General features: G+C 37.5%; 4 protein-coding genes and 1 non-coding gene across 6 annotated transcripts; 2 read left to right on the forward strand and 3 right to left on the reverse strand.

The window, feature by feature from the left end:
- Positions 1-22,877: 22,877 nt before the first annotated feature.
- Positions 22,878-23,468, reverse strand: LOC148578530 (uncharacterized). Its single transcript, XM_088503080.1, has 2 exons — positions 23,200-23,468; positions 22,878-23,130 (listed from the first exon to the last, which is right to left on the reverse strand). The coding sequence occupies exons 1-2, from the start codon at positions 23,466-23,468 to the stop codon at positions 22,878-22,880; spliced, it is 522 nt and encodes a 173-aa protein (XP_088359206.1).
- A 7,320-nt stretch (positions 23,469-30,788) lies between these two features.
- On the forward strand, positions 30,789-42,842 carry LOC148578531 (uncharacterized). The gene is made up of 10 exons (XM_088503081.1): positions 30,789-31,080; positions 31,162-31,194; positions 33,257-33,304; positions 33,509-33,610; positions 35,021-35,892; positions 36,007-36,190; positions 36,287-39,345; positions 40,054-40,128; positions 42,305-42,401; positions 42,520-42,842. Exons 1-10 carry the CDS (start codon positions 30,789-30,791, stop codon positions 42,840-42,842), a joined length of 5,085 nt encoding a protein of 1,694 aa, XP_088359207.1.
- On the reverse strand, positions 41,561-41,756 carry LOC148578532 (U2 spliceosomal RNA). Its single transcript, XR_015904170.1, has one exon. It is a non-coding gene; the product is annotated as a U2 spliceosomal RNA (small nuclear RNA).
- Positions 42,843-43,007: 165 nt separating the features above from the next.
- Positions 43,008-48,075, reverse strand: LOC107635485 (putative plant SNARE 13). 2 transcript variants are annotated; one of them, XM_088501825.1, is made up of 10 exons: positions 47,618-48,075; positions 45,638-45,730; positions 45,151-45,244; positions 44,853-44,890; positions 44,468-44,565; positions 44,110-44,189; positions 43,986-44,042; positions 43,809-43,901; positions 43,648-43,722; positions 43,008-43,538 (listed from the first exon to the last, which is right to left on the reverse strand). In XM_088501825.1, exons 2-10 carry the CDS (start codon positions 45,652-45,654, stop codon positions 43,434-43,436), a joined length of 657 nt encoding a protein of 218 aa, XP_088357951.1. In that variant the 5' UTR covers positions 45,655-45,730; positions 47,618-48,075; the 3' UTR covers positions 43,008-43,433. The 2 variants fall into 2 exon arrangements, with proteins under 2 accessions (XP_088357951.1, XP_088357950.1); XM_088501824.1 differs by having other exon boundaries at positions 47,587-48,072.
- Positions 48,076-54,488: 6,413 nt separating this feature from the next.
- Positions 54,489-55,211, forward strand: LOC107612484 (uncharacterized). The gene is made up of 2 exons (XM_016314178.1): positions 54,489-54,934; positions 54,995-55,211. Exons 1-2 carry the CDS (start codon positions 54,489-54,491, stop codon positions 55,209-55,211), a joined length of 663 nt encoding a protein of 220 aa, XP_016169664.1.
- Positions 55,212-72,089: the final 16,878 nt, after the last annotated feature.

Below are 72,089 nucleotides of genomic sequence, written 5' to 3' on the forward strand. Positions count from 1 at the left end.
TATGAACTCTTCATGTTAGATTTAAATTTATGTTTAAATGCAATTTGAGGTATTTCAGATTAATGATTATTTTATTCTATTTATGATGCTTTCAAATTAATTTAGATTTATTTTCTCCTTTTGGTTTTGGTAAAGTAATTGGTGACACTTGAGTTATCAGACTCAGCAGTTGATTAAAAATTGGAATTCTCGCTGATTGATTTGGATCGCTCTAAAGCTAGTCTTTCCACAGGAGTTGACTAGGACTTGAGGATCAAATTGATTGGTCCACTTGACTTTCCTTTATTTAGTAAGGGTTAACTAAGTGGGAGCGATAAGCAATTCTCATCACACTTGATAAGGATAACTGGGATAGAATATCCAATTCTCATACCTTGCCAAGAGTTTTTATAATTAGTTTGTTTCCATTGCCATTTATTATTGTTGCTTTTTATCTTATACATTAAAAAACCCAAAAATATACATTTTCCACAACCAATAATAAATCATACCTCCCTACAATTCCTTGAGAAGACGACCCGAAATTTAAATACTTCGGTTATAAATTTTATTGGGTTTTGTTACTTGTGACAACCAAACTTTTGCACGAAAGGATTCTCTGTTGGTTTAGAAACTATACTTACAACGCGATTAATTTTGTGAATTTCTCTACTAGCATGAATCCGATCGTCACATACCACCTGGGCCTACATGCACACGGTAACCCCATCGGGGGGTGTCTCCGTGACTTTGCTGGGTGGTACCATACGGTAATGCCAGGTGTTATATCATGTTACTGATCGGAGGGTATCTGATGACCGACAAGTCCAACACTCTGGTGCAACTTCGTTGGCTACCGCTGCTCCGGGACTTTGCGAAGTGTAGGACGTTTTCGTGGGGCTCGGCTATGCTGGCCTGGACGTATCAGTCCCTATCTTTGGCAGCTCAGCGGGGCATCACAGATATTACTGGCTGCACTCCGTTGTTGATGTCCTGGATCTATTAAAGATTCCCCCAGTGGTGTCCACCAGATAGAGGCGTCTACCAGTATCCACTGGCTGTGAGGTGAGAAATGTCTTTTTACATATTTGAGTTAAATTATTTTGTCAAATAATTTGGTATGTTACTTAACAAACCGTATATACTCTCCTTTGATGTGTTAGGTTGGTTGGATTGCCGTAGCAGAGCAGGGATCAGCATGAGGCCAGAGTCCTGCGTTGGAGGGTTTCCCTTGACCGGCTACGGTTCGACGAGGTTAGTTGTAATATACGCACGTTTTTTATTTTGGATAACTAGATAGATATCGTATTAGTATGCTTGTTATATGGATAATTCGAGAGATTTCGTCTAATAATTGTGTTTGTATTATACTCAAAACTTTCTATCTTCAGTTTGCATGGAGAGTCTACGATGAGACTGAATCAAGGACAATATGACTCTGCAGATGAGACTGCTATCTAACTGACGATGGTCTTGAGAGATGGTGGGTCCCAGACAACTGTGTGGTCCACCAAATCTCCGAACATCCCTAATCATCACAGAAAAAAATTTATTCTTATACGACATCTCTACCCGAAATAACATATAAGACAAAACTACTCAAACTCATAACTAAACTTTATCTTACCAGTATCCGAGATTCTGACGAAAGGTGACACAGAGGCTCCATTGACACCCATTGTCGGCTTGACGGCACTGCGCATGGTAATTTAAGCGATCGGACTCGATCACCCGGTACTCAGCACTCTTATGAATACTGTAGTTCTTCACACCTTGAAGCACCGCCTCTCAGCTTCTGAACCCGTGTCCGATCCGAAACTCCACACCGCCGTCCAGGTTATAATCCACTCTACAGCTGTCAAAGACCGGGTTCCTCTCATGCATGGCGTCCAGATGTAGACTGTGATAGTGACTTGGCACAGCCGATAGCGCCGGAATTGGATGAGGTGGAGGTAGCACATGGCGCGGCACAGCCCCCGCAGGTGTCTACGGCACAAACTCATCCTCATCACCACCAACGGAAGACTCACTGTCCGCACTGTCCGCCACATAATCCTCGTCCGACTCCTCCTCACCCTCCTCTGCCTCGTGCTCCGGAATCGCAAGATGAATGGGAGGTGGTGCAAGAGGTCGGTAGTCCTGCACGTAGGTTTCATGTACGGACGACCCACTGCCACCATGACCCACCTCAGTGGATAGCTCCATTACCTATTCACACATGATCCTCCCATGAATGTCGAACATCAGTCGCACATGCTCGTCTCCGTGAAGTCGGAATAGTCGAAACCGAAAAACTCCATTTTCCGTGGATGCCAGCAACCTATACGCCACCTTCCGATTTCCCTCCCTTGTTTCCCACTAAGCTTGCTCAATATCAAACTCTTCAAATCCAACAACGTCTCCACACGCTGAGTGCGAAACAATATCGGATCTTGACACTCAATAAATGTCACCCCGTTGTCACCATTTCTCGTGCGACAATTGGGATAAAGAAGCACAACTATGAATGGATTGTTACTGGCCATTCAACTATAGTTTTTAGAGAAATAAGAGACAGAAGAAGGACATGAAATGTGTGTGAACAATACCAAGGATTACACATCCTTTTATAGAACCTGAACATTTGTTTTATATATATCTTGATTACAGTGTAAACGAGATATAGTAAGGGAATTTAATTCGGTAAATATTCATAAAAATATTTATTTTGGTAAATATTACATTTATTTTATTTAATGAAATAAAAAATCCTGAAATCAAATGACTTTGTTTCTAAAATAAAATAAAAATTTTTTTACAGAAATTGATTAAAATTTAAAGAATATTATTTTTTATTTATATTTTTTTTTAATTAGTTTTAGGTTTGCCAATAATAATATTAGTTAAAAAAACTTTTTTCAACTATAAATATTATAAAGAATCGATTTCATAATCATATGAGAGATGAATTTTTAAATGATTATTTAATAACATATATAAAAAGAAAAATATTTGATTGTATTGACAATGGAAAGAAAATATAAAACCTATTTAACTTACTATTTTAGTGTTTAAATTTATTTGTTAAATAATTTGAAATGAATTATATTTTACAATAATAAAATATAACTATAAAAATTATTGTCATATATGCATTACCCCCACTGACAAAATTTTTTGGATTCGTCATTAGATGGGGAGGAGTTTCCACCTCTATGGAGTCTCATTGCTAATTTGCCATCCCTAATCTCACCTGAGTTGGCATGTAAATAAATATCGGTTGAGCAAAATTAAATACAATAAATCTGTTATGATCTAACACTATTTCTCCATCATAATGAATTGAAAACAACAACGTTCGAGACTTGTAAATAGGTAGATCATCAAGTATGCGTCTAGCAATGTGATCCTGGTGGTGACCTAAGCCAACCAATACTAAATGCACCCACTGGAAGTACCACCGTCAATACTGTTGCGACAGGCACATATCAAAGCTATGATATAATCGTAATCAATAGTTACCCCGAACATGTCACATATCATACCAACCCTTCAAAAAGTCCGATTACCAATCTCCTCTGCCAAATCGATCATCGTGAACGTGCATTTCATTTACGTTCATTAATATAGTAAGATGTGTTATAAACCATTAAACTTTTTAGAAACACGATCCACTTGATATCAGGCACGAACCTAAGAAGAAAATAGAGGGGGAATTTGCCCCCATAAATTTTCTTGAAAAAAAAATTAAAATTATAGATAGATGATACGTTTTATGGTAAAAAATTATAATTATCTTGTTAAATTTAATTTTTGATATAGAAACTAAAAATAATAAATAAATTAACTCAATAAAAAAATAATTATAATTATCTTTTAACACCGTTAACAATCAAATTGGAACTTAATTTTTTAAATATAACAAAAGTATTAGTGTTTTTTTTAAGGTTAGTTAAGATAAAAATACATATTATCTATATATTAATATATTAATATTCTTTATTAAAATAATCTTGTCTAGCCTGGTAATGTTTTGGTTAAAAAAAACTTATACCAAAAATATTATAATAAATAAAATTTTGTAGATGAATAAAAAATAATAAATAGTTAAATAATTATTTAAAAACATGTAGAAAACAAAAATATGTAATTATGTTAAAAATAAAAAAATAATTTTTAATTATTTTTTATTATTCTAGATTAATATATTTTTTATCAGATAATTAGTTTGTTAAAAATTTAAATTTAATTTATATATGTATGCTTTTGTATATAATTTTAGTTTATTGTTGATTAATATAAATAGTCTTAATTTTAAATAATAAATAATTATACTAAAATTTTATTTTTATATACTTTTTTTCTATTATTAAACTTTTCTAGGTTCGTCACTGCCTGATGCCACTCCACGATCCGAAAGCACATAAGTGGACACATGAATACATGCACTTCATAAACTTTCACCCTCAGATAGCTCTGTGGAATAATATATTGGATAAGCGGGTCAATATTTGGAGTCCATTTTACTTGCACAAAATCCACACATCATAAAATCAATAACAAGACAATTGTTCAAACCAAAAAATAACAACATAAATATATTTAAATACAAATGTAATTTTTACGTACGTCATGAATTTTAATGTTGTTGAGAACCCGTCTCCAACTCCAAATTCTGGTCTCCTCAGTGTCTCTGCTCAGCTTGTATCCCACCCACCTGCAATGCCATGAGTAGTAAAAAATCACACATCCTTACACGACAACTTATAGAAGAAACAAGTATAAAAGATACATAAATACCTCTCGACCAAAGGAAACTTCCCCTAATCAAATGTGTGGGGTCGACACGCAGTGATGTGATGATATGCCTAAGAAGAAGCAAACTCCTGCATCCATTCAAGTTTCGTTGTTTGTAATTTGTGGACCGACACATCTGCTTGTACAAAAAGGCCAGTACAGCTGAACCCCAAGACAAACGACTGCATCGATCTAGATCCTTCAAAAGTGGTATCCACCTCATGTGAATTTGGCAGTCAGATGCATCAAAAAATAGAATACCCCTATAATTTATATGATATACCATCAGGTGTACTGCATAAGTCGCTTATCCGTCGGATTTTCTTCTCAATCCCAGCATACTAAATCCTTGAACCATAATAAATGATGCACCACTTGTTCTGTCTCTGTCTGTCAATAGATCCTAGTACGGCTCCAAGTCATTATTAACATTTGTCCTCTATGGTTCATCTTTGATAGAAAATCTCCCAACTGTTCATCCAACTTGTAACACTCTACCATACAGAGTCTTATGCTTAAGTCATAATTCAGAGATGGCAAGGTATTACGACCTCTAAAACAAAAATTTAGTACGTATAGTAGTATGAATAATTGATTATAACTAGGAGCCTTTGTAGAAAAAGGGGTAAACAAAAACCGTAACTCGAAAGCGCAACACTCCGATCGATAACGTAACGAGTAAAGGATAAGCGAACGCGAGATCATATATATAAAGGAGTGTCAAAAACAGGAATATCAAGACTCAAAATCCAGCTGCGAAGATAACCGATCCGAGCATAGCAATATATACATATGATAGAATAAGGAAAACCCCAAAGGAAACCCAAAGGGACACAAATACAGAAATCTAATCTCCAAAAATCCCCTCTAGAAGGAGTCATCACCGTTTGTATTATTTAATGGAGATAAAAGTATCTAAACAAGATATATAACCCAAAACAGAGTCCCGAGAACAAAGGATCTTCGCTAAATCCAGAAGTCTCCAGCATGCCTCAGCGAGAAACCTCATGCCCTGCATCTGAAAACCACAAAATCCGCATGGGTGAGAACCAGAGGTCCCCAGCACGGTAACAGCTTCCACATATATAATACATAATAGTAGAGGAAAGCCGAAGGCAATCCTAGAACTTCTTCCAGATAATATCAAAGCTTATAAACAAGCTAAACCGTAAGTGGCAACTGACTAAAGATTCTTCAGTCTAACTAATACTTCCCTTTCCAATTCCTTTAGACCTCCCAACCACCAGCAGGAGTATAATATAGCAAACACAGTTATATCAGACAAGAGATTTACAAATAGGAACAGATAAGGCATTTAGGTAATTAGCAAGTAATATGCAGTCAAATAGGCAATCTCAAACAATTCATGTAGTATGCTTATGATGCATGCCTGTCCCTAGTGGCTGATGATATCATCTGTCGGTTATAGAGCCAACCCGACAAGTCCTGGTAGCTAACCATTGGACTGTCCCTCTGTCGTGCATCCCCAACTCGAGTTATACTCATCATAAACTTGATCATAATCATGATCCATATCCATCACCCTCACTGGTGAATATTTATGGGGGCGAGCTCATCCGGGCCTTTCACAGTGCCCGGCCACACTTACGACATAGGGTCAAAAGAGCTTCGAGTCTCAACCTGGAGCACGTGGTGGCTAGCCACTGCTACTACCCAGGGAAACCCTCATCTCCGATGGTGGAAGTGCAAATATTCACAATTCATTCAACAGCATATATGCATTTATACTTAGCCATAATCATGGCTCCGCCGTAACACGGCAATAATCTAGCCATCCGGCTCACAGTTAAATCCATAACCAGCCAATTCATTAACAATTACGGCCCTTCGGCCCATGGCACAACAAGCACTTCCACCGCCATTCTCCGCATCTCACATAATCATCTTTGATCCTCATTGATCATTCATTTTTCCCTTGCTTCACTCGCAAGTTACCACATTCACTAGCCCTTTTCCTCATGCTAGGCATATCATAATGATTTAAGATATAAGTGGTGAGATCGGAGGCTTAGAAGTATAAAATTTGGCTTTTAAAACTAAAAAATCAACTTTGGGATGAACACAGGGCCACGCGTACGCGCACTCCACGCGCACGCGCGGATGGCCAAAAACTCATCGACGCGCAAGCATCATACGCGCGAATGCGCGGGTTGAAAAATATCCAAACGGCGCGCAAGCGTCAGCCACGCGTACGCGTGGGTGCTCTTGCGCCCAGGCACAAAACTGGCACAACTCTGGCACAACTCTCTGGAAAATGACTGGGCATTTGGTGCAGCGCATCGACGCACCCGTGCGCACCACGCGCACGCGTGGATGATGCTTTCTCGAAGAACGGCACGTACGCGCCAAGTGAGCCTACGCGCGAGGGGTCATTCTGCTAAAAATTTTCTAAGTTAAAAGCTGCAGAATTCACAGATTCAATCCCCAATCTTCCGACGGACATAAATTCCTCATTTTAAATCATTTTTCACCCGTTCTTCGAACGGCATGGACATCCCGGATCCAATTTCATTTCTAAATAGATTTGGCACAAATCAGAGATCCGTAGTCCAAGTTATGTCTCGTCAAAGTAAGCCCAAAAAACCATGTTTTCATACAAAACCACAAAGTGCCATTTTCAAAACAAGCCACTTTCAACTCTTTTCAAAATCAATCAAAACATGCCAATTTCATCCCTTTTCTTTGAAATCAATCAAAATGTACCAAAATCCATACCAAGCCATCCTCAACTCACACATTGACATTTTACCAAAATTCCCAAAACTACCTCCAACCATTTTAACACTTCTCAATTAATGGCTAAAGGACAAACACAATCTCATGTCATACATCCTTCTCATCCCAATTTCCAATAATATCAATTTCCAAATCAACCATCATTATACATGATCAACATCATACTCACCATCAACATGGTACCACCCATCAATTCTACCTCAATCATCCATCAAGCATATATCACAACATGCATTTCTCATATATCACACAATCAAGGCATCAATATTCATAATCACATATATGAACACATCATATATCTCAACCATTCAACAACACCAACAATTCAATGCCTATCTTAGGGCCTCTAGCCTAAGTATTTCCTACTACATTACATATTAGATACGGGAAACCGAAACCATACCTTAGCCGATTTCCCAAGCTCAACCGGAGCACTTCCAAACCACTTGTCCACAAGCTCTCAAGGTCTCAACACCTCCAAGAACAGATTTTGTCACACAAAACCCTCTCCCAAGCTTTCCAAAATCATCAATCAAGCTCCAATATTCACATATACACAACCTAAGCCACAATTATCATACCCATACACAACATCTCAATACCCAAACCTCGTAGAACAATAAATTACACTAGGGTTGAGAATATTACCACACCCAAGGTCCAAGGAGACAAGATTAACCTTCTCCTTCAAGAGAGTTGGGTCCTATAACATCAAAGAACCCAAAATCTCAACATTTTTCGAACAAGGGCTAGAATTTCGAACAGTAAAACGTGGCTTACCTCAAGATTGATTGTATGAGTTTTGTAGAGCTCTCCGCAGTGAACGCGTGGCCGTAAACGGAGCGGCAATCGGAGCTCTAGATCAAAAGTTATGGTGGTTTGAAGATCAAGTGAGAGATAGAACTTGAGAGAGTGTTCTTCCCTTCCTCTCCACCATTTCAGCGTGTTTGAGTGTATTGTGAGGAGAGAGAGTGCTGAAAACTAGGGTTTTGGTTTAGTTTAGTTGGGCCAAGGGCCCACTTTGGGTCCGGTTGGTCCGGTTTGGCCCGTTCGGTCCAATCTTGGTCCGATTTCTATAAAATTGGTACCAAAATTCTCGTCTCAATCTCCTCTATCACATTTAGCCATAAAAATAACATTTATGGCTTTCTAGAATAAATTCTCATTTTATGGGTTAATTAGCCGTTAATTGACCGGGTCTTACATTCTACCCACCTAATTGGGAATTTTGCCCACTAAATTCAAATGCAATTACCTGAGAATAAGTGCGGATAATCCGTTCGCATCTCCGACTCAAGTTCCCAAGTGTGTTCCTCAACACCGCCTCGACTCCATGCCACTTTGACTAATGAAACCTCTTTTCCACGCAACCGTTTGATACTAGTATCATCAATTCTGACTGGAGCCACTGGAAGCGTCAAATCTTCCCTTAACTGAACCGATTCGGGTTCTAACACATGGCTAGCATCAGGGGTGTACTTCCGAAGCTGCGACACGTGAAACACGTCGTGCAGGTTCGAAAGATGAGGTGATAGAGCCATTCGATACGCCACCGGTCCAATCCTCTCCAGGATCTGAAATGGACCAATGTATCGAAGATTCAACTTCTTTGCTTTAATCGCCCTACCTACTCCTGTGGTGGGAGTAACCTTAAGGAAAATATGATCTCCTTCCTCAAATTCCAAAGGCTTCCGCCTCTGATCGACGTAACTCTTCTGGCGACTCTGTGCCGTAAGCATCCTATCTCGGACTTTCTTAACTTGTTCAGTGGTCTCAGCTATCATTTCCGGCCCCAACAAGCCTTTCTCTCTAGCTTCATACCAACATAGCGGAGATTGACATTTCCTCCCATACAATGCCTCATACGGAGCCATTCCGATGCTCGCATGGTAACTATTATTGTATGCAAACTCCACTAACGGCATATACCGATCCCAACTCGCCGGTTGGTCCAAAACACAAGCTCTCAACATATCCTCTAGTGTTTGGATCGTCCTCTCAGATTGACCATCTGTTTGAGGATGGTAAGCTGTACTCAAGCTTAATCGGGTTCCAAAAGCTTTCTGAAATGCACCCCAGAACCTCGAAGTGAAACGAGGATCTCTATCAGAGATTATAGTAGCAGGTACACCATGGAGTCTTACAATATCCTTTATGTATAACCGAGCTAGATCCTCAAGGGTGTAAGTCATTCGAATGGGCAAAAAGTGAGATGACTTCGTCAGTCGGTCCACAATCACCCAGATAGCATCAAAACCAGTCCTAGTCCTTGGCAATCCCGACACAAAGTCCATTGCAATACTTTCCCACTTCCATTGCGGAACCTCTAAAGGTTGCAACATCCCAGAAGGTCTTTGATGTTCAATCTTTACCTTTTGACAAGTTAAGCACTTTGAAACATATTCTGCCACATCATTCTTCATACCCGGCCACCAAAACATCGCCTTCAAATCATGGTACATCTTAGTACTTCCCAGGTGAATGGAGAATCCGCTTTTGTGTGCCTCCTTTAAGATATCTTGCCTCAAAGTACCAACATCCGGCACAATGATCCTACCCTTGAATCTCCATAACCCATCTTTTTCTTCCGACAATCTCCACTGTTTTCCTTGCTCGATAGCCGGTAAAACCTTCCATAACGCCTCATCATTTTCCTGAGCCTTTAGGAGTTCGGACTTAAAGTCACTCGAGATTTCTAATCGGCTCAAACACAAGGTTTCAGATACTTCTCGAACACCAATTTTCAGACTCTCGAATCCCTTGAGCAACTTCTCCTCTTGAAGCATCATCCAAGCCGCATATAACGACTTCCGACTTAACGCATCCGCCACTACATTTGCCTTTTCCGGATGGTAATTCAACTCAAAGTCGTAGTCCTTCAATAATTCCATCCACCTCCTTTGCCTCATATTAAGCTCTTTCTGATCAAAGAGATATTTCAAGCTCTTGTGATCGGAGAAGACGTGGAACTTAACCCGATAGAGATAATGCCTCCACACTTTCAAGGCAAACACAACCGCAACGAGTTCCAAATCGTGCGTAGGGTAACTAACTTCGTGAGGTCTCAACTGTCGTGAGGCATACGCCACCACATTATGATGCTGCATCAGCACGCATCCTAGACCCTTTAGTGAGGCATCACAGTACACCTCAAATGGTTCGTTCGGCTCAGGTAACACCAACACAGGTGCAGTGGTCAAATTTTTCTTCAATGCCTGAAAGCTCTCCTCGCACTCAGAAGTCCAAACAAACGGAGTGTCTTTGCGAGTTAACTTTGTCAACGACAAGGCTAATTGCGAAAAGCCCTTGATGAACCTTCGGTAATAGCCAGCTAGACCCAGAAAACTCCTTATCTCAGTTACTATGGTTGGTTGCCTCCAATCCATCACAGCTTCTACCTTGGTTGGATCTACGGCTATTCCCTTCTTACTCACCACGTGACCCAAAAACTTCACCTCATCCTTCCAAAACTCACACTTAGACAGTTTTGCATAGAGTTTCTTCTCCTTTAGAATTTGCAACACGGTCCTCAAGTGTTCCGCATGCTCTTCTTCAGTCTTGGAGTAAATTAGTATGTCGTCAATGAAGACAACAACAAATTTATCCAGAAACGGACGGAACACTCTATTCATGTAATTCATAAACACTGCAGGAGCGTTCGTCAACCCAAAAGACATTACAGTATACTCGTAATGACCATAACGAGTCCTGAAAGCAGTCTTAGGGATATCCTCACCCCTCACCCTTATCTGGTGATAACCGGATCGCAAATCGATCTTAGAGAAAACCCCAGCTCCTTGTAACTGATCCATGAGATCATCAATCCTCGACAATGGGTACTTATTCTTTATGGTGACCTTGTTCAGCTGCCTGTAATCCACACAGAGTCGCATACTTCCATCTTTCTTCTTTACCAGTAACACTGGAGCACCCCACGGGGAAACACTTGGTCGGATAAAGTTCTTACCCAACAATTCCTCTAACTGAGACTTTAGCTCGGCCATCTCTAATGGTGACATCCTATAAGGAGCACTTGAGATTGGTCCCGCCCCAGGCACCAACTCAATAGCAAACTCGACCTCTCGGTTAGGTGGAAATTCCTCAATATCATCAGGAAACACTTCCGGAAACTCACACACTACCGGAATCTGATCCAACCTTTGATCATCACCCGAAACACCAGCGGTTAACAACAGGATACCCTGACATTCGATTCCAGAACAGTTCACCATCATCGAATTCAAGTAATAATTATTCACCACGACCGGCCCTTCTGTATCTTCCGGCATAAAGTACACCGACTTTGTAGAGCAATCAAGCAGGACATGGTTCTCAGATAACCAGTCCAATCCCAAGATAAGATCAAGACCGATCATCGGTAAGCAGATTAAATTATGGACAAAATCATGCTGCTTGAACCTAAATGAAACTTTCGGGCATCCTAGCCTAGTTACCATGGCTTCATGGGTAGCATTATACACTTTTAGGTCATAACCTAAGGTTACGATCTTCAATCCTAACTCATGGGCTTTCTCAAATGCAATGAATGAATGCGATGCTCCCGAATCAAATAAAGCATTTAAAGTTTGACCAGCCATTTCACAGTTACCTCGAATGAGTGTCTCGGATCCCTCTGCACCCACAGCTGAGGTGGTGAACACCCGACCAGTCTGTTGTGCTTTCCCAGCACCTTGCTTTTGCTTCTTTGGACAACTTGCGGCTTTATGCCCCGCCTTTCCACAATTGTAGCACAAACCCCATCCGGCCTTGCATGGTACTCCCGGATGGTGACTCCCACACCTAGTACAAGCTTGATCATTTTGAGGCTGCTTCCCAAATCTTTTCCCTTGGGAGTAGTTGCTGTTGGGCCTCCTAAAAGAACCTCCCCTCTTGAAGGGCGGACCTCTAGGTGCAAAGCTCTTCCCTCGGTTTTATGGAAATGATCCTTTGTGATTTCCTTTCTCAGTGGCTGCCCTCTTCACACACTCTTCAGCAACCCTACACTTGTTCACCAATTCGGAGAAAGTCCTAATCTCTATTGGTCCCACTGAACTGAAAATATCGCTCCGGAGTCCTCCTTCGTACTTAACACACTTCCATTCCTCATATTCCACCGGAGTCCCTTGACACATACGAGAGAATCTGAACAGCTCCTCAAACTTGTCAGTATACTCAGATACGGACATAGCACCCTGCTTCAGCTGCAACAATTCAAGCTCCTTGGCCGTCCTAGCAGAAGTCGGAAAGTACTTCTTATAGAACTCCTCTTGGAAGACATCCCAGGTGATATAATCATCACCCTGCTGCAGAAGGCGTCGGATACCCTGCCACCAATGCGACGCTTCACCAGTGAGCAAATAGGTAGCGAACTCCACACGCTGCCCTTCAGGTACCACCTGCGCTTGCAGTGCTCGTTCCATAGCCTGAAACCATGTATCGGCTTCAGTCGGACTAGTAGTTCCCTTGAACTTCGGTGGATTAACCTTCAAAAAGTTTGCCAGTGTCATCGGTCCCTGAACTCCACCTCCATCATTACCATGGTTGTTCATCTGTTGACCAAGAGCCTCAGCAGTGGCTTGCATAGCAGCAGCCATGTTCTCCAATGCAGTCATAAAGTTCACCGGATCATTAGGGTTAGTCTCCGGCGCACGAGCATTCGTATGTCCTCTCCCACGACCTCTACCGCATCCACGAGGAGCCATCTGGTTCCTATACACACCAAACAATCGATATTAAGTTGATCAGTCTCAATATCGGAAGTTTAGTGCTTCAAAGTCCCAAATGCATGCTCATGAACGTTTATACCAATTATATCATATATACTAACAGCACATAACACACATACAGAGAATGCACAGAAGCATAGTCAGCCCATTCCTCAGGCTCTACAGGAACGAACTGCTCTGATACCATAATGTAACACCCTACCATACAGAGTCTTATGCTTAAGTCATAATTCAGAGATGGCAAGGTATTACGACCTCTAAAACAAAAATTTAGTACGTATAGTAGTATGAATAATTGATTATAACTAGGAGCCTTTGTAGAAAAAGGGGTAAACAAAAACCGTAACTCGAAAGCGCAACACTCCGATCGATAACGTAACGAGTAAAGGATAAGCGAACGCGAGATCATATTATAAAGGAGTGTCAAAAACAGGAATATCAAGACTCAAAATCCGGCTGCGAAGATAACCGGTCCGAGCATAGCAATATATACATATGATAGAATAAGGAAAACCCCAAAGGAAACCCAAAAGGACACAAATACAGAAATCTAATCTCCAAAAATCCCCTCTAGAAGGAGTCATCACAGTTTGTATTATTTAATGGAGATAAAAGTATCTAAACAAGATATATAACCCAAAACAGAGTCCCGAGAACAAAGGATCTTCGCTAAATCCAGAAGTCTCCAGCATGCCTCAGCGAGAAACCTCACGCCCTGCATCTGAAAACCACAAAATCCGCATGGGTGAGAACCAGAGGTCCCCAGCACGGTAACAGCTTCCACATATATAATACATAATAGTAGAGGAAAGCCGAAGGCAATCCTAGAACTTCCTCCAGATAATATCAAAGCTTATAAACAAGCTAAACCGTAAGTGGCAACTGACTAAAGATTCTTCAGTCTAACTAATACTTCCCTTTCCAATTCCTTCAGACCTCCCAACCACCAGCAGGAGTATAATATAGCAAACACAGTTATATCAGACAAGAGATTTACAAATAGGAACAGATAAGGCATTTAGGTAATTAGCAAGTAATATGCAGTCAAATAGGCAATCTCAAACAATTCATGTAGTATGCTTATGATGCATGCCTGTCCCTAGTGGCTGATGATATCATCTGTCGGTTATAGAGCCAACCCGACAAGTCCTGGTAGCTAACCATTGGACTGTCCCTCTGTCGCGCATCCCCAACTCGAGTTATACTCATCATAAACTTGATCATAATCATGATCCATATCCATCACCCTCACTGGTGAATATTTATGGGGGCGAGCTCATCCAGACCTTTCACAGTGTCCGGCCACACTTAAGACATAGGGTCAAAAGAGCTTCGAGTCTCAACCTGGAGCACGTGGTGGCTAGCCACTGCTACTACCCAGGGAAACCCTCATCTCCGATGGTGGAAGTGCAAATATTCACAATTCATTCAACAGCATATATGCATTTATACTTAGCCATAATCATGGCTCCGCCGTAACACGGCAATAATCTAGCCATCCGGCTCACGGTTAAATCCATAACCAGCCAATTCATTAACAATTACGGCCCTTCGGCCCATGGCACAACAAGCACTTCCACCGCCATTCTCCGCATCTCACATAATCATCTTTGATCCTCATTGATCATTCATTTTTCCCTTGCTTCACTCGCAAGTTACCACATTCACTAGCCCTTTTCCTCATGCTAGGCATATCATAATGATTTAAGATATAAGTGGTGAGATCGGAGGCTTAGAAGTATGAAATTTGGCTTTTAAAACTAAAAAATCAACTTTGGGATGAACACAGGGCCACGCCTACGCGCACTCCACGCGCACGCGCGTATGGCCAAAAACTCATCGACGCGCAAGCGTCATACGCACGAACGCGCGGGTTGAAAAATATCCAAACGGCGCGCAAGCGTCAGCCACGCGTACGCGTGGGTGCTCTTGCGCCCAGGCACAAAACTGGCACAACTCTGGCACAACTCTCTGGAAAATGACTGGGCATTTGGTGCAGCGCATCGACGCACCCGCGCGTACCACACGCACGCGTGGATGATGCTTTCTCGAAGAACGGCGCGTACGCGCCAAGTGCGCCTACGCGCGAGGGGTCATTCTGCTAAAAATTTTCTAAGTTAAAAGCTGCAGAATTCACAGATTCAACCCCCAATCTTCCGACGGACATAAATTCCTCATTTTAAATCATTTTTCACCCGTTCTTCGAACGGCATGGACATCCCGGATCCAAATTCATTTCTAAATAGATTTGGCACAAATCAGAGATCCGTAGTCCAAGTTATGTCTCGTCAAAGTAAGCCCAAAAAACCATGTTTTCATACAAAACCACAAAGTGCCATTTTCAAAACAAGCCACTTTCAACTCTTTTCAAAATCAATCAAAACATGCCAATTTCATCCATTTTCTTTGAAATCAATCAAAATGTACCAAAATCCATACCAAGCCATCCTCAACTCACACATTGACATTTTACCAAAATTCCCAAAACTACCTCCAACCATTTTAACACTTCTCAATTAATGGCTAAAGGACAAACACAATCTCATGTCATACATCCTTCTCATCCCAATTTCCAATAATATCAATTTCCAAATCAACCATCATTATACATGATCAACATCATACTCACCATCAACATGGTACCACCCATCAATTCAACCTCAATCATCCATCAAGCATATATCACAACATGCATTTCTCATATATCACACAATCAAGGCATCAATATTCATAATCACATATATGAACACATCATATATCTCAACCATTCAACAACACCAACAATTCAATGCCTATCTTAGGGCCTCTAGCCTAAGTATTTTCTACCACATTACATATTAGATACGGGAAACCGAAACCATACCTTAGCCGATTTCCCAAGCTCAACCGGAGCACTTCCAAACCACTTGTCCACAAGCTCTCAAGGTCTCAACACCTCCAAGAACAGATTTTGTCACACAAAACCCTCTCCCAAGCTTTCCAAAATCACCAATCAAGCTCCAATATTCATATATACACAACCTAAGCCACAATCATCATACCCATACACAACATCTCAATACCCAAACCTCATAGAACAACAAATTACACTAGGGTTGAGAATCTTACCACACCCAAGGTCCAAGAAGACAAGATTAACCTTCTCCTTCAAGAGAGTTGGGTCCTATAACATCAAAGAACCCAAAATCTCAACATTTTTGCTCATGAAACTCGAAATCAATGGCTGGAATTTCGAACAGTAAAACATAGCTTACCTCAAGATTGATTGTATGGGTTTTGTAGAGCTCTCCGCGGTGAACGCGTGGCCGCAAACGAAGCGGCAATCGGAGCTCTAGATCAAAAGTTATGGTGGTTTGAAGATCAAGTGAGAGATAGAACTTGAGAGAGTGTTCTTCCCTTCCTCTCCACCATTTCAGCGTGTTTGAGTGTATTGTGAGGAGAGAGAGTGCTGAAAACTAGGGTTTTGGTTTAGTTTAGTTGGGCCAAGGGCCCACTTTGGGTCCGGTTGGTCCGGTTTGGCCCGTTCGGTCCAATCTTGGTCCGATTTCTATAAAATTGGTACCGAAATTCTCGTCTCAATCTCCTCTATCACATTTAGCCATAAAAATAACATTTTTGGCTTTCTAGAATAAATTCTTATTTTATGGGTTAATTTACACAACTACTAACAGGTTCCCCATTAGTCAGAAGTCCTAGTTGATAAGCTACATCCTGTAGCAAAATAGTCATCTCCCCACAAGCCATGTGAAACGCATGTGACTCCAACCGCCACCTATTGACCAAAGCAAACACCAGCTCGCAATCATATCCCATTCAAGCATATTGACAATGACCAAAAGCATGGGTTTAGATTTTCGTACTAAAAATAGGATTGATGTTGCAAGTATAGTCCAAATCTAACCATTGATCATCAATCAAGTTATAATCCTAAAGATGTCGCAATCAACACAAAATAATCGGGAGTTTTAAATCCCGGGTCGTCTTCCCTAGGAACTAATGCCAATAAGTGCACAATTTTGGTTGTGGGAAACAAGGGGTGTTTTCAATAATAAGGAAGCAAACAAATAAAGAGATGAAAGAACTAGACAAAATTGCAATTAATAAACTAATAAAGGAATAAAAGAACTACGTATGTAATATAAACAAGTAAGGCTAAAAAGTAATGGAAAAGTGGTTCAAAACATAAATGAAACCTTGACTTGGGATGAGTTATGGAATCTCTTCCTTGCCATAACCACAACTATGATAATTATGATGGATTAATCTCACTAAGTCAACTCTCACATCGGAGAGTAAGTTAAATGAGCATAAGTGTTCTTAACCCACAAATCCTAGCTTGCTTGTTAATTACCTTAGCAACAAATTAGCATTAGTAGGAACAAGAATAATTAACAACCCAATAATTATCACTAAATGTTAGACATTATGGCTCTAGTAATTCATACACTCATTTTCCCAAGCCAAGGGGTGGAAATTACCCCATAATCAAAATTGGCATTTTATCGAACACATAGAGGGCATAAGCATAAAACATGGCAAACTTTGGAAAATGATAAAAGCTATGAACCATAAATGATAACCAGCAAGCAAGGTAACTCAACAAACATAAAATAAGCATCAAACATCAAATTCAACAATGGGAAATCCAAAATTGTAAACTATGCATATATTGACAAGAGAAATAAAAATAGATGAAAGTGTAGAACAAGTAATGTAATTAAAAGAGAAATTAAAGAGATACTTACAATGCAATTGCTATAATCCAAAATCAAACTTGAAGTATAAAATGCTACAAACCCTAATTAAACCTAAGAGAGAATTTCCTAATCTACACTACTCCTACTCCTACTATGTAAAACTATGGAAAATAAAATCTAAGTCCTAATGCCTTCATATGGCTTCATTTCCCCTTCATATAGCCTTTGATTTCAGCCTCAAGCCTTCAGAAATGGGCCAAAAAGAGCCCAAAACGCGAGTGCACGTGCATTTTTAATAAAGGCACGCACTGGTACCTGTGCGTACGCACAAATGTGTGCGTGCGCAAACTTCACTAAATTTCCACTTGTGCGTACGCACAGAGGGTTGTGTGTACGCACACTTTGCTATGCTCTGGATTCACTCTGCTTGGGTTCCTGTGCATACGCACAGGTGGTTGTGCGCACACACGCATGCTGATTTCCTTTTTGTGCGTACGCACACATGGTTGTGTGCTTCTCCTTTGTTTTCTTCATGCTTTCTCCCTTTGTACATGCTTTCTTCCATTTTTGCCTTGCCAAACTTGCTTCTAGAACCTAAAATCACTCAACAAACATGTCATGGTATCGAATGGCATAAAAGTGGGATTAAAATCACTAATTTAAGCTCAAAATTGCATGTTTTCACATTCAGGCACAATCTAGAGAGAAAACACAAAAGCATGCTATTTTAGTGAATAAGTGTGAGTTTATGTGATGAAATCCATTCAAATCAAACTAAAATATATCGTCAAATATGGATTCATCACATATATGCCAAATATTCGAAGCTTGCATGTATAAAATATGGTTTGGCAAGCTCACTAAGTCACACCAGTATATTCTGTTAAGTTCGCAAGACCCTGGCAGGCAAAAAAAAAACCTTACATAAAATTGAGACTCCAAGAAACATAGATTTTATACTTATGAAATGCATTATTTAAATTTTATACTAGCTATCTAGCCTGACCAACCTTGGCTAGAATCTTCTCGTACCCTTTTAGTAAGTGTTGGTCCATTTCTCCCTTTGCAAAATTTCAAAAGTAAAACATAAAATTAAAAGCAAGTTACATAAATAAATTATTTGGAGTTTAAATTTATGCAAATACAATTTTTGAAAACAGGTTACATTCGTGTCCTAAACATATTCTATGTAATCCGCTACACTCTACCACGGTTTACAAATTACATGTAATCCGCTACATGGTCTCACGGATTATAGTCAAAACACACTAAGTCATAATTCGCTACACCCTGTCGCAGATTATGAATGAAAATAACAATGCATAAACCGCTACACTCAGTCGCGATTTATGAGAAAATAGTGGTGAAGCATAATCCGCTAGAGGCTATCGCAGATTACGTGATGTATTGTTATAAAACTGCGATAGCCAGCAATGAATTCTTCATTCACTAGTTTCAGTAGGTTTTGGATTGAGAGAGGAGGCTTAGAGAGAATTTCGGGAGACCTTAATTGGGACCATGGCGGAAGAAAATCGCTTGTACTAGCTAAACGGCGTTGCTCACGTCGTCAGAAGCATCAATGAAGAGGTTAGTTTCTTTTTTTTATAAATAAATAATTTACAAATAATTTATGGTTTAGGCTTTTATGTAATAGAATTTTTATATTTTTTATTCTCATGTAACATGTATATAGTTTTCGTATATTTACAAGAGTAGATAGATAATACGCATTTGTGTATTTAAAATTTGATTAGGATATATTTATAAATAAATAATTTATAAATAATTTATGGGTAAGGCTTTTATGTTTCAGATTTTTTATAGTTTTTATTGTCATGTAACATCAGTGTAGTTTTTGTATATGTACAAGAGTAGATAGATAATACGCATTGGTCCATTTGAAATCTGAATAGGATATTTTTTTAAAGAAATCATTTTTGGTTTAGGGTTGAATGTTTTAGAACTTAATTAGAATTTATAAATAAATAATTTATACTTTAGGCTTTTATGTTTTAGAATCATTTTTATAAATAAATAATTTATAGTTTAGGATTGTATGTTTTAGAATTTAATTAGCACATCATTCTTTTTCCATATGATGTAGCCAATTAGGTGTATTTACAACATTAGGAGGCAACAAAATATGCATATGCATGAACAGATCATACCTTATTTAAAAAGGGCTGGATTATATGACTTAGCTAGGCTGAACACTCATTGGTTCTGGTTGGATGAGTCTATGGTGAGCGCATTCATTGAGAAGTGGTGTCCTGAGGCGCACACCATCACATTGCAGAACGTGGCGCATCAGGTTGCCCTTTAATAGGGAGGCCGTTAGTGGGTGCCTCACTGACTTTGAACAGTTTATTGAGGATGACAGACCAGCGTGGGAGTGGTTTCAGGAGTTATTCGGTAAGATGCCGCCGCCGATGAAAGTCAAGCAAATGACAATCCACTTCACATGGTTCCAGGAGAGGTTCAGGGTAATACCAGCCTATGCGAGTGATGAAACGGTTCGCATATACGCTCGTGCGTACATCATGATGCCACTATCCACTCAGCTTTTTGGTGACAAGAGTGGGAATCGGGTTCACCTTTGATGATTGCCGTATATGGTGAAACTTGACTAGATGGACAATTATAGCTGGGGTTCAACTGCATTTGCATGGTTGTATAGCTCCATGTGTCGGGGACCAATAAAAATGTCACGAACTTGGCTGGTCCGCTTCAGCTTCTACAATCTTGGATATTCTAGAGGTTCCCCACGTTGACACCGCACGGTTTTGACATATTTGCATTTTCATTGGCATCCAGATATCCTTTCTTCGCCTTGAGCATATTATTTATCTGTTTGAAGTTATTATCCTTTATTGTCTTATTTTAAATATTTATTTTACGTTGTGATCCTTTAGGTGGGCGAGTTATTTACCGACCTTTGATGCGAAGGAGCAAAGACTTATTTAGATTCGTCTTGCGTTGGACAGATTAGGTAGTTGAGATGTAAGTTGTTTAGGGTTGGTTAATTGTATCATAAGCAATTCACCAACGTCTTTATATATCGTGTTCTAACGTTAGATTCTCCTCTCCTTTGCAGTTTGTGTGGGAGCCTTATTCTGCTCTTGAGGTGGTTGCTGTGGTTCATCCAGAGATACTTACTAAGGAGCACTCTAGGTTATGGTGGATGCTCACGAGCTTGATATATTTTTCTATGATTGAATGGAACCAAGTTGATAACATAGTACCAGAGCTCAAAGGCATATAGCATCTACCTGACCCAGCTCTGAGCGTAGACTGGCTCCTTGCAAAGGACAGTAGGGGAGGAGATCGGTGGCTCCCCACTTATTATTAGACATGGCATCTATATTGGAATAACAGAGTTAATTCTGTCCTGATGATACAAAGAATGGCTAATCCAGGTCCATCCGTAGAGTACTTAGACTGGTAATTCCAGGTGGAGCATAGAGTTCTAGCTCCGGATGTAGCATTTTCTGATCCTAAGCCGGTTGAAATTTCTGTGGCTGCTCGTCACAGAGGGTCATCACATGTGCCTGCTAGGGTGCAAGTGACAGATGTGCCTAATAACAGAAGTGTGGAGCGGAAACAACCTGTTGCTACACGGCCTACTGATCGGGAGTGGCGATGGCTAGATGAGAGGAGGAAGCTGGTGATGAAGCGGAGGGGCCTAGCGATCATTGTGTTCGTCGATCTAGAGCTAGGCGTCGAGGTGGCAGTGGATCGGTTGGACTCGATGGGAGCTCCGTTAGTGCAGGTGATGGAGTACAGGCTAATCATGGGGGGTTGGAGACATGGAGACTAGGTTCGACAGAGGCACGTTTACTATTGGGTCGAGCTCTCAGGTATTTCAAGATGTCAGCACTCAGATGTTCATTGATATTGCTACTACTACAATGACCATGGTCATTCACGATCAGATGGGTGGTTCACAGTTTTATGCAGATGTGAGGGTCAAGAATGATAGTGGGACCATCATATAGCGACCAAAGGCCTTTTGGAATAGGTGGTGCGAACCTCATCCTGTATACGCTAAACACCTCAGTCATGTTGTAGACATGATGAACATATGTAGCCCAGTCCAAGAGGGAGTGTGCACAGCATGCGATAGCATGGCAACATGGTTGATGGAGAGCCTGAAAATAGCCACAGTCGCATGTATGATCCCCAAGAGAAACTCGATACGTGCCGAGTGAAAAGTTACCCGTCGGAGTTGTTTCTGCCATAGTAAACTCCGACTGATGCCTGTCAAACAAAGTGGCAGTGAAACATCTCGAATCTCTCATTTTGCACTCTATTGCTTTCACCAGGGCCTGGAAGAATTGATGCTCAGTTCCCGATTTCACCTCTACTGTTTGTCCTTAAATAACAAAGGTTGCGTTTGTTTACAGAGACAGGACACTGAGACAGGGACACTGAGACACAAAATCATGTTTGCCAGAGGAGACATAGACAGAGACAATGTGTCCAGAGACACTGAATTAGTGTATTTTGGGTCCATCCTGATAGGAAGGACACAGAGACACTAACAAGGGACATAACTTATTTTTTATTTTTTCTTTCTTTATTCTTGTTAATTTTTCATAATTATTTTTTTGTTGTTATATTTTTCATCTCAAAATTTTTGAATGAAAAAATTGAGAATAGATTGAATTTTCATAATTTGTTCTAGTTTTTCACCAAACAGAATACAAGAACACAAAATTTTGTGTCTCTGTCCATCAGTGTCTTGTCCTGTCCTGTTCTCAGTGTCTTGTCCTGTCCTGTTCTTAGAAACAAACGCAGCCAAACAGCAATGCAAACCTTTCTTATGTGGATTTGACCAACAAAGTGACTGGAAGATTTCTTGTGTCCTTCAGAACAGAACTAATACACTCAGATATGTTGGTGGTCATGTGGTCAAAACGTCTGCTGCTATCCTGATGCTGAGTCAACCTATTGTATTCCATTCTGTTTGCCCAATCACACAATGCCAATTTTTGGTCCTCATAATATCAAACAAATAGTCATACTCTGCCTCGGTCTTCCCATAAGCATAATTCACAAGAAGCCTTTTTGCGTCCTGACCCTTGAAACTCAGCTGAAAATTAGCGGCAACATGACGAATACAGAATGCTCGATAAGCACGAGGAGGTAGCCAACCACTATTAGGGGCCTCCAGAGCAGCCTTCATGCCATTGTGCCTATCAAAGATCATAAGAATACCCTCTTGCAGAGTCACATGTTGTCATAGGTTGGTCAAGAAAAAAGACCATGACTCCACATTTTCACCTTCCACAAGAACAAATGCAATGGGCAAGATATTCAAGTTTCCATCCTGCGCAATAGCTAGAAGCAAAGTATCGCCATATTTTTCATACAAGTGAGTATCATCGATGCTCACCAATGGCTTACAATGTCGAAATTTCTCAATACAAGGAGGAAATGTCCAAAAAAGACAATGAAAGTACGCTGTAGATTCATCAACCTGATCACCAACTCTAACAGGAGAAGTCTTCAACAATGTAATGGTTCCGACCATGGTGGACTGCACACCAAGAATCCAACGTGGCGGACTCTATCCAATCTCCATAGATCTATGCTATTGCCTTCTCATTTCCAACCAAACTTTTCTGTAAGTAGGTTTGAAACCATAAGTTGTTTCTGTAGCTTGCTACAACACCTTTATCACAACCGCAGCATCAGCTCTAATCAACGAAAAGATCCTAGCACAAATGACGTGATAATCAAGCTACTGGTGATCGCTTGAAATCGATGTAGCCATGCAAGTGTGAGGTCTATTGTACCTTCATACCTTCCAGGTACCCTTTCGTTGCCGAAGTGTGATGCGAATCAACCAAGTGCAACCTTTACCAAACTCCTTGCATTTCCCATGGTACTTAAGATGATCTGACTCTAATACCCTATACTGAACTCCATGGCAGATGCTGTAATTCTTTACACTCAACATAGCTTCCTACTTATTCTGGAAAGATTATCCGATCTAAAATTCTGTAGGAACGATTCTATCATGCAAGCCCTAACCTCCAAAGGTAGCATCTACGTCTGACTGTTTCCCCATAGCATCCAAGTTCAAGGTTGAGAAATATGGAGGATGTTGCTGTGTACCGAAACTTGATAGGCCATGCTGTGTAGGTAGATTGCTCCTATTATCCTTATCGCTCTCCCCAAGTATGTCAACAAGCTCTTCGTCTGAATCATCCTCTCACATTGCATTTTCAACTCGATCCAATTCACCCTCTCGCATTACATTTTTAACAGAATCAGGAATCATGCGATAAGAACTAACCATTCCAACTGGAACAGATGGAGATGCAACCAACGGACAAATCTATGCAACCATAAGCATCGAACTAAAAGCATCCCCAACGCAGTGGATTGAGGATTTGGAGCTGATGCCCCAGAACTGTCAACACCATCCTCTAACTTCACATACAACTCGTGTATTTTCACTTCCGAAAAACTTCTCTGACAATGAAACAAAGCCTGCAGATCTTCGTCGGACCCTATCACAAATATATCATACTTCACACCAGAGAATACAACTGCAATAAGTATTTTGTAAAATAATTTTTCACCCACTTGCTCTCACACACACCAAACTTTTGCAATATACTAATTTTTAAATCTGATGTATTCGATGACCGAATAAAAGTACTCAAATTTTCTATCAGTAAATTTCACACTTTTTCTTTTATTTTTTTAATTTTGTGTAACAAATTACATGTAATTTGTAAATCGTGCATTTGCATAAATTTAATAAATTTAATTTCTATATGATTTATCTACGTCAATTATCCTAAAATTTTCATACCATGTAACTTAAATCACGCTAAACTAACATATTCATATATTGCAACTTAAAATATAATTTGAAAATATTTATCCTATCATCTAGACATTAGTCACATAATCTTAAAATAAATAAGTGACTATTTAAGATAAAAACATAAATAATTTTGTACTAAATTGAAAACTTAGATTTTTTGAATTTTAAATTTTACTTTAAAAAATAAAATTTAATTTTTTACCAATTATTTCATAAATAAAACAAAAAAATATTTAAAAATAAAAAATCACATTTTATTTTTTGAAATTAAAATTTAAAAATTTAAATTCTTAAATTGGTGAGGCGCACCAGGCTCCGGCAACCGTGTAAGGCCTAAGTAGTGGTCGTCCCCCTCAAAAAATAAATTTAATATTGCGTAGGCCAATGACCCACATATTAGACATTAAATTGATAAGAACTAGAGGTGTCCAAGACTCGATTCGGCCCGAAATCGGTCCGGACTCAAGACATATTTTGTCGGGTTTAGATTTCTATTTTTTGTCCGGTTCTATTTTCGGGTTAGGTTTGAGTTTTGTTTCGGGTCACCCGGACCGGACTCAAAGTTACTTTTTACAATAAAAATATATATTTGAGTTAATTAGTAATGTTATGTTATATTTTTATAATTCAATTAATATTTTTTATATTATATGATATTATTTTTGTTTTAAAATTATTTATTTTGATATAAATATGATCTAACATTTGTTGAATTTATTTTTTAAAAATAAAACTTTATTATTTTAATATATAAATTTACAAATTTGTATATACTAATATTTCATCGAATTGACCTGGTTTAATCCAATTTCTTTTCGGATCACTTTGGGTCGGGACAAAATAAACCTAGTGTTCTTTTAGGACCGGGTCTGGGTCTTTCGGCTCGGCCCATGAACACTCCTAATAAGAATCAGATACTACACTTGATCTTAGCCAACTTTACTGAATGCGTGTTGAATAAAAATGACAGCGTTAAGGCTTTCTCCAAATATTTGAAGCACTTCAACATTAAACATAAACAGAAAACATCATTGTTAAATGTTAATTACTGTTTTGAGTTAGGTAATCAAAAATATAAAAATACCAATAACATTTAATAGCGGGCAATGTACCATAATAAATAAAGTGGCTTCCAATATTACCAATATACACAATTTGCAAAACGGATACCAAAATGCATTTTTCTCATAAACTATGTAAACCGCGACAGGAGACCCGCGATTTACAAATACATGTAAACCGCTACAGAGGTGTCGCGAATTACGTTCTAGGCCAAAATTAACATAATTCGCGATAAGGGTGCCGTGGTTTATGTGTGAATGAGTAGTGTGCCTAAACCACAACTTTATGCGTGAATGAGCAGTGTGCCTAAACCGCGACAGGGATCCAGTGGTTTATGCGTGAATGAGAAGTGTGCAGAAACATAAAATAAACTAAGTCCATGATATATAAAAACATACGTAAAACATACATAAGTCCATGGAAATAAACTAAGTACCATCACATAATACAAAAGTACACGACAAATCAGACATACATACGTATCATCAATGAAAACATAAAATAAACAGCTACGGCTCCTGCCTGTCCTCATCCTCCTCGTGAGAGTCATCCTCGAATGCACCTAGGAGATGCGACCATGTATCACATCGAGCGGCCCGTCTCACTCTAGCTGGCCTCTGGCGCTGCTGTGCTGGAGGATCGACAGGCATGCCCACACCATATATGCAGATAGAGGCGTCCTTCCCATGCTGAACCAATTGTCATACGCGCTACTAGCAGGCTCATTCAGGTCTACATAAAACTGTGGCTGGGGCTGGTACCCCTGAGGGTCAAACATCTGCGGCTGGTACCGCTGAATCTCCTCCACATCTAGGCGGTACCCCTGCACAACGTCCATTTGGGGCTAGGACTCCAGCACCTGATCCTGTGGGGTCTGGTGCTGAAAATGCGGAGGGTCGTCATCCCGGATGAGATCTGCAAAGTCGGTATAGAACTGTGAATTGCCGACCTGATCGTCCATATCCATCGTGAAAGTCGGGCTTGCCAGGTCATCATACATCTGTCCATAGATCTCATGGTATATCTAGGAGCTCAAAACATGTGTAAAAGGAACCTCCTGGGACCCTGTCCCTGCCTGCTCGGTGGGTCTATCACCAGGACCACCAGATGCAACCCCTGATGCACCACCCCGACGCTGAGGACGGCCACGCCGGACACGGTGATCGACATGTCCTACTCCGTCACCACTAGCTATGTCATCCTGAATCATCTCATCCAGCCATCGCCATTTCCAGTCTATAGCCCGGGTACCAAGGCGTCGTCGCCTCTCCACGCGCCTGTTATCAGGCACATCCGGCATCAGAAACCTAGAAGGCGCCTGTGACGAACCTCTCTGAACAACATCCTGACTGATCTTCTCCGGCCTAGGATAGGCAATTAAGGAATCCGGCGACAGAAACCTATGGGCCACTCTGTACCACCATCTCAGAAACTCTGCCGACGGCCTGGGATCAGGCACCCGGGGGATACTCAGAACAGAATCAACCCTGTTCTACTAACTAAGGTGCCATATCTGATAGTAGTTCGGGAACCATCTGTCTCCATCCCTCCCATCCTTGGCATGGAGCCAATCTATATTCGAGGCCGGATCAGACTCGTGCTGAACGCCACCCAGCTGTGGCAGCACCCTATCCACCTGGTGCCACTCAATGACGGCGAAGTATATCAAGCAAGTACATGCGCGCCATAACCGACTGTGCTCCTCTATGGGAATCTCTGGATGAACAACGGCCATCACGTCGAGCGAAGCATAAGGCTCCCAAACAAACTACAAACGTTGACAGAACACTCCGTTAGTCCATTAACTAATAAATATATAGTTAATTACTAGATAAAAATGGAAACAAAATGAATAAACTTACATCTCGATCACCTAAGCGGTCCAACAAAAGGCGACACTGGATAACTCTCTCCTTGCGGTCGGATGTCGGTAAGTAGGTGGCCCACCTGAACGAATACAATGTTATACACATGTATAAATTGCTAATGACCTAGTTAATAGGTAGAACCATAATAAAAAAAAATTACAGTTTAAGTCTAACTGTGCAGATATGTATACCTAGAAAGCAGCATCATAATATAAGCTCGTGCATATTTGCATACGGTGTCTTCTGTAGCATCATTCGACAGCACCCTGAACCTCTCATGAAACCAGGTGAAGTGGACTGTATACTGCTTTACCTTATTCTATGATGGAAGCTCGCCAAACAGTTCTTGAAACCACTCCCACGCCGGTTTGCCTTCTTCCATAAGCTTCTCAAAATCTGTAAGGCACCCGGATACAAGTAAACCATCCACGGGCAGCCCCAGCTGGTATGCTACATCCTGCAGCGTGATAGTGCACTCTCCAAAAGGCATATGAAAGGTATGCGTCTCAGGACGCCACCTCTCAATGAAAGCGCTGACTAAGGACTCGTCCAACCAGAACCACCTCGCGTTGAGCCTCACCAGGTGGTACAAGCCAGCCCTCTCCAGATAGGGTATGATCCTGTCATGCAGAGGCATGTTCTGCTACCTTCGGACATTATAAATACACCTAGTCGGCTGGAGCATGTGACAGAAGAAACCAAACAAATAAAAAATTCAACACTAATTTAAAGTAATCTAACACAAAAAATATAATATTAAAGTTTAAACAGGTAACATACAGTTCCTATTTTCTAATCCCAAAATTCAATAAAACCTGCATAAATGATTCAAGATTTTAATTTAAATTAATTATATACTAAATTTTATAATTTTAAAATAATAATTTAAATCTAAATTTAAATACCTAAATCACAAGCCTTGGAAAAATATTATATGAAATACATTAACTAAAAATAACCAAACTAACATCTTCGTTTATGCTGTCAGCAACGTGCGCAACGCTATTGAGCCTGTAAAGACTGCGTTCTTCCGTCATAATCCCGACCTGAACAAGCTCAACCACCCACACTTTTCTCTCTCTCTCTCTAAAAATAAACCGCAACACTCCTATCGCTGATTATGTTAATTTTGGCCTAGAACATAAACTGCGATACTGTGACAATTTATGTATATTTGTAAGATTTACGTGTATTTATAAACTGCGGATTCCCTTTTACATAGTTTATGCAAATATCCGTTTTACAAATTGTGTATTATTAGTTTATGCAAATATCTGTTACTGCGGATTCCCTTTTACATAGTTTATGCAAATATCCGTTTTACAAATTGTATATTATTAGTTTATGCAAATATCTGTTTTACAAATTGTGTATACAAATTGTGTATATTAGTAATGCCTTTTACATAGTTTATGCAAATATCCGTTTTACAAATTGTGTATCTATACCAATATATAATGGGGATATGGAGGTTTGGTATCCAAATCTTTCTTCCTGTTTTGCCCCTGTTCCTTTTTTTAAACCAAAATGAGTTGTCTTAAAAACTGAACTATTTCTAATAGATGAAACTGACACCACGTACTCAAAAGACATAATATTTTGGAATTAAATTTATTAAATGTATTTTTATCTATAATAATTATTCATGAATATTATTAAAAATTATTAAAAAATAAATAATTAATATAAATAACATTATACTACAATCATAATAATAATATAAATAAATAAATTACGTCAACAAAAAATTAATTATTTGTGATTTTTTATTTATAATTTTTTAATAAGTACTTTTTATACATAATAATCCATAATACAATAGTATATAAGTGATCAATATATATCATTATAGTTCAATAACTGATAATTAATAAAATATATTTATTTTATTAATAGTTATTTCAATGGGACAACAGTATTTAAAGTATCGAAATAATTAAATCTACAACACATGGTTTACATATTTTCTATGTCCAACATTTATTTTTTAAACAAAATTTACAGATAAAAGTGTACTCATTAATTAAATTTATACCAATATATATATACAATATACAATATATAATGGACTATACCAACGTATAATACCAACGTATAATTCTCTACCAATATATAATGGGGATATGGATGTTTGGTATCCAAATCTTTCTTCCTGTTTTGCCCCTGTTCCTTTTTTTAAACCAAAATGAGTTGTCTTAAAAACTGAACTATTTCTAATAGATGAAACTGACACCACGTACTCAAAAGACATAATATTTTGGAATTAAATTTATTAAATGTATTTTTATCTATAATAATTATTCATGAATATTATTAAAAATTATTAAAAAATAAATAATTAATATAAATAACATTATACTACAATCATAATAATAATATAAATAAATAAATTACGTCAACAAAAAATTAATTATTTATGATTTTTTATTTATAATTTTTTAATAAGTACTTTTTATACATAATAATCCATAATACAATAGTATATAAGTGATCAATATATATCATTATAGTTCAATAACTGATAATTAATAAAATATATTTATTTTATTAATAGTTATTTCAATGGGACAACAGTATTTAAAGTATCCAAATAATTAAATCTACAACACATGGTTTACATATTTTCTATGTCCAACATTTATTTTTTAAACAAAATTTACAGATAAAAGTGTACTCATTAATTAAATTTATACCAATATATATATATACAATATACAATATATAATGGACTATACCAACGTATAATACCAACGTATATAATACCAACGTATATAATACCAACGTATAATGAGAATAAAAAAATTTGGTACACAATTTTTTCTTACTATTTTATCCCTGCTTATTTTTTTATTTAGACACTGGATTCAATATATTAAAAAACTCTTATTTACTCCACGATAGAATGTCAAACTGATTCCCATCAACCCACGATATATTTTAAAACTGTAAAAAACTGCTACTACTACGTACTCGCTTTAAAAACTAACTCACTTTCAACTCTTAAAAGACTCTTTCCCTTTCAATCGTGCTCTCACAAACGTTTTACCTCTGCATATTATTCCTATCTTTCTGACAAATAAAAATGGAAACTTCACGAAATCCACAGCCACGTCAACGTCGACCCAGTTGGACAGATTATGCTAGGCGAAGAAGACAGAACATGACCGAGGAACAGAGACAACAATACCTGGCTAGAAGACGTGCAAGTTATCGGGAGATGATTCGACAAGGAAAACAAGTTGCCATATCAACTGATACAACTTCAATGCCCAACACTGGTGGAGGTGCCCGATTAACTACAAATATAGGGGTAGCCAGATTGACTACAATTAGACAAATGGCCAGAGCTACCACTTATCATCAATCTGTTACGGGTAACACGATAACATCATATAAATTTTTTTGTTAAATTGAATTCTTTCTTAATAATTATATTTTACTTTTTAAAAATGCAGGAATGGAAGCGCATGGCAATAGAACTGCCACAGGTACAGAAATAAAAATAACATAATTGGTTGCTATTTTATCATTAATATTTTGTAAAAAAATTAATTAAATTAATATTACTATACATAGTTTACCATCCAAGCAGTATCTTTCTTAATCAAACAATATATTAATGGTATATGAAGTTAAAAGTTAACATTCTAAATTTTTTAGACATCATTCATCTATAAAATTTTTTTTTCAGAAATTAATGGTCAGTAACTAATAATAATATTTCTTTAATATATTTCATTCCCATCGTCCAATATATAATATATAACGTAATATATAATTTTTATATATTTGTATTAAAAAAATAAAAAAAATAATGTCACGTAAGATTAACGACAAAAAGTACTTTTATATTAAAGTTTTTGATAATAATTTTATAATAAAAAATAAAATTTATATATTAAATTAATAAATCAATGCAACATTAAAATTCTTAACAATACTTTAATTTAATTTTTTTTAACTTTTTGTATTCTCAATTGGTAATGATATATAATTCTAAGAAATCAAAAATAAAATTAGGATATATCTCACCTACGTACAAATATAACAGCTATTTAAAATAATAAAAGCTATCTATCTATACCAATATATAATAGGAAAACACATGTTCTCATTTATTTTTTTTATCCTTTTTTTTATTAAAAAATGAACTTACCTACGAACAAAATTTAAAAATTGAACCACTTCTAATAAAGAAAACACATACTACGTACTTAGGATTAATGACATTCTGAAATTAAGTTTATAAATTATATTTTTATCTTTAACTTTTCATGATATTTTTTTAAAATTTATTAAAATTTCAATAATTAATATAGATAACGTTATACTATAATAATAATAATAATAATAATAATAATAATAATAATAATAATAATAATAATAATAATAAAATTATGTCATCAATAAATACCAACATATAATCGAGATACACAGGTTTAGTATCCAATTCTTTTTTTAGTATCCAATTCCTTTGACTATGTTTCTTTTTTATTAAAAAATGGGTTTAACAGAATTTAAAAATTAAATCACTTATAATAAAGAAAACTGACACTACGTACTCCAGATACATAATATTTTAAAATTAAATTTATTAATTATATTTTTATCCGTAATTTTTCATGATATTTTTTAAAAATTATTAAATATAAATAATTAATATAAATAACGCTATACTATAATCATAATAATGATATATAAATAAAATTACGTGAACAAAATATTAATAATTTATTATTTTTTATTAGTATGTTTCATACATAATAGCCTATAATACAATAGTATATAAGTGATCAATATATTATTAAAGGACAATGACTGATAGTATATAAAATATAATTGTTTTATTAATAGTTATTCCAATGGACAATAGTATTTAAACTATAAAGAAACATAAATCATTATTAACTAAAGTTATTGAAATAATTAAATCTACAACACATGATTTACATATTTTTTAAGTCCAATATTTATTTTTTTTTAAAAATTACATATAAACGTGTACTCATTAATCAAATGTATACCGATATATAATAAACTATACATAATGGTTAAAAAATTACAAGAGTTATTATTTTTTATTTTCTGTGATAAAAATAGCCCTACATAAATAAAGATTAGTTCCTTTTATTTTATAAAGATTAATTCCTTTTATTATCAACATAAACACAAAAAAACAAGAATACATTACAGTATAACAAATAAAATATTCTTTAATCATATCTTTGTATTCTTAATTGTCTTAATTGATGAAATACTCATCATATCATCAATTTAAGGTAATAAATTAACAAAATAAGTTAAAATATCTCACGCATTAATGGACGAAATTCAAACCTTTGAGAAAAAGTACTATAAAAAAATATAATAGAAGCATAGAACAAACTATTTATATTATAATAAAGAAATCTAGATCAATTCTAAAATAATTAAAGTTATCGATATTTTATTTCTTGCAATCAAAATTAACTAATATAATATTATGATAACTAATTCTTCTCTTATGAGTTTAATTATGCTTATTTTATTTATTGCTCTTTAAAAATATAGGTACCGAAATATATGGTAACGGAGCTGGTCCAAGTAATAGATCATCTGGTTAGTATCTTTATATGCTTTAAACATGTAAATACATCGATATAAGTTAATTTGTCTGCACATCAAATCTTCTTAACGTATAATATTAACAAAATTAACTAACTTCATTAACACGCTTTATTTTATTGCTAAGCGCTAATATTCTGTTTTTTATCTCTGAAAAAGGTAGATAACATATGAATTTTGCATTGTTTTTAAATATAGGTGTACATCAAGACACCATTACAACTACTAATTCAAATTCTCAACCAATTGCTTCTTATGAACCAACTATAAACAATACTAGAAGTCATGCAAATATAAATGGTGAGTACTCTATTTATATTTTTAATATTTTATCATCATCATCATATAATAATCATTACTATATAAAATGTGATTAGTTAAACTTATTGTATTATTATGCTTATTAGTTATCGTAATAACAAATGCATTTTTTTATGTTTATTATATGTACTGCTTATTATATATACTGTAACCAAAATTCTGAATTTAATAAAAAAATTTAAATTAAATACTTAACAAATAAAATATTTAAAATAATTGATACATTCATGAAACTAATATAACTAACAATAACTATATAATAAAATTGTTGTAACAACATATATCTTTTAAAATTAAGGAACAAAAACTGCACACAAAAAAATAAACACAAAAACAACAATTAATAGATACTACAAAAATATTGATGTCCTATTTCATGTATTTAAAAATAAACTGTATAAATTATATGGGTCCTTTTTATTATAAGGTCATTAACATATTAAACATTTAATAAATGGTGAAATTTACAAATAGCACAAAGTGTTCTAATTTCTTAAAGATAAAAAAACCTAAACATTATATTAAAAGTTACAAGTCAACACGTAACTAAATAATGTAGATCTCAAATTAAAAACATAGATAACGGTATATACATTCTTATGAGTTATAAAAAATTTTCTTAATGAATCACTGATTTAAGTACTAACTCAAAAAAAATGCTACTACATCGTTTATCCAATAGCAAAAACTATGAGACATATAATATTATTTAGTGATGCAAAATAAATTTTAACATCGTTATAGTTACTAGGAAACTAGGAAATAAACCCTTGATGATAACAAGATTATCAAATTAAAATTTAATAATGTATAAAATATTATAAACATAAACACCACCAAAAATAACAAAATAAAAAAAACACCATGTATGTTAACCATAAAAAAATATTTATGCAATTTTAAAAAATATCGTTAATTTATCATAATAATTTTAAAAAATATAATTAAAATTATTACAAATTAGTGGTCAACATTCAAAATTTGTCCATAAAATTAAATAGCAAATACAAATACAATAGAATTATATAATTTTAAAAATATTCTTTGTATATTTCAATATAACTCAGAATATAAATTTGCTCTATTAAATAAATTATATTTAACTTCATATATTACCTAAAACTTCAAATTTTGACAATCTTATATTAGTTTAGGCAATAGAAAAATATAGAAAAAGACACGACATTTTTAAAACTTGCGTTTAATTTTGAAAACACAAACCTCAATTGAAAAGTTGTATATATATTCTTTGTTCACCCTTGATTTCACTATCTAAAATAATATGAAATAATTAATAAATTCTACCCGAGTACCTAACCATACAATTATTGGCACATGTAGGAAAAGAAATCTATAACATAATATTTTAATATTCCTATGCGAGTGCAGAAATTAGACACCATGTCCGAACATCCCACAATTGTGCTCGAAATTTTCAAGCGAATACAACAGTGCTTCAAACTACACTGCCTCCTACAAGGACATGTACACACTGTAATGCACGTCTGTTTCACCATGAAACATTTGACATGTGTTGCAATGGAGGAAAAGTCTCTTTGCCCCAAGTAAATGCTCCTCAGGAATTACTAGACATCTTCTTAGACCCTTCCGCAGAAGGGAACCATTTTAGGAAACACATTCGTGGTTACAATCATGTTTTTTCATTCACTTCGTGTGGTGTACACATAGACGAACAATTAGCTTCAGCAAGTCATGGTATATATACATTCCGTGCTCAAGGATCAATGTACCACAGTATAGGAGGATTTCATCCGGATCAGGGGGCGCGGCCACGCTTCTTGCAACTATATATATACGATACTGATCACGAGTTACAAAATAGGATGCAGGAGAACACACAACTGCATGAAAGATTGGTTTTGAAGCTACAACAATTGTTGCACCGATATAATCCTTTTATCCATGTATTCCGCCAGCTTGCACAACGACTAGATGTGCAAGAGTGTAGTTTGGTGATCAGAGAGCGACCTGCTAATCAACCACAATACAGTCTCCCAACTGCTTCACAAGTAGCAGCCATAATAGTCGGTGATGATATTGAAACAATGGTGCGAGGACGGGATATCAAGGTTCAAACCCATGCTGGTAACCTCAGAAGGATTCAAGAGTTTGTTGGGTATTACGATCCACTACAATATCCTCTTCTTTTTCCATTTGGAACCCATGGATGGGATATAAATACTCGAACTCAACGTGGAAACAAAGTATCATGCCGGACATATTATAGCCATATGCTCCAGGTACAAACTCCTATATATTTGTTACATCATTTATAGACTTCCGTAGATGATAGTTTGTACCAATAAATCATTTCACAATTTCTAACAATTTTCTATAATCCTCAATATTCGTAGATCCGCCCCAATGATCACTCAACAGTTTTGCAAGCGGGGCGACTTCTTCAACAATATGTTGTTGACAACTATGTGAAAATGGAAACAGGCAAGTTAAGATGGGTTCGACAAAGACAAAGGGAACTTCGAGCTGAATTGTATCAAGGCTTGCAAGATGCTTTGCACACAGGAGAGAATAATGCTGGTAATTACTCAACTTAACGGTCACATGATTGATCATTACGTGTTCCTAAATTTAAACTTTAAAACTAATAATACTTTTCTCTAAAATCTGTTTTAGAAAATGTTGGCAGAAGAACGATATTACCATCGTCGTTCGTGGGCAGTCGTCGAGACATGACTCAACGGTACGAGGATGGAATGGCTATTGTTCTTAAAGAAGGCAAACCGGATATTTTTCTAACTATGACATGCAATCCATCATGGTCAGAAATAGCTTCGGAACTCAGTCCTACTCAAACTCCACAGGATCGTCCGGATCTAACAACTAGGATTTTCAGATCCAAGTTCGAACAATTAAAACAGGATGTTATTACCAAAGGTGTATTGGGAAAGGTGAAAAGTTATATTTATGTCACCGAATTTCAGAAAAGAGGATTGCCACACGTACATATGTTGCTAATCTTAGAAAACAATGACAAATTGAGTGATCCTGACCAATATGATAGTTTGGTCCAAGCGGAAATACCATGTAAAGAAACAGAACCACACTTACATGAGGCAGTGCTAAGGCATATGGTCCATGGTCCTTGCGGAACACTAAATCAATCTTCACCGTGCATGAAGAACGGTCAATGTAAACGCAACTACCCAAAAGAGTTCGTACCAGAGACACGACGAGGTGATGACTCATATCCTCAATATAGGAGGCGATTTGATACTCCAATTCCTATCAACCAAAATGTCACCATTGACAATAGATGGGTGGTTCCGTACAACCCTTGGCTACTACTGAAGTATGATTGCCATATCAATGTAGAGATATGTAGCAGTATCAAGAGCATAAAATATCTATACAAGTATTGCTATAAGGGACCAGACCGTGTGGCAATGGAGGTTCACAAAAGTTCTCATTATGATGAGGTGCAACAGTTTATTGATGCAAGATGGATTGCCGCTCCAGAGGCATGCTGGAGGATATTTCGATTCAACCTTTACCGAATGTACCCATCAGTTGAGAGGTTGCAAGTTCATTTGCCAAATCAACATCAAGTGAGCTTTTATGAGCACCAAACTATTTCTGAAATAGTTAATAATGACTATTTCTCAAGAACAATGCTCACTGAATTCTTTGCACTTAATCGGGCCGATGACCAACAATCTAGACATCTTTTGTACAGGAAAATTCCAGAATATTACAGTTGGCACAGCAAGGAAAAAGAATGGCGTCGACGTAGGTCACAAAAGAGAGCTATCGGTCGGATCTATACCGTTTCGCCAACAGAAGGTGAAAAATTCTATTTGCGTATTCTGTTGTCAAATGTAAGAGGCCCAACTGGTTGGGATGATTTGCTAACGGTCGATGGTGTCCAATATTCGTCCTTTAGGCAATCCGCTCAGCATCGAGGACTGTTGGAGAGTGATAGTAGTATAAGATCATGTTTGGTTGAGGCATCCATTTTGAGAATGCCATGTGCTTTAAGAAGGTTGTTTGCCACCATTCTAATTTTTTGTGAGCCAACAGATGTAAGAAGTTTGTGGGACGAGTTTCTTTCATGTATGGTGGATGATTACGCATCAACAAGCACTACAACCTGCAATGGGTTGACAAATCGTTTGCTTAGGGATTTAAATGACATCCTCCTACAACATGGAAAACATATTGCACAATACGATTTACCAGCTCTAACCTCGGACAGCGACAACGACAACTTCATGCCTAGAATTATTCAAGAAGAAATGTCCATCGAAGTTCCTCAAGAAGACCTGTGTTCTATAGAAAGATTGAATCATGACCAGTCTGCAGCTTTCAGGTGCATTATGAATACAATTGATCGAAGAGAGAGTGGAGTGTTCTTCGTGGATGGACCAGGAGGAGCAGGTAAGACATTTCTTTACAGAGCTATAATTGCAGACTTAAGAAGTAAAGGACATATTGTCTTGGTAACTGCGTCCTCAGGAATAGCTGCAACTTTACTGCCTGGTGGTCGAACAGCTCATTCTAGATTTAAGATCCCAATCAATGCAGATCCATCCTCCACGTGCAATATAAGTAAACAATCTGATCTTGCAAAACTGATTAGGCAGACGACCGCGATAATTTGGGATGAAGCGCCAATGACTAATAAAGCGACAATGGAATCACTGGACCGCACATTACGAGACATCTTAGAAAATAATACTCCATTTGGAGGGAAGGTGATGGTTATGGGAGGGGATTTTCGCCAAGTACTACCTGTTGTGCCGAAAGGAAGTAAGTCCCAAATGATTTCAGCTTCTATTGTTAAATCACATTTGTGGGCATTCACCAAAATTCTTCACTTGCGACAAAATATGCGATCCCTTAATGATCGTGATTTTGCGGAGTATCTTATGCGCATAGGGGATGGGATTGAGCCTACCATATGTGAAGACTTGGTACAAATAGAAGTAGGCATGGCAATACCATGGGAAGGTGAGGCATCGTTACACAAATTAATAGAAGAAACCTTTCCAAATTTGCAATCTCATGGGTGGGATGCATCTTATATGGTGGAGAGGGCGATATTGACACCCAAGAACCATGATGTGCAACAGCTTAATGATATAGTCATCAACCAATTTCCGGGAGACGAACGAATTTTAGCATCCTTTGATGAAGTAGAAGGAGATACAAATAATCTGTATCAACAAGAATATCTTAACTCGATCTCCACAGGTGGATTGCCACCTCATATGTTGAAGGTAAAAAAAGGTGCTCCTCTGATGTTACTGAGAAACATAGATCCTAAGGCAGGCTTATGCAATGGCACAAGGCTACTGTGTCGAGGAACTTTTCAAAATATGTTAGACGTGGAAATCTTAACAGGCCATCACTCTGGAAAAAGAGCTTTTCTGCCTCGGATAAAACACAAAACAACTGAGAACTCAGGACTACCCTTTGTGCTTATTAGAAAACAATTTCCTGTAAGGTTGAGTTTTGCCTTGACGATAAATAAATCACAAGGGCAAACTATCCCTAAGGTAGGGATCTATCTCCCTAAACATGTGTTCAGCCATGGTCAATTATACGTTGCTCTATCTCGAAGTATTTCTCAGTCAACCACAAAAATCTTAGTCAAAGAAGGAACAGTAGATGGAAAAAGGGGACAATTCACAAAGAATGTGGTGTTCAAAGAAATTTTGTTACCTGCACCTCAGGTAATTTATGTCCTTGGCAAATATGTGAGCCTTTTTACAAGTATAATCCGTGTATTATGTAATTTTATCATTACAATATCAACATTGGAATAGATAGTTTTGTTCACTAATTTTAACAACTAATGACTAAGATTTTTAACAGATAAATTGATATCAAGAGAGCTCATCAGCATATTAAAAGAGATAAGCGAAAAGAACTGGAACCTCTACTTATCCCAACAGGTATGCACCAACTACGATTCACATATATAAATCATAAAAATTATGTCATACATCCTTAAAATATATCATTATTGGTTTTTTAATAAATTATAGTTTGCAATGTTTGTATATACATTGAAAAGAATTCAAAATTTGATTTCTTTAAATGTTGCTATCAATTTTATAATTTTAGCAATAAAATTATAAAAATTAAAATTTTAAAACTAATAAAAGGTAGAAGTATATCTTATTTGGGATATATCATTACTTAATTCTAAAGTAATATATATAGGACACTACTGCAATATATTGTGATACATATATGCAATAAATTACAGGAAACAGGATTTCAATCGTTATGAAATACATGGAAGGATGAGCAATCAATTGCATCAATGAGACCAATCGACAATAAAGTAAGGATTACATAATTAATGATAGTGACAACTACACTGATGATACATATTTTTGTTTTAGTGTTACTGATCAAACGTGCAATTGACACAGGTTCATCCAATCAAAATTTATTCTATTGGTTGGGGAGGTACAGTTAAAGCAGACAAAACTCAACTATGGAAGATGGTAAAAAGAGAAATATTGGAACAAAAAAATAAAAGGTAATGCAATAAACTTTTGTTACATAATAAATATTTCCATCTATTTCGTCCTATATACCAACTATGTTAAAACTTTAACTCTTTTTTTTCAGCCATGAACTTAGAAGAACACAACTAACTCATTTCGAACCAAAACAATATCATTGCAGGTAATTATTATTAAAAAAAATTCCTAACAAAAAAAGATGTAATTTCATTTAATTTACATTTTGTCAATGATAAACAAGGATTAATGTCATTTCTTTTGTCCTTTCAGAAAGTTCAATGCAAAACAAGATGTCACAATTCTACAGGTTTTAATTAAATTCTTCTCTATAATAAGCAATCAATTTATTTGAATAAACCTGAAGCGTTTTATATGGTTATTTTTATGATAAACAAAATCTGACAGTTTTTCAGGATGCAAGAAGTTATTGACAAGGAGATGTATAATGAATTAAGACGGATTTTTTCTAGGTACACAATCTTTGTATTCTCCTATTTTTTCAGTAATACTCTTATAGTTTGATATTTTAAAACGAAAAAAATAAGCATATTCATTTCTTCTATCCTTCCATTATTTGTAGGAAAATGCAGGTCTCTTCAGATTCAGAATCATATTTTGGCCTACCACTTAAAAAAGAAGAAGACAAACATAAATATCCATGATATCTAGAAAAAATTAATCTTTTAAGAATAACTAACATGCATTTGGGTTTATAGATATTTATAGATATATACTCTTTATAAATTAGGATAATATTTTTGTCGTTATTTCTGGAACTATATCTTTTACTGATAATATACATATATTTTTATTGTGTGCTTTTATAATTTAGCATTTTAAAAGTTTTCTATAGTAGTTTTACCCTCAACAGAATATAAAACAAATAAGGTTATGTTAATTTTAAAATGATGAAAAAATATTTATTTGACAAATTTAAAGAGTAAATGATATATTAATATCAACACTAAAATATAATATAAATAAGATCACGTTAAACTTAAAATTTAACAAATATAATCTAATACATTTAAAGAACGAATAATAGAAAAGCGGCTGAAAGAACGAATAATAGAAAAGCGGCTGAACAGGCAAGTGCCTGTTGAGCCGCTAGTATTAGTAATGTTGGAAGCCGCATGGTAAATTGCCCTTTAATAGCTGCAAGATTAAACAAGTGAATTGTTGAAAATCATTTCGTTAAGGTATCCCTTAACCCATGGGAAAACATTGCAACACTTCCATTTCGGTCCTCTCAAAATTTAAGGCCAATGGAAAATAGTGAAATTACGCATTGCGATCCAGGGAGTGCCTTGAGGATTAAAACATTCCCATAATTGAATAGATATTAGGCATAAATTATTTAATTAAGTGGGTTCATTTTTCCCAAGATTTAAGAAACCTTTAAACTAAATTGGTGGGGTGCGCCAGGCCCAGGCAGTAGTGTAAGGCCTAGGCGACGCTCGAAGGTCCCAGTAGCAAGCTACTGTAACGGCCCATCCCCCTCAAAAAATAAATTTAATATCGTGTGGGCCATTAGCCCACATATCAGATATTAAACTGATAAGAACAGATACTACACTTGATCTTAGCCAAAAGGCCGAGAAAGGTATGCTGTAATCCGTCTTCAATTCTTTCCTTTATACTAAAGCCTCGTCTCTCTATTCTTGCTCCCCACGATATAGGACTAAACCTTCTAAACTATTAAGTGTGGTACCAAGAGGTAAGTGCTTTTTTTCGGCATACATTGCATTTGTCGTCCGAAATTGTTGTGCCTCTAACAAGAACATTGATTAAAAACTGGCAAGCATGGCTAATTCCTTCATCAAGGTTTACTTAGTTAACTCATACTCCAAGTTCCGAGCTAAACAAAACAGTGCAACAGGAAAATGAAGATTCAGAATTCATATTATATAGGATAATTTTCACACCCATAATGTGACATCCCCAAATTCAAGAACTATTTTAAATATCTAATTTTGTTTATTAAAATTTATGTGTATTGTGAAAATGTAGACTCCCAAATTTTATAACTATTTTGAATGTCAAATTTTGTTTATTAAAGCTTTTATGTATGTGTTTCGTGATCTCTTTCTTATTTTTCCCCAAGTTTTATTAATATACTAACTTATGGCTTTCAGTTAGTTTATTATCACATCAGTCACCACAAAATGAGATAATTAACATGGTTCTAAAATTTGGGAAGCTACACATGACAAAGTTATTGCTTTGTGCAATCAATCTTCGGTTCCTCATGGGTATTATCTTCGTGTTTGTAATCATAGAAGCACGTATGGAAAGATAATTTGTAAGTAAAACAAGAATTATTACGATATTATAAAACTGTCCTATGCTGAAATCTTCCTCTCTTGGTAGGTGGGCAAACAAAGGCATGGCACAAAAACTCAGCAAGCCTCCAGTTCTTCATGGTGAAGGCACTTTTATTGTGGACAGTAAATTCCAAGAAATCTGGTTCTATGGGAGAGAATGCTGGTGGAGCCCCACTGTTAGGGTGCAATGCTGCAAAGTCCTTGACTAAAAGATCTTGTCTTCAAGGACGAAGATGTTCAATGGAGAAGACGCTTGGCGCCAGGAAGAGGGGGAGGAAAGTTCATGTACAATATTTTGCGTTTGTAATTGTAGGAGAACGTATTCTTCAAGTAGGATCCCTTGTTAATGGGACATGTGAAGTTCTTTAAGTTAGATTAGATTTAGACAGTAAAATGATCCCTTTTTTTGCAAGTTATTTCTCATAAACATCAATTTTTCACGGCATCCGCACCCCAAAACAGCGTTTCATACATGCTAAAAGTAGAGTATCGTATAGTAAGGCAAAAGGAAGGAATATTAACAAAGAAAGAGAAGGGACAAGTGCATCTGCAAGCGCAAGCACAACTTAGAATACATGTAATTTACAAACAGATCCTACAGAAAATGTTGAGGATGAATGAGTAGATTACAGATCTATTCATAACATAATACTCCTTTGAATGATACATGTACACACCACATATGACATATATGACAGTAGACTAGTAGAGTATTGTTTCTTTCCTATCCCCTATGATTTCCCAATGTTAAAAAAATAAACATGGCACAAAGTTGTTCTTCTGTGATTTACATACAAGTACAGAACCACAAACAGGATATGCAAGAAATTCTAAAAATTTCAAATTACACAGACCAAAATGAATGCCCCCCTCAAGAGCAATCCTCTCCTAGTGACAGGTACAAGAATCAAGTTGGTAGGAATAGGATGGAGAAAACTCTTTCTTCAAATAATGTTGGATTCAATCAAAATGTTCTCTGCTCCTTACATACAAGAGTCTCCTGGTCTGAGCTGGAGGAGCCAATCCCGGAATATCCCTAATATCTTTGTTGTTGGGATTCACAATCTGCAGAGCACCGCAAAAACAGAAGTTTAGTGTAGCACTACAAATGCTTCTTTAAAATAAATTGTTGGAGCATCTTGGTTTAGTAATTTTTAACATGTGATTATAGTACCTTCACCACAATAATGGCGATTACACCACAGACGATAAGGAATAGGAAAAGCATAATGCACTTGTCTGTAGCTACCTGATAATGGGGAAAAGATAGTTTAGTTACATGATACTATTGAAGCAAAGAAGTTAATGCATGTAAGCAACAAAAAACAAAGTGACCTTTCTACCAATCTCCTTAACAAGTTGGGATGCCTTCTTAATTGAGAACTGAATAGAGTCAAGCTCATTGACAATGCGACCCATTTGCTCAGTCTGCAGTATTTAAAAACAAAAAGGTTAAAAATGTGATAGTTTAGACTCCATTCTTAAAACATGCTAGAAGTAAATCAGACTTACTTGACCCTTCAAGGTGGTAGCAGTTTGAGTGCCTACTTCAAGGGTTTGTTGTACAACCTACATATTTGAAGGGTTAAAAACAAAGCTGCTGGGGAAATGGAGTCAAAAGTCTGAAGTAATTCACCTGCTTAGATCTTTCAATAGCCTGATCAGTTTCATCCATTTGCTTCATCCCCTCCTTGATAAGTTCTTGATTTGACATTTCTATAGGACAAAGCAAGTGAGTATTTTGGTGAGATAATTCTGTTATTCCCTATACATAACACACATTATCAGAATGCCCCAGGCCACAATTACAAAGAGGATGCATCAACAAAGATGAAAACCTAAAGTATGACTTGCAACAATTCGCAAACAAATAAAGAGAGTCTATGGAGTATGGATTCAGGATGGAGGCCAGTTAAAACAGAACTAGATGTGCGAAATCAATTTCAACTTGTATGGCATCGTAGTTCAATTACAACTTCCACTAAACATTTTACCTGAAGCCAATTTAACATTTTCTTCAGCTGTAGGTTCACCTGCTCCTGCTCCCATATCAAAAAGCTCAATTTTCTTATTGCCAATGGTATTCATGTACCTGTTAAACATAAAAGAGACAGTAAAAATCTACCTTTCATAACTCAAAGGACTAAACCTTTTATTTGGGAGGAAAAAGTTATAAAAGGAACTAAAACTTTGCTTTATTGGTTCTACTAACACCAACAGTAAACATATATCATGGTATTGAAAGATCAGTGTGCCCACAGGGGAAATTGATATTAGCCATCTGATTTTATCGAATCAATAACCTTTAGAGTGCCCAATTGTATCTTAAAAGAAATTTTTATTCAGACTAGATAAATAGAAATATGAAGATATGCTTACGTTTTTCTCAGTGCCACATATGAGTTTAGCTCCTTGATCTGCAAGGAAAAATATATGTCAGAACATGAATTGGCTGCTTGAATGCATGAAGATGCAATGTACAAAATCAAAAGCTTTTGAGGAACAAATGGAGATCACTTATTTGATGTAATGACAATGCTAAGAAAGTAATTGGCATGATATGCTGTTTTTACTTATTCAGGATACATGGAGGATTTTGCATCCCTTTCCAAACTGAGGATATGGATACTATATATGCAACATAAGCAAGGAAAAGAAAAAGGTTCTTGGCATTGACCATTGATTGCTTTTCGTCATTGAGTTGCTTGTTCACTTCTTGGGAATTTCTTCCCTCCCCATCTTTAATTTCACGATCAAACTCCTTTATCAACCTGGAACCAGAACATAATTTTTCATATTTTAACAATGACAGGAAAGCATTCAGAAGGAAATTTTCAAATACGTCAAAATAGCATGAATTTTCACTTTTTGGCAGTGGCATATGGGAAAGAAAAATTGCTTCAATCATTTAAACCTTTTGAATATAGCATGGATGTAAAATCTGATAGAGAACTCCTATATTTGATATAACGTGGAAGAGCAAACTAAATTCCATCATGCCAACGTATGAGAAAAATCAAATCATGAAAGTGGATCTTTTGTATAAATTGGTCTTTTTTCCTTCAGACTAAGTTTTGTATTTGTGGGATCTCACTGAGTGAGTCACTGCTACCACCAAGAAGTACCAATGCTAAGATGACTACCACATAAATGTACATGCTTACCTTTTGCATTCCCTCATCTTCTGCGTGAGATCTTCCAGTTGACTACTTTGTCTATGGGAATCTTTAATTTTATCCAGCCTCTGGAAGCCATTTCTGGATGAAAGTAAATTTATTAAATATAAACAAATAAACACATTACAGAATGCTAAAAGAATGGGATCTATTTAGAAAAAGTAGTTATGCCTTATTTCTTTTCCTTCTCTTGGTATTAGTCATAACTATGAATGTGGCACCAGCTAAGGATACATTGTTACGAGACAAAAGTAGAAGAGAACTACAAGTAAACCATACATCACCCATAAAATATAAATAAAGGAATGATAACATGATACCCTTCAACTGGTTTCAGCCGATCATTGAATGAAAAAGGCAGACAAAGTCATAGACAGTACTACTATCCACATTTTAAAGAGAACAAAAGTAATTATGAATCACTCTGAACACAAAAAGTAAAAAATAGAATAAATAAAACGGTTTTTCTAGGGAACTTGTTTATAACCAACAATCAGCCAGAAAAATACAAAGTAATGAGATGAAAAGAGAACTGTTGGCTGAAAAAAGTTGGTTCCCAACCTTTTTTCCAAAATCAAAATGATAGGTTGCCTCTAAACGATCTATTCTCACTATCTCTAAAATTCCAAAGGGAACTTCTGCATAATGTACAAACAAGGCCTTCATATGTTGTTTTTTGTTGGTGGGGAGAAGGGGGGTGTGAGTTAGTTAAAAGAAGCGAAATTCAACAAGGATTTGTTTCATTCTAAAACTGCACATCATGACATCAATCAATTCTTTGTAACTGCCGAAAGTGAAAATAATACATCAATATACTACCAAAAATATTCCTAAGTCCAAACTTCAAGATGATGAAAGGACAGAGGACTACTGAGATTAAAGTGGAAACAGTGCATTTTGAAGTTTGAACATTAAGAGATGGTATTTAAAATATACTTATTCAAACTGAAAAGAAAGGATGCTTCAGTCAAGAAAAGGGACAAACTTCACGTTTGAATATTTCCGACCCAGGAAGCAGAAAAGTAGGACATTGTGTGATTACAGCTTAAAAAGGTTTAATTATTATGTCTGCCCCTATAGTTTCATAAAATTTTCAATTAGGTCCCTATATTTTTTTTCTTTTTGATTGAGTCTCTATACCATATTAGATTTTGTAATTAAGTCTCTGCCGTAACAAAAACGTTAGAATTAATGGAATATTCCGTTAAACAAAATGAATATGCCTAACACTTGACTGAATATTCTGTATAGTTTAACAGAATATTTTGTTAATTCCAACATTTTTGTTACGATAGGGACTTAGTTACAAAATCTTATATGATATAGGAACTCAATTTGAAAAAAAAAAGTATAAGGACTGACAGAATAATTAAACCGCTTAAAAATAACAGCCAAGCTAGATAAACTTTACAATTTGTTTGATTCTATATACAAACACTTCACTACCACCATGATCATGCATTTCCAGTTTTCCACTGTAACTACTACCCTCCGATCAAGCACTATCCTTATTCCTTTTATAGCCAAAAAAGGCAACATTGTTCTTTAAAACCCCTCTCTCAAGCATCACTAAACATGAAGGCCCCAAACAACAACAGCAACAACATTGATCACACTTCTCACGACTCAAATTTAAATTTCAACCAGCAATCACCCCAATTTCAACAATCATTACAAAACCTAAAGACCTATTCTACCAGCAACATTAATCACATCCCAAACACAGGCACAATAAACATTTACATTTTCTCTTTACATTTTTCCTTTCGTTTTCCTTTGTTAGCTCAACAAAAGTAAATAAATAAATAAATGAAGTACAGAGAGAAGAAACAGGCAATCAAAGCACAGCGTATATATATAGTATATAATATATAATATAATACATAATTAGAAAGGGAAAGTGATGAGGTGAAAAGATTAGAGAGGAAGAAGCATACGAGAGGGCTCGAAAGTGGTCGCGGATCTCACCGTGGATCTGCTCCAGCTCAGGCGTCATCGGCAAGTTGGTGGCCATGGCTGCCGGAGATTCAACTCCTCCAGCAAACTACTAACAATGAAAAAAAAAAAAGAAAACACGAAACAAGCAAAGAGAAACCCTAACTGTGTGTGAACACGGGACAATGGTGATGATGACGATAATGCATAGTTAGTTATTGTTGGATGCAGGAATAAAGGAACGAAGAAAGGGAAAATAGAGAGTCCAAAAGATAAGAGAGGATAACAAACAATGTAGAAAGGATAACAAACAATGGAGAAACAGCAACACAGAAAGAAGGAAAGAGAATACAACAAATGGAGAGAGAAAGAAACACAGACAGCACAGAACAACACAATAGAATGGTGGGAGTTGGAAAACAAGGAAGAAAGAGAATCGCTGTCAGGCAATATTTTTTATTTATTTTTATATTATATATTCCGTGTCCATTGTGTTTTCTTTTTTCTTTTATTGTTTTTGTCCAATCGATTTTAATAAAAAATAAAGAAATTAATATGGGTTTTTTTGTCTTCAAATTAATATGGTTTATTTTTATTTTCATTTTTTTGAGAAAAACTACCGATTCAATCCATGAATATTCAAAACGCTAACAAAATTGTTTACACAAAAAAAAATAACTTTTTATTTATAAAAGATCAATTTTATTTGACAAAAGTATCCAACCATTAAATTTTGAATTGATTCGGTTAAAAAAATACAAATTTATAAAATTACTTTATATTTTGGCTTTTTTATATAAAAATAATTATGATGTAACTCAATTAAATAGACGTGTATAAAATATTTGCATTGTTACGGTATCAATCAAAATTGCGACTTATGTTTTGCTTTTTAATTTTTTTTAATGAAACAAATGATATGCAGATTACATTTAAGTGTGTCAGATTTTTATTTTTTTATTTTATTTTTTAAATAACCTAAACGCATGTTGTATTTTGGATTAGACTTTTTTTTAAATAGATTGCGTTTTAAATGTACAGAAAATTTTTATCAAAAACTGCAAAACGCAGCTTACATTTTGTATGGAAAAAATATTTTAACCGAGAGTCTTGCCAATAAATACGAAACTCGATTCATACGGACTTGTACTTCACTTCTATTCCCATTCCTCTTTCTTTTATATATTTCATACTTGTGAGTTTTTTTTTTGTAATTAGTTGTGTCAAAAAAAATAGGTTAGGTAAAGTTGAGGATATGGAAGGTATTACAAATTTGCGAGTGTATTATAACGGTGAAATTATACCAAACACACACGGGGTGACTTTTGTTTGTGAATATCCGTTTTCATTTGCTATTCCGTGCACCATGAGTTCTGTAGAGTTGTAAAATGGTCTTTGTGAGAACATACAAAGTCACATTACATTTTATACAAGAATCCTGTACAAGTATTTGGTGGGCTGATACAGTTTCAAATAATGTCTATCACTATCGACGCATGTATGCAACAGATATTCTATATTGATCAACAAACTCGATTTCACGTGCCGTTAATAGAGCTGTATGTTGAGTTTAAACAGCATACGGGGCTAGATGGGGTTGGCGAGGAGGTCAATTTTGATGAGCTCGGGGTCGGGGATATAGATTGGGAAGAAGATAACAACGACAATGAAGAGGAGTTCGAAGCGAACTACGAAGTCGATGACAAAAATAATGACGAAGACCTGGCAAACAATCCGGCGGTGCAAAATGAAGCAAATGCGATTGTAAATCACCACCCCTTTGGTGTTCCGTCTTTTATGCGAACTCTGGATCTCGCAGCCATGCATGCCCCAGAATTTCCTAAATATACGAATATGGATATGCTATGGTTATTAATTAAAGTTACCACTACCATTTCTTTTATTTGCCTTGACCGACTAACGGTGGTTCGCGTGTCGTAGGTGAAGGCAATGTTGCGGCGAAAGATGGTGAATTTAGTGTCAGAATAGAATTTGGTTCTAGAGAGTCTGTGATATCTGCAATCAAAAGCTACACTATCTCTAGAGAAGTTGATTACACTGTGTATGAGTTTGAGCCACAAATATTCTATGAAAAATGCAAGGGATATGGTGCATGGTACGATTGGCTTATCCGAGCTAGCTTGATTGAAAGAAAGATTATTGGAAGATCAAGAGATACAATGGCAAACACACGTGCACCATGGGGACGATTTCACAGGATCATGCCAAGTTGGACTCAGACACAATTGCAGAGCTATTAAGCCGTTGGTTGAAGCAAACCCGTCGATAACGGTGAAGTCTATTATTGTAGAAGTTCAATCCAAGTTCAACTACACTGTAAGTTACCGCAAGGCTTGGTTGGCAAAGTAAAAAACAGTCGCAAAAATTTTTTGTGATTGGGATGTTTCTTACCAGACTCTGCCAGTATGGTTGAAAGCAATTACTGCGAAGATGTCAAGGTCTCGTGTTCAAATAAAACGCTCTCCGTTTATCGTGAGAGTGAGGAGGTTCAAGGTGTAAGAGTTCTCCATCGCATTTTTTGGAGCCTCTATCCGTGTATTGTAGCATTTAGACACTACAAGCTATTAGTGCAGGTTGATGGCACAAACCTGTATGGAAAATATAAAGGTTCACTTTTAGTTACGGTGGCTGAAGATGGAAACCAAAACATTGTGCCTATTGCATTTGTGATAGTTGAGGTGACATCGCAGACGTGTGAAAATTTTTCCTAACTAATCTGCGGAGATATGTTGTTACCATTGATGGCGTGGCATTTATTTCTGACCGCCATAACTCCACCGACGCAGCAATAGGTCGTAGTACGGTGCATGGTCACCACCAAGAGCGTGGCACATGTTCTGCATCAGGCACATCGGGTCCAACTTCTTAAGGAGGTTCAAGGCTCCGTATCTGCATAAACTCGTGGTTAACACACGTATTTGAATTCACTATTATGGTCCTATTCATAGAAATTTTGTGGCATCTACTTATAATTACATGGTTTATTCTACAGGCTATTCTAGTACGGAACAAGAGTACAACAAAAACTACCAATGGCTTAAAGAGCGGAATGAGGCATATACTCAATGATGTAATGAGATTGGTGTTCAGAAATGGGTGTTGGCATTCGACGGGGTCATCATTGGGGACATATGATGACGAACTTGGTAGAGTGCATAAATTATATCCTGAAGGGTGCACGCAACCTTCTTGTGATTGTCATTGTTAGGTCTACTTTGTATTGGCTAAACGAATTGTTTACTCAAAAGAGCGTCGAGGCTCATGAGCGTGTTCGCAACGGAATCACGTATTCAAAATTTGCCACGAAACGATTTGAAGAAAGTTTTTGACATGCAAGAAACATTGTCGCCAATCGGTTCGACAGGCATAATGAGATGTTTGAGGTTCGCGAAATGTAAGATGGTTCCATTTACACTGTTAACCTTGTGCAACAACACTGCAATTGTGACCATTTCCAGGTCGAGTGACTCCCATGTCACCACGTTCTTGCATGTTGCGCTACCTAGTGTCTTGACTGGCAAGTATATATACATGACGTGTACAAGATGTCTAAAATTTACAAGGTTTATAGAGGCGAGTTTGTTCCGATGAGTGACCCATCTGCGCGACAAAAGGAAGACCAAAGTCAACCTGCTACTTGAATAAGATGGATTCACGGGATACGTGTGGTCTTCGCCGATGTCCTCAGCGTGCAGGTCCAAACTCTACCGAAGGTCAATAGTGGTTAAGCTTTTTACATATTTACGCATTTTAAACTAGTCCGTAACTTTTTATGTAACTTCGTGACCTATGTAACTTCATTACCTAGTTTAAACTAGTCTGTAAGCTTTTTATGTATTTACGCAATTCATTTATGTATGTGTTAACCTAAAGCATAAACCCTACATACAATAATAAAGACGAGAACAAATAGAAACTTCTAAATATACAATACGAGATACAACACTGAATACAAGCTAAACTAAAACAAACAAAGATAAATTGCAATAGGCTACTTCTTCGGTGCCTTCTTCGAATACTGAGATAGGGTGTATTTTATCCAAGGGCGCAGTCTGTGTTCGTAACCATCAGAAGCACCGACATCTGGCATGCTGGCACCGGCAATGTCTTACAAACCGAAACCACTCATGCCCAGAGCACTTGCTCCACCATAATCATACTCGTGCTGTAGGTCATCCCCTCCAAATCCCTTTTCCTGCTGCGGTTATTCATTCAACTTAAACAACTTGGTACACGGTGGTGCGAAAGGACAAGGAGGATCTACATGATCCGGCGATCGATCCATCAAGAAGTCACTGGCATGACCTGATATGGCGCGACGACCAACAGACGGCGTAGAAGAAGTAGGCCCTTGCTTCTGTGGATCAAAGATAATTTGTCTCTCAGGACCTCAAACAAGCTGATGTCATCAATTCCATCCAACGGACTAAAGTAGCCATCGGCTAGAATTACCATTTGTGGTATGTAGGGTTTTGCTGCCTGCTGTGGTTATGGTTCCGGTATGTATGATTATTGCTGATCAATTGGCCACTGTTGTTGTTGCTCATATACTGAAAACTGTTGTTGTTAGCCGTGTAAACCCCGCATAATTAACGAACAATTAGCCAATAAATTAAATATTAATCAAAAAAATTAGAAATAGAATTTTATAGTTTAATAAGTAAGAATTAATTAAAATGCGAATTTTGACACAAATTTTAAAGAATTTGGCCCAAGGTTGGGTCGAATGGGCCAAACCGGTCGAACCGGGCTCAAAACGAGCCCAAGGGCCCAACTAGTTCACTTAATCAAATGAGCTCAGCTCATTCCTTCCTTCTTCCTTGATGTTTCATGTTGGAACATACAAGGTAAGAGAAGAAAAGTTCCTAAACCCTTGTTTCCATTCAAATCCCCACATCTTTTAATTCTGAGCTCCGATTGCCGCACCGTTTAGGGCCACGCGACCACAGCGTAAATCTCAACAAAGTCTAGTAATCAAATTGGTAAGACTTATCAGCCATAGGGAAGGCATATATCATATGCATATGTTTAATTTGCTTGTTTGTGCATTAATTGGGAGTGCCTTTGTGAATTAGTATGCCTAATTGCTATACTTGCTACCTGCATTACTTGTACTCTAATTGTGTTTATCTTTGTCTATTTGTTTGTCTTTGTGATCTCACCGGAGTTAGAGGATTGGAGGAAGGCGGATGATTGAGGGTTTTGGTTAGATTTTGGTTAAGTTTAGGAACCAAAGAGAACCACCCATGTTTATGGTTTCCGTTTTAAATCTTTCAGTTTTATAATTTGAGTGTCGGAGTTCTAGGATTGCCTCTGGCTTTCTCGAGACCTTATATCTTATGTATGTGGCACCATTACCATGCAGAGAACCTCTGGTTCTTATCCTATAAGGATATTTTTGTTTTTTAGATGCAGGTTGAGAGGCACCTTACTAGGCATCTGGAGTTCTCTGCAGCGAAGTTGGACTTTTGGAATATTATATTTTGTTCTGTTTAGATATATCCATATGTATAGAACTCTCATTATAAACTTGTTTTACTTTTGCACCTCATAGAGGTTTCATGGAGAACTAGGGTTTCTTTTTGTGTATTTTGGGACTCAGATTTTATATGTATGTATGTAAATATTCTCCGGCTAGCCTTAGCTTCGCAAGATGAGCTCGGGACTTGAATATTTTGTATCCTTGATCCTCTACTCTCATTGTATACTTCGTACGCCAGTAAATAATATTCCTGAGTGTTGCGCCTTTAATTTCACGATTTTGCTTCAACTGTCCTTCAAGGCTCCTCAAATATTATATTCTTTCAATTGTTATACATATATATTTTACTTTAGAAGTTGTAATACCACACCACCTCTATTTTACGACTTAAGCGTAAAGCTCTGTGTGGTAGGGTTTTATATTATGGTATCAGAGCAGTTCGTTCCTGTAGAGTCTGAGGGACGGACTTACTAGGTTTCTGGGAATACTCTAGGAGTCTTTACATGCTAAATTAGGTTATCTAACTGATATATGTGGCATGAATGTTCATGAGCATGCATTTGGGATTTTGAAGTACCAAACTTGCAATATTGAGACTGATCAACTTGATATCACTTGTTTGGTGTGAACAGGAACCAGATATCGACTCGGGGACGCGGTCGTGGACGAGGCAGAGGTAGAATAGGTAATGCGAACCCTGAAACGGCGGGAAATGACCTTGTAGAGTTCGGGACCTACTAGTTACAGGGTGAAGCCCAATACTAATGATAGGGAACGCGACGCATTCTGCAACCAAATGACGTCGTGATATCTTGGGAGTTGTTCCGAACGGAGTTCTACAAAAAGTACTTTCCTAGTTCAGTTAGGAACACTAAAGAGCTTGAACTGCTGTAGTTGAAACATGGTTAGATGACTGTTGCGGAGTACACCAATAGATTTAAAGAATTGTGCCAGTTTTCTTGAATCTGCCAAGGTGCTCCAGAAGACTTTGCATAGTGGAAATGTATAAAGTATGAGGGAGGACTACATAGTGACATTCTGAGCTTCGTTGGGCCGATGGAGATTAAGGTCTTTTCCAAACTTGTGAACAAGAGCCGAGTAGCTGAGGAGTGTGTAAGGAAGACTGCAGTGGAAAAGGGAAGTCAGAGGATGCCTTTTTAGAGGAACCAAGGAAGGAACTTCGCCCCAAGGGGTAGGAATTTTAAGCATGGAGGCTTTGTCCCACAGCAGATACAAGGTCAGAACAACTTCCGAAGGCCAAATAACAACGGTAATCAAGGGAGAAGGTTTGGGAAGCAGCTACAGAATGAGCTAAGTTGTCAGAGGTGCGGGAGTTATCATCCTAGAGTCCTGTGCAGAGCTAGAATGGGAGTGTGTTACTTTTTTGTATGAGCTGGGCACATGGCCTGGTATTGTCCAGAAAAGAAGAAATATGAAGCTGGGAGAGCACAACAACCAAGTCGAGTATTTACTACTTCTGCTACAGGTGTTGAGGGATCCGAGACATTGATTAGAGGTAACTATAAAATAGTTGGTAAAATTTTAAATGTTTTATTTGATTCTGGAGTGACACATTCACTCACAGCATTTGAGAAGGCTAGTGAGTTAGGATTAAAGATGGTAGTGTTGAGTTATGATTTGAAAGTGCATAATGCTACTTCTGAAGCTGTTGTAACTAGATTAGGTTGTCCACAAGTTTCGTTCCGAGTTAAACAGCGAGATTTTGTCCATGATTTAATTTGTCTATCGATGACTGGTTTTGATCTCATCTTGGGATTGGATTGGCTGTCTAAGAACTGCGTTTTGTTAAACTGTTCTGAAAGGACGTTGCATTTTATGTCGAAAGGGTGAGAAGGGCCGGTTGTGGTGAAGGATTATTATTTAAACTCTGTCATTACGAACTGTAGTGGATGCGAATGTGAGGATGTTGTACTGTTAATTGCAAATATGTCAGGTGAGGGACAAAGGTTAGAGCAAATTCTGGTTGTATGTGAATTCCCAGAAGTGTTTCCGAAGGATATCCCTGATTTTCCTACTGCTCAAGAAATCGAGTTTCAATTGAGTCGGTACCTGGATCCAGGCCAATCTAGATTGCTCCTTATTGAATGTCGCCATTGGAATTGACTGAACTCAAATTTCAGCTAGAAGAACTAATGAGTAAAAGTTTCATCCGGCCGAATGTTTCTCCGGGAGGAGCGCCAATGTTACTGGTGAAGAAAAAGGATGGGAGTATGTTTGTATGTAGACTACCGGCAATTGAATAAGGTCACTGTAAAGAATAAATATCCGCTACCAAGAATCGACGATTTGATGGACCAACTGCAGGGTGCGGGAGTATTTTCCAAGATTGATCTTAGGTCTGGTTATCACCAGATAAGAGTGAGAGATGATGACATTTCAAAAACTGCCTTCAAAACTCGTTACGGCCACTATGAAAATACGGTAATGTCTTTTGGGTTAACAATGTCCCGGCGGTGTTTATGGACTATATGGACCTAATTTTCCATCCTTTCTTGGACAAATTTGTTATCGTCTTCATTGATGACATTCTCATTTATTCCAAAACTGAAGAAGAACATGTGAATCACTTGCAGATTGTGTTACAGATCTTGAAGGAAAGGAAATTGTACGCCAAGTTATCTAAATGTGAATTCTAAAAGAGTAAGGTGAAGTTTCTTGGTCATGTGGTAAGTCAGCAAGGAATTGCTATAGATCCTGCTAAAGTTGAGGCGGTAATGGACTAGGGGTGACCAACCTTTGTGCGGAGATTAGGAGTTTTCTCGGTTTAGCAGGTTATTACCGAAGATTTATCAAGGGTTTCTCGCAAATTGCCTTGCCTTTAACTAAGCTGACCAGGAAGGACACACCGTTCTCCTAGATCTCTGAATGCGAGGAAAGTTACCAAGCATTGAAGCAAAAGTTGACCACTGCTCTTGTGTTAATGTTGCCTGAGCCTAACGAACCTTTTGAGGTGTATTGTAACGTATCATTGAAGGGTCTGGGATGTGTGCTAATGCAGTACTGTAATGTTGTGGCATACGCCTCACGACAGTTAAGACCGAATGAGATGAATTATCCGACTCACGATCTAGAGCTTACTGCCGTTGTGTTTGCTCTAAAAGTTTGGAGGCATTATCTATATGGCGTCAAGTTTCAAGTATTTTTTTATCATAAGAGTTTGAAATACCTCTTTGATAAGAAAGAATTAAATATGCATCAAAGGAGGTGGATAGAGCTGCTAAAAGATTATGATTTTGGGTTAAACTACCACCCAGGAAAGGCTATTATTGTGGTGGATGCCTTGAGCCAAAAATCTTTATGTGCTGCCTGGATGATGCTTCAAGAGGTAAAGTTGCTAAAGGCATTTAAGAGCCTGAACTTAGGGGTCAGAGAGGCGTCTGATACTCTGTATTTAAGTCAATTACAAATTTCAAGTGATTTTAAGTATGAAATCTAAAAGGCTCAAGAAGACGGTCAGGAGTTACATAAGGTGTTACTAACAGTTGAGCAAGCGAAGCGATGGAGAGTTTCTTGGGATGGAGACAGAATATGAAGGTATAAGGGTAGGATTTTCGTGCCGAATGTTGGCACTTTACGGCAGGATATCTTGAAAGAGGTGCACAAAAGCAGATTCTCTATTCACCTGGAAAGTACTAAGATGTACCATGATCTGAAGGTGATGTTCTGGTGGCCAAGAATGAAAATCGATGTGGCGTCGTAGGTATCAAAGTGCCTAACTAGTCAGAAAGTCAAAATTGAGCATCAGAGACCATCTAAAACTCTTCAACCGTTAGAAATTTCACAATGGAAGTGGGAGAGCATCGCAATGGACTTCATGTTTGGTTTACCAAGAACTCAAGCTGAGTTTGACGCTATTTGGGTGATCGTGGATCGATTGACAAAGTCGGCTCACTTTTTACCTGTTCGGATGAATTGTACCTTAGAGGAACTAGCATGTTTGTACATCAAGAAAATCGTGAGGTTGCATGGTGTGCCTACTACTATCATCTCCGACAGAGACCCACGTTTCACTTCTAGATTTTGGGGAACTTTCCAACGGGTGTTTGGAACTCAGTTAAGCTTAAGTACGGTGCACCATCCTCAAACCGATGGACAATTGGAGAAGACAATTCAAACCATGGAGGATATGCTGAGGGCTTGTATTTTGGACTAGCCGGCGAGCTGGGATCGGAATATGCCGCTGGTGAATTTTGCGTATAATAACAGCTACCATGCAAGCATTGGAATGGCTCCGTATGAGGCTCTGTATGGGAGAAAGTGTCAATCTCCACTATGTTGGTATGAAGCTGAGGAAACAAGCTTGTTAAGTCCTGAAATGATAGCTGAAACCACCGAACAGATCAAGAAAATCCGAATGCTTGTTGCTCAAAGTCGTCAGAAAAGCTACGCCGATCAAAGGCAAAAGCCTTTAGAGTTTGAAGAAGGAGAGCATGTGTTCTTAAAGGTCACATCGACGACCGGAGTGGATAGAGCGATCAAAACAAAGAAATTAAACCTTCGTTATGTCGGTCCGTTTCAAATTCTTAAGAGGGTTGGACCGGTAGCCTACAGAATTGCCTTACCGCCCCATTTTTCAAACCTGCACGATGTGTTTCACGTGTCGCAGCTTCGAAAGTATACTCCCGATGCTAGCCATGTCCTGGAACCTGAATCGATTCAAGAGAAGATTTGACACTTCAAGTAATCCCAGTTAGAATTGATGACACCAACATCAAACGATTGTGAAAAGATGTTTCGTTGGTGAAAGTCACTTGGAGTCGGGCTGGAATCGAAGAACACACATGGGAACTTGAATTCGAAATGCGAAAGGACTATTCACACTTGTTCTCAGGTAACTAAATTTGAATTTTGTGGGCAAATTTCTTATTTAGGTGGGTAGGATGTAAACCCCGCATAATTAACGAACAATTAGCCAATAAATTAAATATTAATCAAAGAAATTAGAAAATAGAATTTTATAGTTTAATAAGAAAGAATTAATTAAAATGCGAATTTTGACACTAATTTTAAAGAATTTGGCCCAAGATTGGTCAAACGAACCGAACCGGTCGAACTGGGCCCAAAACGGGCCCAAGGGCCCAACTAGTTCACTTAACCAAATGAGCTCAGCTCATTCCTTCCTCCTTCCTTGCTGTTTCACGTTGGAACATACAAGGGAAGAGAAGAAAAGTTCCCAAACCCTTATTTTCCATTCAAATCCCCATATCTTTTAATTCCGAGATCTAATCGTTGCACCATTTACGGCCACGCGACCGCAGCATCGAGCTCAACAAAGTCTAGTACTCAATTTGGTAAGTATGTCACAATTACATTTTCAATCTTTTCCCCAATTTCAAAAAGTCAATGTTGTGAGGTGTTGAGATCTTTGATTTTTGATGTTATAGGATCCGATTAGCTTGAGAAATTAGCGGGTTTTTGTTAGCTTGAGGCACGGTTAAGGTAAATACCTTTAAATCCTAGTAAATCCCTTGTTTATATGTATTGGGGTATTGAAATTTGGTATATAAATGTGATAATATGTGTTAGGTAGTGTATATATGAATTTTTGGAGCATAATTGAGGAGATAGAAGCTTGATTAGGAGCATTGAATGCTGAATTTTGGTGGTGCAGCTTGTGAACTTGCTTAGTTGAGTTGTCTTTGGGCTATACGAGAAAATCGGCTAAGGTATGGTTTTGATTTCTCGTGTGTAATATATAATGTCTTATGAAAACTTAGGCTAGACGACCATAGGATAAGATGAATCATATATTGGTGTACATGTGGTAGTTTTGATTATTGAATTATGTGTTGTTTGATGTGGATATTAGGTACGTTATTGTGAAATGGATTTGGTGGATGGTTGTTGAAATAATGATTATTATAAATAATAATGATATGTTGATGATTGAGTATAAATGTGGTGTTGAATGTGAATGGTTGGGGTTGGAATTGGTGAAATTGTGTATGGGAGTGTATGATGTAAATGTAAAATAATAATATGTGGTTTGGTATATTTTGGTGTTGTTTGAAACTTGAATTGTTGGTTTGAGTTGGAAAATGTGGTAAAAATAGAGGTTGACATTTTAGATGAAAAACTTGATTTTAACGAACTTTGGCGGTCCATTACTGGAACCTCAAATTTTGGATTGGAATGAAATTTGTTTCAAAAGCTTTAAAACGGTGTCAATTTTGTGGAAAGAATTTTGTAGAGGAAGTTATGGACATTGAAAGTTAGAGATGTAAAATATAAAATTTGTACTTTAATAGCTTTTAAGGAAAATGAAGGTGGCGCGTACGCGGGCTTATGGTTGCGTACGTGGCCATTCGCTTCTGTTTGGTTCCTTTGCGCACGCAAGCAAGTGTCGCGTACGCGACATGGGCCAAATAGGGCACTCACGTACGTGTGAACACGGCTGCTTACGCGGTCATACACCTCTGTCCAGTGTACTCGTGTACGCGGACAAGCAGTGCGTACGCGAGTTGGGAAAAATACACTTCTGGGTACGCAGAACATGGTTCGCGTATGCAAGGCCTTGTTTTTCATCACGTTGGATTTTGTATTTTAAACATGATTTTAAACCTCTAAATCTCTATTTTTACTCTTTTAGATCCTAAGTATTAGTCCAAAGTATAGTGAAGAGATTAAGCTATGAAAAGGGGATAACTTAGAAGTGAAGTAAGCTTGAAATATGGTGAATTATGTATGAGAAGTGCAGAGATATGATGTATATGTGATGTTTATGGCCATAATGAATGATTATGAATGATAATGTGACTTATACACTTCTTTTATCTAAGATACGAGTTTTCCTAGGTAAGAACAATGGCTTGCCACCACGTGCTCCAGGTTGAGACTTGATATTTTGTTAACCCTCTGTCGCAAGAGGTGACCGGGCACTTTAACACCCCAGAAAGGTCCTCCAATGAGCAGAATTTATTTATAATGGGAAAAATCTATGCATAGACTCTTGCGGAAGCGCGCACCAGGGACTGTCCAGGGTTTAGCAGCCTGACATGCCGCGTTGGTTTTATAACCGACAAATGAGACTCATCAGACATAGGACAAGCATACATCATATACATATGTTTGATTTGCTTGTTTGTGAATTAATTGGGAATGCTTTTGTGAATTAGTATGCCTAATTGCTATACTTGCTACATGTATTACTTGTACTCTAATTGTGTTTGCCTTTGTCTGTTTGTTTGTCTGTGTGGTCCCACTAGAGGTGGAGGATTCGAGGAAGGCAGATGATTGAAGGTTTTGGTTAGAGTTTGGTTGAGTTTAGGAACCTTAGAGAACAACCCCTTTTTATGGTTTCTGTTTTAAATCTTTAAGTTTTATAATCTGAGTGTCGGAGTTCTAGGATTGTCTCTGACTTTTCCGGGGCCTTATATCTTATGTATGCGGCACCATTACCATGCTGAGAACCTTCGGTTCTCATCCTAAACGAATATTTGTGGTTTTTGGATGTAGGTCGAGAGGCACCTCACTAGGCTTCTGGAGTTCTCTGCAGCGAAGTGGGACTTTTGAGATATTATATTTTGTTCTGTTTAGATATATCCATATGTATAGAACTCTCCTTATAAACTTGTTTTACTTTTGCACCTCATAGAGGTTTCATGGAGAACTAGGGTTTTTTTTTGTGTATTTTGGGACTTGGATTTTATATGTATGTATGTAAATATTCTCCGGCCAGCCTTAGCTTCACAGGCTGAGCTCGGGGCTTGAATATTTTGTATCATTGACCCTTTCCCTCTATTCTCATTGTGTGTGTGTGTGTCTATATATATATATATCCTTCAAGGCTCATCGAATATTATATTCTTTCAATTATTATACATACATACATACATATATATTACTTTAGAGGTCGTAATATTACACCACTTCTGTTTTACGACTTAAGCGTAAAGTTTTGTGTGGCAGGGTGTTACAGGCCGTAAGCCGGCACCTGAAACTGCTGGGCATATGCCGGCTCTTGAAATTGCTGCTCATATGCTAACACCTGATACTGGTGCTCATACCCTGATATATGGAACTGGTGGTCATATGCAAGCACCTGAAACTGGTGCTCATATGCCGAAACCTAAATAATATTAGTACCGTTAAACTAACATTCATAATAACAATAATAATAATTAATAATGGTAACAGTAATGATAATAAACCTTAATGATACCTGAAACCCTTAGTCATAGTCTGGTGCCTGATACTGGTGCTTATATCCCGGCACTTGAAACTATTGCTCATCAGGGAGATTTTACTGTTGAGGTCCAGCTGGTGATGGTGGTTGTTCTTGTGGTTCATTCATGTCGGTCTCTTCACCTGAAACTCTATTTGACAATAGTAGGTGATGTTCGTACTGCTGTATGTACCACTCGTAGTACATGGGAAGAGGATGAAAGTCGACAATCTCGTTCCCTAACTACAGTATATTATAGCGGCCAGAATTCCACATGTTAACCCATTCACTATTCCTATCGCTCCAGTCCTGATTCTATGGGCCGGTCAACCGCCTACAATGAGCATCACCAATCTGAAATGATGGGTCTGGTCGAAGCTGTTGCAACTTGAATTGTCGTCTAACTCGGTCTGTTGAGTACCACTCTATGCACTCGAATGACACTAACGGCGACTTTGTGGAGAACATAAACAAATTTATGGCTAGGTCATGAGGAACCACCACTGCCATATATGGCCGCCGTATAATCAGTAATCACGAGGCCAATTCGTAAAATTATTATTCTAAATAAGCAGCTTAACATAAATTGTTAAAACCTACCTCGTTGACTCCCATGTCATCAAGTTGTCGCCTAAAATGCGTCGTAGACCTTCGTGTACATCTTGTTAACCGGCGCCAATGACTCTACCAAAAAAAGATTAGAATGATTGTAATCAGAACGAGGACAACGACGACGACGATGATGATAATTAAAATAATAATAATAACAATGATAAACAATACCGGCACACAAGTGGAACACCAACATCGGCTAGCTCATTGCGAGGAATAGGTGCCAAGAATGGCATACGCTCCCACGCCCAAACAAAAAGTAGAACGAGTGGCCCATCCATCTCTTTATAGCTGTATCGTGATGCACGACACAACGATCTAGACAGATGTGACAGACTGGCTACCCCCAACTGTATAGTGGAGCCATCGTCAAGCTGCTATGCGTGTCCGTTTCTCCTTTCCTCTTTCTATCTAGCATTTGCAGCAACGACGGCTCCCAACTTCACCGATGCTACCCTTTTTCTTCACTCGTTCTTCCTCTAACTTCCTTCTTCCTCCTCCTTCTCTCTCTCTCTCTCTCTCTCTCTCCCTCTCTCTCTCTCTCTCTCTCTCTCTCTCTCTCTTGTCCTGTCAGATCCAACGGTGATCTTCCTCGCTGTCACACCCTCCTCCTCCTTTACCTTTTTCATTCTTCTTCTCTGACCTTGCTACCTCTCTCTCTCTCTCTCTTTGTCTCTCTCTCTCTCTCTCTCTCTCTCTCTCTCTCTCTCCTTTCCTTCGTGTCTCTTTCTTCGGCAGTGACAAGAAATAGATCTGGTTGTGCCTTCCAAGCACCACAAAATCATGACCCCTCCTAATGAGGCCTCCACCGTAGCTTACTGTAAAACCACAATTGTGCTTGCTGTTTCTCTCTCTCTCTCTCTCTCTCCATTTTTTTATTTTTCATTTTTTGAAATTTTGTTATTGTTGTTTAGGGTATGTGATTGTGAAGTGATGACGGTAGAGATATAAGAGTAATTTAAAAAATTTGTGTTTTCTTTAACGGAATCAACCTAAAATTTAATGTTTGAGAACTTGACGAACCGGATTTCTGCTAGTAAAGAATTTTATAAAAATAATCACGTTGCAAGTATAGTTTCTAAACCAACAGAGAATCCTTTCGTACAAAAGTTTTGGTTGTCACTTAAGCAAACCCAATAAAATTTATAATCGAAGTATTTAAACCTCGGGTCGTATCTCAAGGAATTGCAGGGAGTGTGTTTATTATTGGTTATGGAAAATGGTATATTTTTGGGTTTATTTGAAATAGAGAACAACTAATTTAAATGGCAAGAAAAATAAATTAATAATTATAAAGACTCTTGGCAAGGTATGAGAACTGGAAATACCATCCTAATTATCCTTATCAGGTGTGATGAGAATTGTTGTTGCTCCCACTTAGTTAATCCTTACTAAATAAAGGAAAGTCAAGTGGACCAATTAACTTGATTCCTCAAGTCCTAGTCAACTCCTGTGGAAAACCCAGCTTTAGAGGATCCAAGTCAATCAGCAGTTTCCAACTCTCAATCAACCGCTGAGTTTGATAACTCAAGTGTTACCAATTACTTAACCAAAACCAAAAGGAGAAAAATCTAAATTAAATTAAAATCATCATAAATAGAATAAAATAATCATAAATCTGAAATATCTCAAATTATATTAAATAGAATATTCAAATCTAACATGGAAAGATTTATAAGCCAATTTAGCAACATAAGTAATTAACAAGTAAAAGTATTAGAGTAACTAAAAGTAGAAGAGAACATAAAATTAAAGGAACATTGAACCTGGAATGGAGTAATAACCATAAAGTAAAAGAAATCTTAATTCTAAAACCTAAGAGAGAGGAGAGAACCTCTCTCTCTCTAAAACTACATCTAAAACCTAAAATTGTGTATTCTGAATATTATATGAATTGTTGCTCTTGATTCCCCCATTCTCTGGCTTCTATTCTGTGTTTCTGGGCTTGGATTTGGGCCGAAAAAGGGCCTAGAAATCGCTGGGGGCGACTTCTGCAATTTTCTGCACGTGGCATCCGTCACGCGTGCGCATGGGTCACGCGTGCGCATGGGTCACGCGTTCGCGTCATTTGGAGTTTTTCCTTGTCACGCGTACGCGTCAGTCACGCGTACGTGTTGCTTGCGTTTTGCGCTAGGCATGCGTCCGCGTCATCCATGCGTGCGCGTCGCTGCCATTTTCTTCAAAACTCCATTTTGTGCATTCCTTCCATTTTTGCATGTTTCCTCTCCGTCCTCTAAGTCATTCCTGCCCTATGAAGCCTGAAATTACTTAACACACAGATCACGACATCGAATGGTAATAAAAGATAATTAAAATAAATATTTTTAAAGCATAGGAAACATGTTTTCACATATATCATAGAATAAGGAAGGAATTGTAAAACCATGCAAATCTTATGAATAAGTGGGTGAAGAATTGAGAAAAATACTTAATTGAGTACAAGATAAATCATAAAATAGGGGTTTATCAACCTCCCCACACTTAAACAATAGCATGTTCTCATGCTAAATCCAAGAGAAAAGTGTGAAGGTAGAATGGTGGAATCTTATGCAATGCAATCTATTCTAAATGCAAGCTACCTAAATGAATCATGCAATGCTAATTACTACCCACATATATATATAGAGCTTACATGTGGTTAAATTGATTCATATTTTCAAGGAATCATATATGTACAACCAAGGCCAAATCATATTAAAATACATTCACAATTGAGTTGAGTTAAAGGAATTCACAAACTTGCAAGACAATTTAATAATTAAACATGGATATATGGAAATGAGCTATTAAACCTTCACTGGATTTGTGTTTACTCTCTAATCACTCAATATTTGGGGTTAATCACTTTATTCTTCCCTAGTCATGCTTTCTAAAACTTTGTTCTTCATCTAACCAATCAACAAATATCTAATGTATACATACAAACATCATGAGGTCTTTTTCAAGGTTGTAATGGGGCCAAGGTAAAGGTGAGGATATATATAAGGCTAAGTGAGATATGAATTGAGTCCTTGATTAGTCTAAGATCTCACCTAACATATACATACTCTATACAATTTTAAATTTTTGCCTAGCTTCCCAATTTCCCCACTTTTGTGTCACATACTCATGTACCAATTTTATTTTTTATTTTTATCCCATGTGCATTGGTTTTTTCTTTTAAACTTAATAATGGGGTAATTTTGTCCCCTTATTTATTTATTTAACTAAAAGGAATTTTTTTAAACATAAATACAATATATCAATGCACATGGTATTTTAATTATTTTGGTTTCACATGAGCATGCTCCCAAATTTCAAATGATTTATAGAGTTAATACCTTTCTATCAACCCAAGTTCCCACAGACCTCCCCACACTTAGTTGATACACAACCTCTATCTTAAGTTAACCAAAGATTCAATTTGGGATTTTTTTATTTATTTTTCTGTTTAAGGCTAGTGATGTGGTATAGAACAGAAGGGGATTAAAAAGGCTCAAGGGGGCTAACAAGGGTGACATAAAAGGGTAGGCTTATTTGGGATAAGTGAGTAAAAACAAGTAATCGCCTCAATCACATGCAAGTATGTAAATACATTCTATATTGGACATATAGACTGAAACAAAGTAAAGATTGCAAGCATAGAAAAGAAGGGCGAAACACACAGGAATGAAAATTATGGTTAAATGTAACCATATAATTAATCTCAAAAACTCATGGGTTGTGTGTTCTTTGGCTCAAAAACCATATATCAGTTATGTATATCATGCAAGTAGAGATCAAGAGTTTCCATTCAACTCAATGTGAATCTTAGAATGGCTCTTATAAAATTTAGTATTTTCCTTGAAAAATGTTGTCAATTAACCAACATTTATTGCTATATATATATATATATATATATATATATATATATAGTATGTGGATAGTTGTGATTCTGAAAAGCTAAAGTTTCTAGTTTACTCTTTTTATTTTCAATTAAACCAAGTTATCGTATGCTAAAAGGGTAAACTAAATTGATTAATCCATATTTTCTATATCACAACTAATAAGCTAAAAGTGCAAATTAAACTAAATGTCTAAGATATATACAGACCAAAAGTGCAAAATGCAGAAATAAAGTAGAAATAAACAGAAATACAGCAAAAGAAAATGCACAAGTACTGAAAGACAAATAAGATAAAATAAAATACGGGAAAAAAATAAAAATAGGATAAAGAGAATCTGAAAGTGGTTCACCAAAAATAAATTTTGCCAGAGATGGCGACCTCCCCACACTTAAATAATAGCATCGTCCTCGATGCTCAATCAAGCTGGGTGTGAGGAAGTGGCATCTCTGGAAGGATGTGCTGCTGGTGTCTCTGTGGGCTCTGGTAGTGATAGTACATGAGGCTCTGCCTGTATCGGTGCCTGTGAGTCGGATGGCTGTGTCTGCGGAGGCTCCTCATGCTGGGACTCTGCCTGCTGAGATGCTTCCTGCTGGTGCTCTGCACGTGCCTCTGCCTCATGATCATCCGCCTCCTCCTCAGATGGCTCTGATGGTGTGTCAGGCTCGGAAGGGATGTCAGGGTTGCCGGACCGGATCATTAGCTTCAGATGCTCAAAACGCCGCTTGTCGCGGCGCTCCATCCGATCCAGGCGCTTGAAGAGTCGGCGCACCAGGTGGTAGATGGGCTCTGAAGCTGGTGGAGGTGCTGTGGTGGTGGCTGGTGCAGTAGGAGCTGAAGGGGAAGCAGAAGATGTGGCTGCCTCAGCAGAGGCAGTGAGAAAGGGTGGTCGGTAGCCCAAAGCCTGGAACTTCCTACTGTGTGGGATAATCTTCTTGCATTCAGCGGCAGGTGACTTCTCATCCGCAAGTTCCCAGGGCACCTCAGCTCGGCGGCCCATCTGAGTAATCAAATAAGGAAGGGGCAGAGTGCCTCGGACATGGACCCTGGACATATAATACTGGATAAATCTGGGAAGGTACAGACCCTTGCCCTCCATCACACACCAAATGAGGGTAATCATGGCAGCTGGCACCTCTGTCTCATGAGTGCTCGGCATCACGTAGTTACTCAGAATCTGCTGCCATAGCCGAGCCTCATCATTCAGATAAATAAGCTTAATTCCCTTTGGGGCCATTGTGGACTTGCCCATGACCCATGGGACAGTAGGATCAAGAGCTATAGTCCGCTTCACTGCGTCCCAGTCAAACTTCATGAATCTCATATCCTCTTCAGCCTTCTGGCAACCATCTGGCTGATCTGATTTAGGCTGGAGGTTGAAGATTTCTTCAATTGCTTCCTCAGTAACCAGAATCTGCTTCCCTCTGAGCTGCACTGTATCCAGGGTCATTTTGAAGTAGTTGCAGTAGAATTCTCTGACCCAGGATGCATTGACCTCAGTCAAGTTCCTCTCCAGGAAGAACCAGCCTCTCTGTTTAATTTGTTCTGAGGTGTATTGTTTGAGTTCTTTTGGAATTTTGAGGGTCTTTTCCAGGTATAGGTTCCTTGAAGTTGCGAAGACCGGATACTTGAGTTCACAGTATCTGTTGGTAAACTTGACGGGGTCTGTGGCAGGCACCAACTGATCAGCCTTTTCCTACGGGGTAAAATTCTTTTCCCGCCAGGAATCATCATGGAGGATATCTAAGATGGTGGTAGAGGATTCTCCTCTTTTTCTTTTGCCTGTGGTTGCCCTTTCCATTGCTTTTGGGGTCAGACATCTTGAAAAGCAGAAGTTCCAGGATACAGTTTAAGAAACTAAAGCAGAAAAATAGGTAAGCAAATAGGATTTTATCAATATAAGCATAGAGGGGCAAAAGAGAAATAAAGTAGCAATATAAGCATGGAGTGAGTTAAATATATGTAAAATATTGGACTGTATTCAAGTTAAAAGTTAGAGAATAAAAATCACAATCAAAAATCTATGATATGCGGAATTCTTGTTAATCAGGAACAACAGTAATCATGCCTTGAAATGGTTTGAAAGTGGTTAGTTGAAAACTAATAGAAAAGTTAGAAAGTTAATGCAGTTAAGAGTTAAAAAGTGAAGTCAAAGTAAGTGGCATGGTGTTGTGGTTCCTAATTAACTAAAAGTACATAAACTTGAATAACAAGCAACTCACATTCAAGTAGATATTGCAGATTATTGATGATAAATCATATAAAAGAATTGCAAAATGAAAGTGAAATCATCAATAATGCGATTTAATTAATAAGGGAATCAGAAAGAATAAGAAAGCTAGCCCGTGCATTCATGAATTGGCTTGGTTGAACCCAATTAGTGCAAAACTTGAAATTGCCAAAACCAATTCATGAATGGGAGTTGAGTGAAACAATTTGCGGAAAAAATCAGGCAGTATTCCGGCTATAAATTGGGCGTTTCTGGATAATAAACAGCATCAGAAATAGTTCATATGATAATAAAGTAGTACAGAAAAGAGTAATAAATAGCAAGTCACATGAATTCAGAATAAACAAACTCAATCTGCAGTAAAGAATGGTAAAGAGCAGCATATGAATAGCATTATCATCACAACAAATTCAAAATTGCGAAATAGATAAAACAAGCAACAAGAACGGCGCCATTATCTGGCCTAAATCCATTAACCACATCCTAGCTACCTAACCACCTAAAATCCACTACGATCATGCATCTCTAACTATCCTAATTTGAATATAATTTGAAAAAATATGCAACTAACTAACTAACTGGGAAAAGAATCGATGTTCGGCGGAACCTGGTGGGCAGAAGAACAGAAATTGGACTTAGAGAGATGGTGGTGGTGTGGTAGTGGTGGTGGCGACGCGGCGGCGCTGGGAGGCGGCACGACGACGGTCCTTGGTAGAGGCAGGGTGGCGGTTCGGTGGTTGGGGAAGAAAGAGGATTATGGAGGGGAGAAGAGAAGAAGGCGGCGAGGAGGGTGAGGGTTGTGGGGGGTCGTGGTGGCCGGCGGTTCTGGGTGAGGCGGCGCGGTGGTGGCTCGGTGATGGGGCGGGGGGGCAGTGGAGGGAGAAGGGTGGGAGGGGAAGAAGAGGAAGAGAAGAAGAGAATGGAGGGGGTGGTTCGGCGAGGGCGGTGCGGTATGGGGTGGCTGGTCGGTGGTGGTGGTTGCAGAGGGGAAGAGAGAGTGCAGAGGGGAAGGGGGGAAATGTTGACGCGGGGGGGGGGGGGCTAGGGTTTCGCGTGGATTGGGTTAAGTGGATTCAAATCCACGCGGACGCGTGGGGTCACGCGAACGCGTGGATGAGGCGGAAACGCAATGACGCGGACGCGTCGCTCAGAATTGTGCTAAACGCACAATTCCAGCGTCATTTTGGCGCAACTCTCTGTTTCAATTTAGGGGGCAATAATTTCCATGAGACGCGTACGTGTCGCCCACGCTTTTGCGTGGTGTGTGTGAAGTAAAGGTGACGCGTACGCGTCATTGACGCGTACGCGTGGCCCAAATTGTGCCTAATGCATGACAACCGCACGATTCCAGCCCAACTTTCTGGGCGTTGGATTGTGACGTCAATTTTTTAGTCGACGCCCACGCGTGGCCCATGCGCACGCGTGGGGTGCATTTTTTTTATGCAATATGCAAGATGTAGATGTCATGAATGATCCTAGGGAAAATAAAATAAAATAAAATAAAATAAAACTAAAAACAAACAAAACGACATAAAATTAAAGTTGAAAAAGGAACGATCATACCGTGGTGGGTTGTCTCCCACCTAGCACTTTTAGTTAAAGTACTTAAGTTGGACATTTGGTGAACTTCTTGTCATGGTGGCTTGTGCTTGAACTCATTCAGGAATCCCCACCAATGTTTGTACTTCCAATAGTCTCTGGGATCCCAAACTAGGCGTAGAAAGCCTTCAAGCAAGTTAAAGCACGTGACAAGGCCCCAAGAATGTTGATTGTTGGGATGAATTCCGACGTCCCAAACCTTGCTTTTGCACCCATCTTTGTATTGATCTTCATTTTTCCAGCCGGATGGTACGCAACCTGGATTTCTACTAAAATACCCAAACATCTTCCGAAACCCATTAAATCGAGATCTATACCAATCCTTGCATTTCCAATCGGAGCGTGGAACCGTATTGAACCTTGGATACCAACTTCTATTACTAACCATCTCCCTCTTACTCTTAAAGCCGCAAAGAGTGCTAAGCTGGCTATTTGTTTCAAGCAAGCCATATTCAAGTGGAAAAGTAAAGATGAAGGCTAAGGATTTTACCCATTGAAGTTTATGTTAGGTGGTAATGGCCGTGTTTCTAGTGGTTCTTCAAGCTCCACTTCCTTGTACTCCTCTGTGAATTCTTCCAATTCCTGACAAACCTTTTCAATTGCAACCACGTCTTGTTCAAAGTCTTCAATTTTTTCCTCATCACTCAAGTCATAAGTTGGAGGTTGAGAAAAGTCTACCTCCACATCATCTTCATATTCACTTAGGGAAGAATCTTCTAACTCAAAGAGTTCAATTGTGACTGCAAGGTCATCATTAGAGGAACTTGATTCATGATCATCATTACCAAGGAAACTTACTTCTTGAATTGTTCCGTCCAGTTCTTCATAAGATATATGCTTTGGGGGTTGTGCACTATCCTCCTTAGCATCGATTTCAAATTTCTTGACGGAGTTGTCCACAATTCTTAATTCCCATGGAGGTTCAGCATCTCCTAAGTCTTCAACCAATTCTTCTTCTTCGATAATTGCAGCTTCCTCTACTTGTTCCAGTACAAAGTCATGTTCTATGTTGTCCACCGGAGCTTCTAATGTCTCCTTCGTACTGGGGGCTAATCGGTTTATCGCTTGCTCCAATTGATGAAGGGTTGCATGAAATTGATTTACTATGTCCTTGAGACGGTCCTGTGCTTCTTGGTTTGATGGACATGGATATGGTGCATATGAAAGTGGTGGTTCTTGGGAGTAATTGGATTAGAATTGGGGTGGATAAGGGTTAGGGGCATATGGAGGTGAATGGTTGTGGTTGGCTTGTGAGTATAGTGGTTCAAAGCTATGTGGAGGAGGTGGTTTATAGACGTATGATGGGGCTTGTTGGTAACCACAAGGGGGTCCACCGTATTTATCATCTTGGTACGCACCTCGGAATGGCTCTTGACCATAGTAAACTGGTGGGGGTTGGTTGTCACGAGAAGGTCCACCGTAACTATTGTCTTGGCATGCATTGTAGAATGGTCGTTGTCCATGGTATCTTGGAAGGTGTTGTTGCCGAAAGGGTTGATCAGATCCTCGTGGCTCCTTCCATCTTTGATTGTTTTGACCTTGATGCATGTTCCTGTTATAGCTCTCATTCCTTGCAACAATATTAGAACCAAACTCAAAGCGACGGGGGTGAGAGTTCATAATAGCTAATAAAAATTAAAAACAAAAATAAAAGCAAATAAACAAGCAAAATAAAATACTTACAATAACCAATAATAAGGCACACAATTGCAATTCCCCAGCAACGGCACCATTTTGACGAACCGGATTTCTGCTAGTAAAGAATTTTATAAAAATAATCACGTTGCAAGTATAGTTTCTAAACCAACAGAGAATCCTTTCGTACAAAAGTTTTGGTTGTCACTTAAGCAAACCCAATAAAATTTATAACCGAAGTATTTAAACCTCGGGTCGTATCTCAAGGAATTGCAGGGAGTGTGTTTATTATTGGTTATGGAAAAAGGTATATTTTTGGGTTTTTTTGAAATAGAGAACAAGTAATTTAAATGGCAAGAAAAATAAATTAATAATTATAAAGACTCTTGGCAAGGTATGAGAACTGGAAATCCCATCTTAGTTATCCTTATCAGGTGTGATGAGAATTGTTGTTGCTCCCACTTAGTTAACCCTTACTAAATAAAGGAAAGTCAAGTGGACCAATTAACTTGATTCCTCAAGTCCTAGTCAATTCCTGTGAAAAAACCAGCTTTAGAGGGATCCAAGTCAATTAGCAGTTTCCAACTCTCAATCAACCGCTGAGTTTGATAACTCAAGTGTTACCAATTACTTAACCAAAACCAAAAAGAGAAAAATCTAAATTAAATTGAAAGCATCATAAATAGAATAAAACAATCATAAATCCGAAATACCTCAAATTATATTAAATAGAATATTCAAATCTAACATGGAAAGATTCATAAGCCAATTTGGCAATATAAGTAATTAACAAGTAAAAGCATTAGAGTAACTAAAAGTAGAAGAGAACATAAAATTAAAAGAACATTGAACCTGGAATGGAGTAATAACCATAAAGT

The sequence above is a fragment of the Arachis ipaensis genome, chromosome B1 (assembly GCF_059453495.1).
Source record: "Arachis ipaensis isolate K30076 ecotype BB chromosome B1, ASM5945349v1, whole genome shotgun sequence".
NCBI lineage: Eukaryota > Viridiplantae > Streptophyta > Magnoliopsida > Fabales > Fabaceae > Arachis > Arachis ipaensis.

What these genes read in the sequence shown, in the direction of transcription:
- LOC107612484 (XM_016314178.1), top strand. Translation starts at nt 54,489, where the DNA reads ATGGCCTGGTATTGTCCAGAAAAGAAGAAATATGAAGCTGGGAGAGCA. An exon ending in TTGCATTTTATGTCGAAAGG is followed by an intron (nt 54,935 to 54,994) that starts GTGAGAAGGGCC and finishes TACGAACTGTAG; the next exon opens with TGGATGCGAATGTGAGGATG.
- LOC148578530 (XM_088503080.1), bottom strand. Translation starts at nt 23,468, where the DNA reads ATGGTCGGAACCATTACATTGTTGAAGACTTCTCCTGTTAGAGTTGGT. An exon ending in GGTGAAAATGTGGAGTCATG is followed by an intron (nt 23,131 to 23,199) that starts GTCTTTTTTCTT and finishes GATCTTTGATAG; the next exon opens with GCACAATGGCATGAAGGCTG.
- LOC107635485 (XM_088501824.1), bottom strand. Translation starts at nt 47,663, where the DNA reads ATGGCCACCAACTTGCCGATGACGCCTGAGCTGGAGCAGATCCACGGT. An exon ending in AAGATGAGGGAATGCAAAAG is followed by an intron (nt 45,245 to 45,637) that starts GTAAGCATGTAC and finishes TTCTGGTTCCAG; the next exon opens with GTTGATAAAGGAGTTTGATC. An exon ending in CTACCACCTTGAAGGGTCAA is followed by an intron (nt 43,902 to 43,985) that starts GTAAGTCTGATT and finishes TAAATACTGCAG; the next exon opens with ACTGAGCAAATGGGTCGCAT.
- LOC148578531 (XM_088503081.1), top strand. Translation starts at nt 30,789, where the DNA reads ATGGAAACTTCACGAAATCCACAGCCACGTCAACGTCGACCCAGTTGG. An exon ending in AAACTCAACTATGGAAGATG is followed by an intron (nt 40,129 to 42,304) that starts GTAAAAAGAGAA and finishes TTATCACATCAG; the next exon opens with TCACCACAAAATGAGATAAT. An exon ending in CAATCTTCGGTTCCTCATGG is followed by an intron (nt 42,402 to 42,519) that starts GTATTATCTTCG and finishes CTCTCTTGGTAG; the next exon opens with GTGGGCAAACAAAGGCATGG.